The sequence below is a fragment of the Balaenoptera borealis genome (genome assembly GCF_965194805.1).
Source record: "Balaenoptera borealis genome assembly, chromosome: 18".
In the NCBI taxonomy this organism is placed as follows: domain Eukaryota; kingdom Metazoa; phylum Chordata; class Mammalia; order Artiodactyla; family Balaenopteridae; genus Balaenoptera; species Balaenoptera borealis.
In genome coordinates this window covers 53,504,319-53,576,407 of record NC_138877.1, presented here as the reverse complement: position 1 = coordinate 53,576,407, position 72,089 = coordinate 53,504,319, and positions in this window count along the sequence as shown.

The following is a 72,089-nucleotide window of genomic DNA, read 5'->3' as shown; positions in this document are numbered from 1 at the left end:
TTAAAAAGTAATGAATATTTACTTTTAAGTGTACACCCATAGTTATATGTATATGTTACTAATAATGATTTCAGTAGACCAAGCAAACAGCAATAAGGGGTAAAATATTTAAGATGTCAGGGAATCATTAACTTAGTAAGTAGTGTGATTGCTGTTTTACAGATCCAGGATGTCTGTAAGATACAGAAGAGTTGATTCCATAACTATTCTAAAAGGTCAAGAAAGCCAGCTTTTGGTAGTCCATCAACAATTTTGTTCTAATTGTTTTTTAAAATTGTTAGGAAATAAGATCTATACAAAAGTGTGAAGGTGTAGGGAAAGTCACCTCTGGGCGAGGCAGCAGCTCCCTTTCGGTCCCTTACTCTCACCTTGTAAAGCTGACGCGGATCATACCACACCTCAGCCCCAAATCGTCCATGTCTTCACATCTCAGAGTGAAAGACAAAATCCGCCCAATGGTCCCAAGACCCCACAAAATCTGCTCCTTCCTCTTGGCTCTCTGAACTGATCTAGAACTTTCTCCTGCCCATACTGCTCCTGACACACTGCTTTTCTCGCTGTCCTTCATTCTTGGAGCTTTTGCATTTGCTGTTCCATCTACCAGAAGTGCTCTTTTCTCAGATTTTTGCATGGCCCTGGCCCTCATTTTCTTCAGGTCTAAAATAACAACACAGCCACAGCCCAGACTTTTCTATCCTACCTGCTTTATTTTTCTCTGTATCTGGCATGCAACGTATTCACTCAAACTAAAGCATGAGGGACTTAGTTTAATCTAATTACAATTTTTTTTTGTCATGGAGAGAATTTTAGGTCATTTTATAAAAACATAGAACTTAGTGAAGTTGTGAAATCATGTTGTGAGATCTTTTTTTTTTTTTTAACATCTTTATTGGAGTACAATTGCTTCACAATGGTGTGCTAGCTTCTGCCCTACAACAAAGTGAATCAGCTATACATATACATATGTTCCCATATCTCCTCCCTGTTGCGTCTCCCTCCCTCCCACCCTCCCTATCCCACCCCTCTAGGTGGTCACAAAGCACCGAGCTGATGAGATCTTTTAAAAGTGTTAGGTTCTTACCAGTTTGGAAGAGTTTATGAGCGATCTACCCTTAAGTTAGTAAATGAGTTGTGATTACTTCACATGGTCATGATACAGATGATTGGCAAGTTTGGGGATGACCAAGTGTCATTCAACAGGCAACGGAGTGTATGAGATTTGGAATCAGAAGAACAGTGTTCAAATATTAGTGTTGCCACTTCCTTGCTTGTAATGTTGGACAAGGTCATAAAATAGTACAGAAGATATTAGTAATGGAAGCTTAAAATATATGAATAAATAAGTGAAAGGACTTTTGTAAACCACTTAAACTTATTTATTAAAGGGATGTAGAACTTATAGTATCTGGCTTACTTTGTTGTAGTGAGGATGAGATAAAATATAAAAATGCTCTATAAAGTGAAAAACAATATATATTATTATTATTACTCTTGGTAATCAGGAAAGTAATAAGGTAGACACATAACTGAAAAAAGTTTATACAACCTTGTGTGGGTAGAGATGCTGGTCAACACATTGACATGCACAAGTCTAATAACAATATAATTATGAAAGTATAATAATGAAAAACTAGTAATAGTAATATTTCTCTCAGATGACTATGTGCCAGCCACTGAACTAAGAATTCTACAGCATTATCTCTTTGAGTAATTACTGCAATCCTATGAGGCAAGTGACTATTATTATTCCAACTTTGCAAATGCAGAAAATGAAAGAATAAGCAGCCAGAGCACATAGCTAGTGAATGCTTCAAGAGTGGCTGGAGTTGGTCAGTTTATTAATCATTTGCTATTGTACACACTCATATTGATATGTTAATCTAAACCCATAACGATATGTACCCTTCATACAGCCAATTTCCATTTCATTTTTGAAAGTGGAAATATAAAAGGTAAACAAATTAACATTTGTTAGGATTCAAAAACAAATACACAAATTCCTACACACATAAAAAAAAAGCTGTTGCAATGAGTCAGAAAAGCATGAAGTCAGAAGTGTTTATATAAATTTTTTTTTCTTTATTTTTATTTTTTTAACATCTTTATTGGAGTATAATTGCTTTACAGTGGTGTGTTAGTTCCTGCTGTATAACAAAGTGAATCAGCTATACATATACATATATCCCCATATCTCCTCCCTCTTGCGTCTCCCTCCCACCCTCCCTATCTCACCCCTCTAGGTGGTCACAAAGCACCGAGCTGATCTCCCTGTGATAAATTTGAAATAAATATACAATAGGTTACATCCTCAGTGGCATTGGTAAATTTTATTGCAGGATGTGCGTCTTAAGGAATTTGCAAATAAAAGTCCTCAAGAGTTCCGGCCCAGCTGTCCCTTGCAGACCATAATGGCTCTTTGGCCCTGTGTTCCTCCAGAGGTCACTGCACCATCTGCCGGGCAAGGCCCCCAGGTGCTGAGGGCAGACCCTCCCTCCCCCAGTGGTGACCTTTGTGCACACAGTGCCTTCCTGGGTCTTAAGAGAGGATGATCCATCAATATAAGTGAGCTTTCTGCTCCCATAGAATTCATAGAACACGCAAGGAGGTGATTATAATTATCCAGACTCTAGAAATTCCAATATGTCTCTTCTCATGCTTGATTATATGAAAACTAGTAATACAAATTGCTGAAAAACTACTGTGAATGAGGTTGAAACCCAAGGTCTAGAATGTAACAGAATTGCCACTATCTTCGATTTTTTTTTATCATCTGAAAGATCAGCTCCACCGTGAATAACTTTTAGGGGTTGGCTACTAAGTAGTTTTATTTCCCAGTATGATTTTTAACTTCAACGCTGATGGCAAGAAAGAATTAAATGATTTAAGGGGGTGAAAAAAAGTATTTACAGGGGAAATAGCCATGTGATTGTGAAGGAGCTCTTACATATTAAACGGGACAGTTTTGTCTCTCGTCTCATAGCTACAGAAAAAACAGGAAGTATTTGGAAGGGAAAAATGAGGGTTGGGAAGAGGTGAGGGTGGGACGTCTGGTTTGTCTGTGTGAGACCTCTTACTGGCACTATGCCCAGAAATTTTTTCTTACCCCTTTGAAAGACAGAGGCTGTATAAAAAGCTCTAAAGAGATTGATTTTCCTGAGAAAAGATTTGAGACAGGACAGTCAGGGCAAGTCAGGCTGGTACCGGCCGTGAGACCAGACCAGACCAGATGGCGGGATCCTGGTCAGTGCTGTGAAAAAGGCCAGGAGGAACAGCGAGGTGAGATGCCCAGAGAAGGCACTGACCCTGAGGTCCTTGGAGGACATGGGGGTGGGGGCAGATAGAAAAGGCAGCTTTGGGAAGTGGGAGCAGGGGAAACAGTAGAAAGGGAAAACACCTGTTATTTTAAGCCAGTGATTAATGATCACAAGGAATTGGAGACTTGGAGATGAAAAATAAATGTGAGGATTTACCTAAAGGAAACAATGAAATATACACAGGTATTTATGTACAGGAGAATTTATTGCAGTATTATTTATAATATTGAAATTTTTAAAGTAATCTGTATGTCTATATACATATATATGATACAGAGAATATATATTGTATACATATATATGATGTATATGTGTGTATGCAAATATAGAACAATACGTAGCCATTAAAATTTATTTTCTAATAATATTTTAAGTCTAAATAAATATATTAAGTTTAAAAATTCATAAAGCAGCATTTACCCTTATATATGTATGATATATATAAATATATCATACATATACATACATGTATACACATAAGTGAAGAGAGAAGTGAGAGATAATGAAAGAATACATCAAAATGTCAATAATGATTTTCTTTAGATAATGGAATTGCATATGATTTTAATTTACCTTCTCTATGCTTTTTGGTGTTTTTCAGATTTTTTTACAGTACTGGAGTCTGCCTTTATATTTTGTATTTTCTTAATTTGTATCACTTATGAACAATTTTTTAAAGTTTTCAATAAATACTGGATATTATTTTTTTAATTAATTTTTATTAATTTTAATTCAGTTTCTTTTTTATTAAATTAAAATTAAAATGCATATCACTTTCAAGTAGCACACTTAGAATAACCCCATTTTTCTTTTTTCTTTTTTAATTGGAGTATAGTTGCTTTACAATGTTGTGTTAGTTCCTGCTGTACAGCAAAGTGAATCAGTTATACATATACATATATCCACTCTTTTTTAGATTCTATTCCCATATAGGTCATTACAGAGTATTGAGTAGAGTTCCCTGTGCTATTCAGTAGGTTCTTATTAGTTAAATAAAGCATAAAGTTCCCCTGTTCCAGTTCCTCTCAAGCCCCTGTAATCTTTTGAGTCACATCTCTTGGTGGCCCCATATTTATCCATGTTTGTTTTCAATTCTTGTATTAATTATTATCAGGATTCTAAATAATATGTTTATATTTTATACTAGTTATTCTACATATGCCTCTGATTCTTTCTCTACTCTTTATTGAGCAATCCCACTCCTGGATATGAATCCGGAAAAAAATGAAAATACTGTTTCGAAAAGATACATGCATCCCAGTGTTCGTAGCAGCACTACTTATGTTAGCCAAGATGTGGAAGGAACCCAAGTGTCCTCATCAACAGGCAAATGCTATATATATATATATATATATATATATATATATATATATATATATACATACATACATACATATACATACACACACAATGGAATATTACTCAACCATAAAAAAGAATGAAATTCTGCCATTTGTAGCAAGATGGGTGGACCTAGAGAATATTATGCTCAGTGAAATAAGTCAGACAGAAAAAGACAAATACCGTATGATATCACTTGTATGTGGAATCTAAAAAATAAAACAAACGAATATATAGAGCAAGACAGAAACAGACTGTGGTTACCAGTTGGGGAGGGAAGGGGGAGGGGCAAGATAGGGGTATGGGATTAAGAGATACAAACTACTATACATAAAATAGAAGAGCAACAAAGATACATTTTACAGCAAAGGGAATTATAGCCATTATTTTGTAATAACTTTTAATAGTCTGTAAAGCTTTTTATAATCTATAAAAATACTGAATCACTATGCTATACACCTGAAATGAAAATAATGTCATATATCAACTGTACTTCAATTTAAAAAGAGTCAATTTGTGTCATCAGGGTTGTGTTCTTTCTGGAAACCCTAGGGAAAATACATTTCCTGGCTTTCTAGCTTCCAGAGACCACTTATATTTCTGGTACATGGCCACATTCTTCTTGATAACCAGCCAGAAGCATCTCAGATCTCTCTTTCGGACTCTGACCTTGACTTTCATGCTTCCCTCTTTCACTTATAAGGACTCTTGTGATTACAGTGGGTCTGTCTGGATAATCCTGAATAATCTCTACATCTCAAGATTATTAACTTAGTCACATCTCTAAAGTCCATTTGGCATGTAAGGTAACAAATTCACAAGTTCTGACCATGAGGTCATGAACATCTCAGGGGTCATTGTTCTGCCTGCCACCATGGCTAAGGATAAAACCCCAAATTTAATTATGTGATTTGCAAAATTACAAGCTACTTAAATGCCTGACTCTCCAAGTCTTCCATAACAAGGATAGGCACTGGTCAGAAATGAATGTGGTCCTTAGACTTGGAATGGGAATATTTGGGCAGACATAGACAAGCCTGAGAAACATTTCTCCCAACCCCTCCAAGCCACCCTTGCTAGAAGCAGCCGCCTCTTCACATGTCTAAGTAAACTGCCTCCCTTTCATTAAAACCTTTCTTCAGTTGTTTGTTCCCCGGGGAAGACCTCTTATCCTTCCTTACTTTTTCTACCACTTCTCAGTGTTTTCAGGTTCATAAAAAAATCAGATCTCAGAATGTCCCAGAGGGAGAAAGGATTTGGCACATATACCACTTAGGAAAAAGAGAGTGAATATGCTAAAGAGCTCACAAAACTTTGCTAATATATTTCAATAAAAATCTGGGGAATACAGGCATAAATGATTTCTGACGATGGTGGTCAAATATGATGGGACGTAAGGTTAGACATGTTTGAATTAAGCCATTGGTGCTCTCGTTGTGACTCTAGTTTTTTGGTCTTTTTTTTCTTTTTGGCCGCACAGCATGTGGAATCTTATTAGTTCTCCAACAAACAAGGGATCCAACCCGGGCCCTTGACAGTGAGAGCACGGAGTCCTAACCACTGGACCACCAGGGAATTCCTGTGATTCTAGTTTTAATGTATAAATTTTGAGTAGCAATCAGTGACAGTTCGGTTGGTTCACTGAAGCCCTGTCTCAATAACGACCTCTATTCAGTGTGCCTGAGATGCTGGAACTTCCCTGGCATGCTTTAGAGGAGGAAATTCAGACGCTCAGGGAGATGGGAATCTTGAGGTGGATCAATCATGTGCAACATATTCAGCAACCATCAACCATATCCACGGAGGGGATTCAGAAACTTCCCTCCTGAAGACACTAGGAAACACATGGGTACAGGGAGCTCAGTGGCGGCTGTCCTGTGCAGGCTGGGGATGGCAGTTGGGAGATGCTGCCACAGTACTGAATTCACTGATTGCAGTAGAAACCAGAGAACACCACAGAGGCAAAGAACAGGTAGTAACATCTAACCTTCAGAGAGAAGATGGGAACAATGGGAACAATTACTATAATAGAAAGAAGAAACAGTTTCTGATCTAGAAGGATCCATGGTTGTGACTAGTGTTAATCACTGTGTCCCTAAGAATAAAATATATGAGAAAACATATAAAGTGTATCCTGAGGAATATGATCAAACAAAACAAAACAAAACTCTAGGTCTGGTGAGTGGAAAAGTGACTTGAGTCACTGTAGTGGAAATTCATAACTTCAGACCCAGTTTCTGAATGTAAGCCTGTGCACCTGAAATGAGAGAAAATCTGGGTCCTCTGGCATAAGAACCTGAGATAGGACCACAAACTGTATAATTTTCTTATATTCCTCAGGTAGTTCCTTAGGAGTTCCTTGCATGGCCACGTGCTTTGGTAATGTTTTCTCACTTTAGGATTTCTTTTTGATATTTATGCAGTACCACAGAAGTAATTTTTTTAGAAAGAATACTAGGAAGCATGTCTTACCTTACATATCTGAATATGTCTAATATATGCTTTTACACTTGAAAGCTAGTTTATTAGCTGATTATAAAACTTTGGATCAAAATATTTTCCCTAGAATGTTTCTTCTTCCCTAAGAACTTTTGAAGACACAGGAATTATAGTGTTCTTTAGTTGGATGCAAATCTGATTCTTATTAAATTATGGGTAACATGGCCTTTCTCTCTTCCAGCATTGAGATTTTTAGAGGGCTTAATTGACACACCAAGGCTACCAGCTAAGGAGTTCACCAAGAAGAGAAATTGGCATAAATTTGTATATTATAAGAAATGAAATATTGTAGCATCCTATGACTTGTGGTAAAATTAAGTGGCTTATGAGATTTCAAATTGTTTGTTAATAAAATCTTTCTTTATCTGATACTTAAGAGATTATGTTATTCCTGTAAGAGTAATCTGTAATCAACTAAGAGTTTGCTAACAGTACATAAATGTACGCTGGCTTCAGCTCCTCTCCCCCTCCCAAAAGTCTAATATAGTAGGTCTGGAGCCTGTGTGTTTGCATTTGTAGCATGTTTCCCAGGGAATTATGATCTTCAAAGTTTAAAGATCATTTTTGTATATTTGTCCCAGTAAAACGTGCCATGTAAGAGGCACTCAGTGCATATTTTTGAAAGGGAGGATAGATGAATGAGAATGAAGGAATAAAAGCAAATTTAAAGGGAAACCAAAGTCTGAGACCAGTTGTCTCTGTGAGTAATGCTTTATTTCTAAGTCTGCATATCTGGTGAGCCAATAGAATATGATAAATAGTGCAGTGTAGTATTGTAGCAGCAAAGATATTTCAACCTCTCTGAATCTCCATCAACAAAATGGTAGCATTTCTCACAAGGTTCAAATTAGGAACTGCTTTAGCTAATTTCTGTCAATCTCTCGGCACATAATAGGTACTAAATAAATGGTAGCTCTTATTCCAGAAAATACTTCTATCTTATATCTTTGACATAAATTCAATGTCCTTACTTGACACTGTTGAGCAGAATATGTATCTTTTCATTCGAACATGAAGACCAAAGTCATAAAATGAATTCAGATATATGCTAACCTGAGCATATTGTTTTCAATGACATTAATTTTTCTCACTATAGCATTGCCCCTTTGGTGCTGGCTGAGCTATAGAAAGCAAGAAATAGGCTTGTGAGAAAAAAGAGACATATCCTAATGAGATTTAGGTCCCTTTTTTCCCCGCATTTTCTATGGTGAGCATTGATTAATTACGATGAGAAAAAGTGTTTCTGAAACACATAGGAGACTCAGCTCAAATGCAACTGCCACTCAGACTTCACTAGATTTTCCAATTTATACTCAAATGATCCCACATTTTGGGATCAAGACTTGGAGGGATCTTTGATAACAAAGTTCTCTTCAATCTTGTATTTACCTCAACTCCACAGGGTCCACCCCAGGGCCCAGGATGAAGAGTCCAGTCCAGTAAGTGTGCATGCAGATCAGAAATAGTACACTCACCTAGCTTTAAAACACCCAAGATGCTGTGCCCTGAATTTTAAACAATGCATGTGACTTGGTGCATTTTGGTTTCAAGTTCAAAGGCATCAGTTCAGTTCTGTGGGTTAGCAGTGAGCACATCTTTCAAGAGCTGCTTGATCCCCTCAGACATGGAAGTCCTTCATTCCTGGAGATATGCAACTCTGTCTTTGGTTTTTCTAGCAGTATCTCATACACAGGGATGATCTCAGTCCCCTGTTTAACAGAGGCCCCCAGGAGCTCCCCGGGGGGAATTTTGAGTCGAGTTTCAGAATCTGGGTAAGCAATGGGTGGGCACAAGTGTTGGAAGCAGCTGGATTCTAGTAAATTGACAATAACGATCAGGAAGTAATATCAGAGCAGATGCTTTAGGTAGTAACAATTGGAGAAAGTCAGCCTGAAAGATTTGCCCATCTCCTTAAGTGTATGATCTAGTCATTAGTCATAGTAAGCTATTGGGCAAATAGTCATAGGCTCAGACATGTGGCATCTTGGGGACAAAGAGTTTTCCAGAGTCACATTAAAAAACTGAAGGATGCTATGTAATCTTTTTTTTTTTTAATAAATATAATCCTTCCTTTATTTGGGGGGGGGGGATTTTTTAATTTTATTTTATTTATTTATTTTTTATATAGCAGGTTCTTATTAGTTATCTGTTTTATACATATTAGTGTATACATGTCAATCCCAATCTCCCACTTCATCCCACCACCACCACCCTCCCACGACTTCCCCCCTTGGTGTCCATAAGTTTGTTCTCTACATCTGTGCCTCTATTTCTGCCTTGCAAACCAGTCCATCTGTACCATTTTTCTAGATTACGTATATATTCATTAATACACGATATTTGATTTTCTCTTTCTGACTTACTTCACTCTGTATGGCAGTCTCTAGATCCATCCACGTGTCTACAAATGACCCAATTTTGTTCCTTTTTATGGCTGAGTAATATTCCATGGTATATATATACCACATCTTCTTTATCCATTCATCTGTTGATGGGCATTTAGGTTGCTTCCATGACCTGCCTATTGTAAATAGTGCTGCAATGAACATTGGGGTTCATGTGCCTCTTTGAATTATGGTTTTCTCTAGGTATATGCCCAGTAGTGGGATTGCTGGGTCATATGGTAGCTCTATTTTTAGTTTTTCAAGGAACTTCCATACTGTTCTCCATAGTGGCTGTATCAATTTACATTCCCACCAACAGTGCAAGAGGGGTCCCTTTTCTGCATAACGTCTCCAGCATTTGTTGTATGTAGATTTTCTGATGATACCCATTCTAACTGGTGTGAGGTGATACCTCATTGTAGTTTTGATTTGCATTTCTCTAATAATTAGTGATGTTGAGCAGCTTTTCATGTGCTTCTTGGCTATCTGTATGTCTTCTTTGGAGAGATGTCTATTTAGGTCTTCGGCCCACTTTTTGAGTGGGTTTTTTTTTTATTATTGAGCTGCATGAGCTGTTAATATATTTTGGAGATTAATCCTTTGTCCGTTGATTCATTTGCAAATATTTTCTCCCATTCTGAGGGTTGGCTTTTCATCTTGTTTGTAGTTTCCTTTGCTGTGCAAAAGCTTTTAAGTTTCATTAGGTCCCATTTGTTTCTTTTTGTTTCTATTTCCATTATTCTAGGAGGTGGGTCAAAAATGATCTTGGTGTGATTTATGTCAAAGAGTGTTTGTCCTATGTTATCCTCTAACAGTTTTATAGTGTCCAGTCTTACATTAAGGTCTTTAATCCATTTTGAGTTTATTTTTGTGTATGGTGTTAAGGAGTGTTCTAATTTCATTCTTTTACATGTAGCTGTCCAGTTTTCCCAGCTGAACTTATTGAAGAGGCTGTCTTTTCTCCATTGTATATCCTTGCCTCCTTTGTCATAGATTAGTTGACCATAGGTGCATGGTTTTATCTCTGGGCTTTCTATCCTGTTCTATTGATCTATATTTCTGTTTTTGTGCCTGTACGATATTGTCTTGATTACTGTAGCTTTGTAGTGTAGTCTGAAGTCAGGCAGCCTGATTCCTCCAGCTCTGGTTTTTTACCTCAAGACTGCGTTGGCTATTCAGGGTCTTTTGTGTCTCCATACAAATTTTAAGATTTTCTGTTCTAGTTCTGTACAAATGCCACTGGTAGTTTGATAGGGATTGCACTGAATCTGTAGATTGCTTTGAGTAGTATAGTCATTTTCACAATATTGATTCTTCCAGTCCAGGAACATGGTATATCTCTCCATCTGTTTCTGTCATCTTTGATTTCTTTCATCTGTGTCTTATAGTTTTCTGAGTACAGGTCTTTTACCTCCTTAGGTAGGGTTGTTTTTTTTTTTTTTTTTTGATACAGCAGGTTCTTATTCGTTATCCGTTTTATACACATTAGTGTATATATGTTAATCCCAATCTCCCAATTCTTAGGTTGGTTTATTCCTAGGTATTTTATTCTTTTTGTTGCAATGGTGAATGAGATTGTTTCCTTAATTTATCTTTCTGATCTTTCATTGTTAGTGTATAGAAATGCAAGAGATTTCTATGCATTAATTTTGTATCCTGCAACTTTACCAAATTCATTGATTAGCTCTAGTAGTTTTCTGGTGGCATCTTTAGGATTCTCTATATATAGTATCATGTCATCGGCAAACAGTGACAGTTATACTTCTTCTTTTCCACTTTGTATTCCTCTTATTTCTTTTTCTTCTCTGATTGCTGTGGCTAGGACTTCCAAACCTATGTTGAATAATAGTGGTGAGAGTGGACATCCTTGTCTTGTTCCTGATCTTAGAGGAAATGCTTTCAGTTTTTCACCATTGAGAATGATGTTTGCTGTGGGTTTGTCATATATGGCCTTTACTATGTTGAGGTAGATTCCCTCTATGCCCACTTTCTGGAGAGTTTTTATCATAAATGGGTTGAATTTTGTCAAAAGCTTTTTCTGCATCTATTGAGATGATCATATGGTTTTTATTCTTCAGTTTGTTAATATGGTGTATCATATTGATTGATTTGCGTATGGTGAAGAATCCTTGTATCCCTCGGATAAATGCCACTTGATCATGGTGTATGATCCTTTTAAAGTGTTGTTGTATTCTGTTTGCTAGTATTTTGTTGAGGATTTTTGCCTCTATATTCATCAGTGATACTGGTCGGTAATTTTCTTTTTTTGTAGTATCTCTGTCTGGTTTTGGTATCAGGGTGATGGTGGCCTCATAGAACGATTTTGGAAGTGTTCCTTACTCTGCAGTTTTTTGGAAGAGTTTGAGAAGGATGGGTGTTAGCTCTTCTCTAAATGTTTGATAGAATTCACCTGTGAAGCCATCTGGTCCTGGACTTTTGTTTGTTGGAAGATTTTTAATCACAGTTTCAATTTCATTACTTGTGATTGGTCTGTTCATATTTTCTATTTCTTCCTGGTTCAGTCTTGGAAGGTTACACCTTCCTAAGAATTTGTACATTATTCCAGGTTGTACATTTTATTGGCATAGAGTTGCTTGTAGTAGTCTCTTAGGATGCTTTGTATTTCTGCAGTGTCTGTTGTAACTTCTCCTTTTTCATTTCTAATTTTATTGATTTGAGTCCTCTTCCTCTTTTTCTTGATGAGTCTGGCTAAAGGTTTATCAATTTTGTTTATCTTCTCAAAGAACCAGCTTTGAAAAGTTTTATTGATCTTTGCTATTGTTTTCTTTGTTTCTATTTCATTTATTTCTGCTCTGATCTCTATGATTTCTTTCCTTCTACTAACTTTGGGTTTCGTTTGTTCTTCTTTCTCGAGTTCCTTTAGGTGTAAGGTTAGATTGTTTATTTGAGATTTTTCTTGTTTCTTGAGGTAGGATTGCATTGCTATAAACTTCCCTCTTAGAACTGCTTTTGCTGCATCTATAGGTTTTGGATCATCCTGTTTTCATTGTCATTTGTCTCTAGGTATTTTTTGATTTCCTCTTTGATTTCTTCAGTGATCTCTTCGTTATTTAGTAACGTATTGTTTAGCCTCCATGTGTTTGTGTTTTTTACTTTTTTTTTCCCTGTAATTTATTTCTAATTCATAGCGTTGTGGTCAGAAAAGATGCTTGATATGATTTCAATTTTCTTAAATTTACCGAGGCTTGATTTGTGACCCAAGATGTGATGTATCCTGGAGAATGTTCCGTGTGCACTTGAGAAGAAAGTGTAATCTGCTGTTTTTGGATGGAATGTCGTATAAATATCAATTAAATCTATCTGGTCTATTGTGTCATTTAAAACTTGTGTTTCCTTATTAATTTTCTGTCTGGATGATCTATCCATTGGTGTAAGTGAGGTGTTAAAGGCCCCCACTATTATTGTATTACTGTCGATTTCCTCTTTTATAGCTGTTAGCAGTTGGCTTATGTATTGAGGTGCTCCTATGTTGGATGTATATACATTTATACTTGTTATATCTTCTTCTTGGATTGATCCCTTGATCATTATGTAGTGTCCTTCCTTGTCTCTTGTTAACATACTTTATTTTAAAGTCTATTTTATCTGATATGAGTATTGCTACTCCAGCTTTCTTTTGATTTCCATTTGCATGGAATGTCTTATTCTATCCCCTCACTTTCAGTCTGTATGTGTCCCTAGGTCTGAAGTGGGTCTCTTGTAGACAGCATATAGATGGGTATTGTTTTTGTATCCATTCAGCAAGCCTGTATCTTTTGGTTGGAGCATTTAATCCATTCACATTTAAGGTAATTATCAATATGTATGCTCCTATTACCATTTTCTTAATTGTCATGGGTTTGGTTTTGTAGGTCCTTTTCTTCTCTTGTGTTTCCCACTTAGAGAAGTTCCTTTAGCATTTGTTGTAGAGTTGGTTTGTTGGTGCTGAATTCTCTTAGCTTTTGCTTGTCTGTAAAACTTTTGATTTCTCAGTCGAATCTGAATGAGATCCTTGCCGGGTAGAGTAATCTTCGTTGTAGGTTCTTCCCTTTCATCAATTTAAATATATCGTGCCACTCCCTTCTGGCTTGTAGAGTTTCTGCTAAGGAATCAGCTGTTAACCTTATGGTAGTTCCCTTGTATGTTATTTGTCGTTTTTCCCTTGTTGCTTTCAATAATTTTTCTTTGTCTTTAATTTTTGTCAACTTGATTACTATGTGTCTCACCATGTTTCTCCTTAGGTTTATCCTGCCTGAGACTCTCTGTGCGTCCTGGACTTGGGTGGCTATTTCCTTTCCCATGTTAAGAAAGTTTTTGACTATAATCTCTTCAAATATTTTCTCGTGTCCTTTCTTTCTCTCTTCTCCTTCTGGGACCCCTATAATGCAAATGTTGTTGTGTTTAATGTTGTCTCAGACGTCTCTTAGGCTGTCTTCATTTTTTTTCATTCTTTTTTCTTTATTCTGTTCCACGGCAGTGAATTCCACATTCTATCTTCCAGGTCACTTATCCATTCTTCTGCCTCAGTTATTCTGCTATTTATTCCTTCTAGTGTAGTTTTCATTTCAGTTATTCCATTGTTCAAATCTGTTTGTTTGTTCTTTAATTCTTCTAGGCCTTTGTTAAACATTTCTTGTATCTTCTCGATCTTTGCCTTCATTCTTTTTCCAAGGTCCCAGATCATCTTCACTATCATTATTCTGAATTCTTTTTCTGGAAGGTTGCCTATCTCTATGTCATTTAGTTGTTTTTCTGGGGTCTTATCTTGTCCCTTCATCTGGTACATAGTCCTCTGCCTTTTCATTTTGTCTATCTTTCTGTGAATGTGGTTTTCGTTCCACAGGCTGCAGAATTGTAGTTCTTCTTGCTTCTGCTGTCTGCCCTCTGCCCTCTGGTGGATGAGGCTATCTAAGAGGCTTGTGCAAGCTTCCCAATGGGAGGGACTGGTGGTGGGTAGAGCTGGGTATTGCTCTGTTGGGCAGAGCTCAGTAAAACTTTAATCTGCTTTCTGCTGATGGGTGGGGCTGAGTTCCCTCCCTGTTGGTTGTTTGACCTGAGGCGACCCAACACTGGAGCCTACTCAGCTCTTTGGTGGGGCTAATGGCGGACTCTGGGAGGGCTCACGCCAAGGAGTACTTCCCAGAACTTCTGCTGCCAGTGTCCTTGTCCCCACAGTGAGCCACAGCCACCCCCTGCCTCTGCAGGAGACCCTCCAACACTAGCAGGTAGGTCTGGTTCAGTCTCCTATGGGGTCACTGCTCCTTCCCCTGGGTCCCGATGCGCACACTACTTTGTGTGTGCTCTCCAAGAGTGGAGTCTCTGTTTCCTCCAGTCCTGTCGAAGTCCTGCAATCAAATCCCGCTAGCCTTCAAAGTCTGATTCTCTAGGAATTCCTCCTCCCGTTGTCGGACCCCAGGTTCGGAAGCCTGATGTGGGGCTTAGAACCATCGCTCCAGTGTGTGGACTTCTGTGGTATAAGTGTTCTCCAGTTTGTGAGTCACCTACCCAGCAGTTATGGGATTTGATTTTATTGTGATTGCGCCCCTCCTACCATGTCATTGTGGCTTCTCCTTTGTCTTTGGATGTGGGGTATCCTTTTTGGTGAGTTCCAGTGTCTTCCTGTCAATGATTGTTCAGCAGTTACTTGTGATTCCGGTGCTCTCACAAGAGGGAGTGCTATGTAATCTTAATAATAACTCTGAGATAAGAGAATGGATCCAGAAGATCAGATTTTGCTGAAAAAGAGAAATATGCAAATCCTACATAGTTTATACAACAAAATACCTATAGAAATACATGAAAAAATTCATACTATTAACTTTCACAGGCATGAGGATACTTGTCCCGATCTTTTTAAACATTTTTGTTGTTTCCCAGAAGATAATATTGGATGAGCATATCTTACTGGTTCTAAAATAATGTGTGATGCCAGCTTTTTTGTCCCTCCATATGGGTGGTAATAGGACATAATACATTAGAATAGAATCTAAATTGTTAGAGGATTGGTTTACATAAGGAATGCAAATGTCTACAAAATAGCAAGTTTGGGGGCACCTTTATTCAGTGATGAGAGCCTACTTCAGGCTGTGTTGACACCTTACATATAAAGTATGAATAAATATGTGGGATGATGGAAAAACCATATGGTGCTCTGTGTGATTTTTTTAAGCTGATGAAGTCTAAAATCCTCCAAGAAGTATCTGGGGAATAGAAAGATTAGAAACTGATAATTGAGCCTATTATAAATCCAGGCTTCGTAGAGAGTTAAGAGAGAACTTTGGTCATTCTTTCAGGGTTTTGGAGTGTGAGGCCATTGGCCTAAGCCCAAAGCCCAGTGCCTTTCCATATTGTTCACCATAGAGCAAATAATATAGCCTGGGCTGGTTTCCTCCTGCAACTTAGGGTAGTCTGTACGGGAAGCTTTTCTATAAAATGAAAAGAAGGTTCTGACCCCTAATCAGAGTAACTGTAGAAGCATTTAGTGCCACGATCAAGGCAGAGAACATCCCTCACACAAAGAGAACAGAGTACAGCAAACCCCCTGGCAAGTAGAATATTCTGGAGGTAAAAGCAATTCTTCAGAGCTTAAGACAAAGACTTCACTCCTGACATTACATTGTCCTTGTGACTAAGGCAGCAATTTAAACTGTTACAGAAGCTTCATGATTAGCTTGCAGAGAGCATTTTGTTCAGGAAGCAGTGCCTCTAGAAACCCTTCAGTTTGCCAAGCTAAGACTCATAAATAATGAGACTCAATGCATCTACAAGTTGAAGCTCTTGGTTCCAACTCACTGAAAACCTTCAGCACATTTAAGACTCCTCTTTCACCATTGATATATAGCATATGGTTAGGTGCCCTGCCAACTCTTAAGCTCGGTGACCTGAGAAAAGCGATATAGATACAACAATTTGTCCATGGGTTCCAAGCTTTCTACAGAGTGGATAATATCAACTGTAATCAATGAGAGAATGGAATTTAACATCACAATGAGGAGTGCAAAAATCATCTGGAACATTTTCTAAAGGCTGTACCACTAATGGCAGCAACTCCATCCTCTAGGGCCATACCGAATAAAGTCAGTTAATGAATGAAACTGACATATAGATAGTCCTGCTGTCTAACAGAAGAGAAGATCTCAAAGAGTAGAGAGTAGCTAACAAAAGTATTATCATTTTTAGAGGAGTGGCAGAAATGACAAACGGATCTAGGGTCAAGCTCTTGAAATAAACTAATGCTGCTCTAGAGCCACAGTTCCCTGTTTAGGGGAGCTCTTCACAACAATTTTGATTACTGAGACTGGAATCTGGGTTGTGTGCCTCACATAACCTATGGATTCACAAAAATAGCATATAGGAATAATATATGCACAGCATTTTCCAGACACATGCAATTAACATATAAGTGAAATAGGCAGCTCGCCTGGTAAACATGATGTGTAGCAAACTTCTATTAGACAAGAGTGACAAAAATGTAACCTAAATAAGCTTTAGCCAAGAAAAAGTGAGAGGAAAGGAAGGAAGAAAGGAAGGAAAGACAGAAGAAGGAAGAAAAGAAAAAGTTTCCTCATTAAATCGAGAAATCTAGAGATAATGCCTTTTCCTTCTGCATTGGCTCCATTCTTGGGCAGATTTTAACACTGATGAAACGGCTGCCAACAGTTCCAGAAAGTCTAGTTGAAAGTATGACTTCTTTCTTAAGCGCTCTTAATGAAAGTTCCAAAGTTGAGGTTCATTGGCTTCAGTGAGTCTCACTGCCATCTCTGAATTGTTGTGGCTGATTGTCCAGGCCTGGAACGTATTCATCCATCTGGATGCAAAGGAGGAGGGCTAACATAAAATTAGAAGGAGTAAAGAAAATTAAGGAGTAAAGAGGTGTAACCGATAATAGAGAGAATGGATGTCATGCAGGCAAGAAGAGTTTTTCTTCTGCTGAAGTGTGCGTAGCATGTATGCCTCAACAAGGGAATCGAAATAACATGAACACAATGTCTTAGCCCTGGTCTCTTACAGGAAGCTAAGACTTCTGTCCTATTTCTTCCACATCCACCAATCAAACGGGACCAGCTCCTGCCTCCTGACTCATCCTTCTTCCATCGAGAATGGGTCATTGTCAAAGGCAGGAAATGTTATTTGGCCTCAGTCCTAATGGGTGGAGAGTTTTTGGTGCAGAGTTAAACCCCGAGCCAGTAGGGGCGAGATCTGCTCCCACACATTTGGCAGGTGAGACCAGTCTGGGGCCAGTTCCATTTGGTAACTGCCAGAGAAGGTGATACTATGTTGGGATTCAGGACAAAAGCCACATAATGATGAAGAATATGCCTTAGCCTGGCCTTGCCCTCTGTGCACAGATCTCCCAGGCTCATTGCATTTGGGGCAGTGTGGACTGAAGGAAGGATTCAAGTGGTTGATATCCTGGGTCCTGGCCCAAATACCATCTCTTTTCACTCTTTAACACAATTTACATTTGGCTCGGTTTCTGCAGATCATATACATGCAAGGAGCTTGAAATTAGAAGGAAAGCTCTCCAAAAGAAAGAGTGAGACTCACGCTTTAGGAAAGGCCTCAGATGTTTATACAAAACTGCAAGTGCAGCTGCGCCCGCTGAGTAATATCCCACATGCAGCAGGCAGGGTCTGGTGTTAGCGGGAAGAGGGATTTATTTCTCCTTCCAGACAGGCTCTCTTGGGAACTCTAAATGGTAAAAGCAGTGAACTTCCATATGGGCTGGGGAAGGCCATAAGTAGTCTCTGCATATGGGAATTTTTGGCCATGAGCCCCTTCACCTTACTTTGAACTCTATATTTCCTTTCCTTTGCCAGCTGTAAGCCTACATCTAGGATCAACGGTGGATTTGTGGTAGGACTGAATTGGCAGATTCTTGTAGCCTGCTTAAAAGATCTCTGAAACATCCTTTCCACCACTGGTCAGTCCATTCAATAAACCTTCATTTCTGAACTCTTACAAAGAATGGTCAGAAAGAGATGAGAAAAGAAAACATTGGGTTAATGTGCTTGACTTGACCACAGAATATCTAAACCCAACCCTGCTCCACACTTTTCTGTTAGAGACCCGTACAGTGCATTCAGTAATCCCTGGAGGCGGAGGCAGTTTTCAGACACCTCTCTGATGGGTGTCTGAGGGGAGAATTACTTCCCTTAAAATATGCTGCTTCTTCTTCATGGAATCAGGAAGACGAATGGAAGCTGAAGGCGGGTAGGGAGGAAAAATCAGTAATGATTAATTTAGACTGTATTTAACAAATAAAACCAAGGGAGTAGCAGTTGAAACGTTTATATGTATTGCTTATGCAACAGACCTCCAGAGGAACATCATCTAGAGTAGGTTTGGTGTCTCCTTGTACATCAGGCACCCAGGTTTCTTCTCTCTTTCTGATCTGTCATCCAACAATATAACACCCATACTTGAGATTCACTTCATAGTTTAAAAGGGCCACTGGAGCTCCAAGCATCAATTCAGTCTTTCACATAACAAGAGAGAGGGAGAGGGGAAGAATAAAAATGCCCATTGTCCAGCTATCGGCTCCCTTTAAACGCTTTTCCTAATTTCACTAGTGAGTAGTCACATACACTCAACTCGCTGCTAGCCAGCTGAGAATGTGTCTTCCAACTAGGGGCAAAGTCAATCTGAATAAAATTGTGTTCAAACCGACAGCCTCTGCCACAGGACACAGCCACACGTCCCTTCAAGCCCTGGCTTTCTAGTTCTCTGATCATCTTCTCCCCCAAAAGCAACATCAGTAGCCCTAGTTCACTGAGGCCTTGCTGTTAAACCCGTTGGATTAGAAGAGAGAAATGAATGCTGGGGAAGATATTGGCCCCTAGGAGTTTAAGATATTATTCTACTCCCTCCTTCTCGTTAGAACTTCCCTTCTCATTCTGCTTCCCTTCTCCTCCAGGAATTTGTTAAAGTCAAGGGAAGAATTTATCGGGTCTCAGTTCTGGCACTGGCCCTCTCATTTTGACAAAGAGAAGGATGGATCATTCAGACTTGAGAAGTACACATTTTCTTTGTTCTCTCTCCCGTAGAGTCTACTAACGAGAATAGTCTAGGCTGTTGTGCCAATTGACAGCTCATTTGCTTTAAGATTCATACCACCTCTCCCCAACTTTGCTCTACAATGCAGGAACTACATTCCTCAGCTCCCTTTACCTCTGGGTTCTTGAGAAAAGCAGCCACTGGGAAGCCCTGACAGAAGATTAGGAAGAGAAGTAAGAAAGAATGGCAGGTATCCTATCGTCTTTGCTCTCTGTTGCATTTCTTTCTAGTTCCCACTAGACAGCCCTTCCCTTTATTGTTCCAGTTTCCATCAGGCAGGCCTCACTGTGGTCCTAGCTCTCATTGTATGGTCTTGATTTCTGGGTTAATACCATCTTCTCTCATTGCCCTTCTATTCCAAGGGTAGCAGTTTCTAATTGCTAATCTTGAGGTTGCCTTACTGTCTTTGGTTTTGTTTATTCTTACATCATCAATGCAATCAATTTCCTGCATTAAATGCACTCAGTTTGAACAATCTGAACTGGTTTCTGGCAAGTTCTTGACTGATAGAATCATGCTGCAATAATCAACAACAAGTTCCCAAATCTCAGTAGCTCAATACATAAAAATCTCATCTTTGCTCACACGGTGCTGATGCAGATCTGCCACCTTCCAAGTGGTGATTCAGCGGTCCATGTGGCTTTTATTTTTAACGCTTCCATTTGGAGCATTTGGCTTCTACATCACTGTGGCAAGGGGAGATCATGAATAGAGAATTCAGTCTACTCTTATTTGCTTGATCCAGAAGTGATACGTGTTAATTCCACTTCAACCCACTGGCCAGGACTAGTCATATGGCCCAACATAATTGCAAGAGATGCTTGGAAATACACCCTTTTTATTTATTTATATCTGTGTATGTATGTGTGTACATATATATGTGCATATATATGCATACATACAGAGAGATAAAGAGATATAATTTTGGTATTCTCCTAGAGCATAAAGGAGGTAAGGTAAGAAAAGTACAAGATTTGGAGGTAAGGTAAGAAAAGTACAAGATTTGGGTAACTTAAATTGTGAATCCAAGACAAGTATGATCACCTAATCTGTATCTTAAGAATACACCTTTCCTCTTGGCAATGGTTAACTGCTTCTACTGATATTTTTTTGCATCTTTGTTACTTTACATCCAAAGTCTTCCACTATAGAATTGTTGTAGAATTATTTTCCAGTGTATGGTAAAATGACACCCATTTTTTCATCACAACTTCTCTCTTTCCCTTTCTCAGCTCAGCTCCAGCTTGTTGAAAAATGAATTTGAAATCTGAGTAACACTTGCCCCTGGAGATATGTCATGATTTTTCTTAGGAGAAAGCAAATAGCCTTATCTAAGTTCATAATATAATTGCAGCTCCAAGTTTTTAAGAAGTTTAAAAGTATGAAAACAATAGAAAACAAATCTCAATACCAAATAATAACTGCCTAAAGTTAAATAAACTCCAGAAATACCCAAATAAAAAGTTTCCCAAAAAAAAAAAAAAAGTTTCCCAGAGTTTCACTTATTCTAACTTTTTGTCATCTTCATCCAAAGATGCAGAGCTTTCTCATGGGAGTCTTGATTTGCAGTACTTCCCCTTTATATTTATGAGCTAGATCTCTTCTGTAACTTTTCTTCCGTGTATTATTTTATTTGGGGGGTTATCATTTACACATGAATGAGATAAGAGTGGCACGCCAAATCAGTATATTATATTGTCTGATACAAATCAATACGCCAAAGACCATTAACCCCGGTACAATACCAGAATTATACCCATTAAACATATTTGGGGCTTTTGAAAAAAATGGATAAATTAAATTAACATATAAATTTTCAAAATACTTGAGCTTTTTCTTGGTTTGTTTTTCATTTAATTTATGAGTGAAGTCGATGTGTGAACAGAAAGCAGGTTCATTTAATACTTCCTTATTTAATATCTCCTATGTGCTAGACACTGTCATAGGTACTTAAAGAATAGCAGGGAACAAGGCGGACATGTTTCCTGCTCTCAGGAATCTTATATTTCAGTGAAGGATAAAGACAGTAAATAACGATTAACATGAAAATAAAAGGAGATCCAAGATCTTTTTTGAGGAAAAAAATAAGGCCAGTTTGTCTGGAGCATATGAACAAAATTTAATTTGGTAAGATTGAAAATGTGGACACATGTAAGATTATATGTGACCCTGATACTTTGGAAAGAATTTTGGACTTTGTTCTCAATGGGAAGGCATTGAGAACTTTTAAGTATAACTCGTGTTTTAAAAAGCATCCTTGGGTGCTGTGCACATAGTGGTTTTGAGAAAGAAAAAGTAGAGGCAAGAAGACCAGTTAGGAAGCTACTGGGACTTGTCCAAGTGAGAGGTGATGAGAAATGTTCTAGACTGCAAAGTCTTTTCACATTTGAATATTGAAAGAAAGAAAGAAAGAGAGAGAGAGAAGAAGAGTGAAAGAAAGAAAGGGTGAAAAAGAAGAAAGAAAGAAAGAGAGAAAGAAAGAAGGAAGGAAAGAAAGGAAGGAAGGAAGGAAGGAAGGAAGGAAGATGAAGGAAAAGGAGAAAGTAGATAAGGGAAATATTATTAACTCCTTTGATAGATGGAAAATGATAGTATAGAAAGGTAAAAGTTAAGTCAGGATTCAAGTTTTGTGCTTCAAAATTTAGAAGGTTTTCCCTCCATTTGTCCCCAAGAAAATTTCAGCAAAGAATTGGTATAGATCCATATAAGTAGAATCAAAGCATATTATATAGGTTGAATGGTATTTTATAGGCTTAATCAATTTTGAAATATTTTACAAATCTGATATGTTACATACGAAGCATCATGAGACAAGGGTGAGGCTTCTACAATCCCTGGGGCATGAACTTCCATTGAGAGTCTGGATTCAGCTACCCGGAGAAGATATGGGTCTATTTTGAGTGCTAGTCGAGTGGTACCATCTCGACATCCCCTGCCCATGGCACTCTCTCATTCTCCTCCACTGCCAAAAGTATCTGCAAATCTGCTCTCACCCCAATGCATTTTTTTGCGTAAGAGATATATCCTCTCTTTCTCATGCTGCTCCTGATTCAGAGTGGCCTTGGAATAAGGGAAAAGTTTCAGTATAATTGTTTATTTAAAAACTAATACTTTTGCTGGGGGTTGGGGTGGGAAAGGGGATTAACTATGAAAGGATATGAAGGAAATCTACAAACAACAAATGCTGGAGAGAGTGTGGAGAAAAGGGAACCCTCTTGCACTGTTGGTGGGAATGTAAATTGATACAGCCACTATGGAGAACAGTATGGAGGTTCCTTAAAAAACTAAAAATAAAATTACCATATGACCCAGCAATCCCACTACTGGGCATATACCCAGAGAAAACCATAATTCAAAAAGACACATGCACCCCAATGTTCATTGCAGCACTATTTACAATAGGCAGGTCATGGAAGCAATCTAAGTGTCCATCGACAGACGAATGGATAAAGAAGATTTGGTACATATATACAATAGAATATTACTCAGCCATAAAAAGGAACGAAATTGAGTCATTTGTTGAGACGTGGATGGACCTAGAGACTGTCATACGGAGTGAAGTAAGTCAGAAAGAGAAAAATATCGTATATTAGCGCATATATGTGGAATCTAGAAAAATGGTACAGATGAACTGGTTTGCACATCTGAAATAGAGACAAAGATGTAGAGAACAAACGTATGGACACCAAGGGGGGAAAGTGGCAGGGGGTGGTGGTGGTGGTGGTGTGATGAACTGGGAGAGTGGGATTGACATGTATACACTAAGATGTATAAAATGGATAACTAATAAGAACCTGCTGTATAAAAAAATAAATAAAATTCAAAAATTCAAAAAAATAAAAATAAAAAAAACTAATATTTTTGCCGGGGGTTGGGGTGGGAAAGGGGATTAACTGTAAAAGGATATGAAGGCTCCTTTTGGAGGGTGATAATTGCACAACTTGATAAATTTACTAAAAATCATTAAATTTTACACTTAAAGTGGGTGAATTTATGGTATGTAAATTATTCCTCAATAAAGTTGTTTTTTTTTTTAAAGAGAAACCTAACAGAAATAAAGTACCTCAATTTTTGTGAAAATTTGAGAATCAAGTGAGAGGCAGAGATTTACAAACTGAGAATATTTTTTTTCAATTCAGAAAATATCTTTCAAAGTACATTAGTCTTAAAAAGAAAAAAAATGCTTTTAAACACCACCAAACTATGTGTGGAAAGTTAAGTATTTATTTGTGAATACATGTAAAGTGGTTACTTCTGTTTCTGAAATTTTCAAATATGTCACTTTCCACTATTTACTTCAATGACAGACCTTATTTTTTCACATTAACAAATAATTATTTTCATATCTTAAAAAATAGTGAATAAAAGCATTGGGTTCATTTAAATCCAGAAATTCATCTTCTGCTTGAGCTAAATGTAACTCACCCATTACCTGATTGATATCAAAGGTCGTTTCTTAAAAGAAGATAATAATAACAGTAATAAAGTGACCATTTATCAGAGCCTATTCCTACTTTGTGTCATGCATAATGCTAATTACTTTATAGTGCCAAATTTAATCTTTGCAGCATTATTAAGTTCATTTATTGGAGTATTCCCATTTTAAGGATAAAGAAATAGAGTCAAAGAATGGCAGTTCAAAAATAAGTTCTGAAATTCACATAATTAGTTATTACCAAAGCTGAGAGTTGAACCCAGGCATTATTGAATCCAACACTTTATCTGTTAGTCTATACTGCTTTCTTTAGAAGAGAAGTATAGGGGATATATTCTCTCACAGCTCCCTTACAGTCAATTATAGATATATGACAGTCATATTTCTGAGAAATTGCATTATGAGTAATGAGTTCATATTTTTTGTCTAGTTGGATTGCATCATTGTGAACTTAGAAAACTTGAAGGTGAAACTAGTAAATTGCTGTTAGGAATGCATCAGAGAGAATAAAAAATAGACATGGTGCTAAAAGATAGGGTGATTGTGTCATTTATTGTACAGACTAGGACACTATTAATAATTTTTCTAAGACAAAAGGCATAAACCAAGACTGTCTTGAGCGAACTGGGACATATGTTCACCTTTCTCAAAACTAGAGATATATAATATGCCACACATAGAAAAGAGTAATGATAATATGTCTCAAACTATATAACCCAGGCTGTTTTGATGTAAAATTGCCAGATACAATAAATGCAGAAAAGACTATTAACTACATTGTTAGTAAAGAGAAGCATAAACTCCCACAGACCAAGTTGTGCAATTCCAGCTATAACTCCGACGTCAGCTGAGGTCATACTACCCCTCAATGTAAAGATACATTTTATTCAGTCCATGTCTTGTGGAAAATCTCAGGTACTCAACAAGATTTCTGGGAACTCCAGAGCAGTTTATACTATCTTGGTCAGCTGTGGTTTCAGGTTTCTGACTCCAAATTTCTGCCTCCTAAGATCCTTTTTCTTTTTTACTTCTCAAAGTAATTTTTTTTTATTGATGTATAGTTGATTTACAATGTTGTGTTAGTTTCTAGTGTACAGCAGAGTGATTCAGTTATATATATATATATATATATATATATATATATATATATATATATATATTCTTTTTCATATTCTTTTTCCATTATGGTTTATCACAGGATATTGCATATAGTTCCCTGTGCTACACAACAGAACCTTGTTGTTTATCCATTCTATATATAGCAGTATTCATCTGCTAATCCCAAACTCCCAATCCAACCCTCCCCTGCACCCCCTTCCCCTTGACAACTACAAGTCTGTTCTCTATGTCTGTGAGTCTGTTTCTGCTTCGTATATAAGTTCATTTGTGTCATATTTTAGATTCCACATATAAGTGATAGCACATGGTATTTGTCTTTCTCTTTCTGACTTACTTCACTTAGTATGATGATCTCTAGGTCCATCCATGTAGCTGCAAATGGCATTATTTCACTCTTTTTTTATGGCTGAGTAATTTCACTCTTTTTTATGGCTGAGTAATATTCCTCTGTGTGTGTGTGTGTGTGTGTGTGTGTGTGTGTGTGTGTGTGTGTATCACATCTTCTTTATCTATTCATCTGTTGGTGGACATTTAGGTTGTTTCTGTGTCTTGGCTATTATAAATAGTGCTGCTGTGAACATAGGGGTGCAGGTATCTTTTCAAAGTATAGTTTTACCTGGATATATGCCCAGGAGTGGGATTGTTGGATCACATGGTAATTTTATTTTTAGTTTTTTGAGGAATCTCCATACTGTTCTCCATAGTGACTGCACCAATTAAATTCCCACCAATAGTGTAGGAGGGTTCCCTTTTCTCCACACCCTCTCCACCATACGTTATTTGTAGACTTTTTAATGATGGTCATTCTGACCGGTATGAGATGATATCTCATCATAGTTTTGATTTGCATTTCTCTAATAATTAGAGATGTTGAGCTTCTTTTCATGTGCCTATTGGCCATCTATTTATGTCTTCTCTGGAGAAATGTCTGTTTAGGTCTTCTGCCCATTTTTTGTTTGGGTTGTGTATTTTTTGTTATTGAGTCATATGAGCTGTTTGTATATTTTGGAAATTAAGCCCTTGTTGGTTGCATCATTTGCAAATATTTTCTCCCAGTCTGTAGGTTGTCTTTTCATTTTGTTTATGGTTTCCTTTGCTGTGTAAAAGCTTATAAGTTTGATTGGGTCTCATTTGTTTATTTTTGCTTTTATTCCTACTACCTCAAGAGACTGACCTAAGAAAACATTAGTAGGATTTACGTCAGAGAATGTTTTGCCTATGTTCTCTTCTAGGAGTTTTATGGTGTCATGTTTTATATTTAAGTCTTTAAGCCATTTTGAGTTTATTTTTGTGTATGGTGTGAGGGAGTGTTCTAATTTCATTGATCTACATGTAGCTGTCCAGCTTTCCCAACACCACTTGCTGAAGAGACTCTCTCTTCTCCATCGTATATTCTTGCCTCCTTTGTTGAAGATTAATTGACTGCAGGTGTGTGGGTTTATTGCTGGGCTTCTATTCTGTTCCATTGATCTACATGTGTGTTTTTGTGCCAATACCACACTGTTTTGATTACTGTAGCTTAGTAGTATTGTCTGAAGTCTGGGAGGGTTATGCCTCCTGCTTTGTTCTTTTCCCTCAGGATTGCTTTGGCAGTTCTGGATCTTTTCAAAGTAATTCTTTATCTCTGCACTGGAATCTATGCAAATAGAGAATTCAACCTTAATTTGAGAATTTGCCTTAGTTTTAACCAAAATAAGCTAACAAACACAAATATCAAACATGCAAACACACACACACATATAAACACACACTATTACTAGTAGTTGTCTGCATGTAGAACAGACATTGAAAGTAGATGAGCTGGAAAGGATTTACAGAAGAATATGAGGGACAAAAATAGATATAAATACAAATCAAGACTTTGGTTGTGCCACTTACTCCTTGTATGATATTGATCACATACTTGTAAAATAATAGCAATAAGAAGTTAATGAGGACCTCCCTGGTGGCGCAGTGGTTAAGAATCAACCTGCCAATGCAGGGGACACAGGTTCGAGCCCTGGTCCGGGAAGATCCCACATGCCGCAGAGCAACTAAGCCTGTGCGCCACAACTACTGAGCCTGCGCTTTAGGGCCCGCGAGCCACAACTACTGAGCCCACGTGCCGCAACTATTGAAGCCCGCACACCTAGAGCCCATGCTCCACAACAAGAGAAGCCACCGCAATGAGAAGCCCGCGCACTGCAACGAGGAGTAGCCCCGGCTCGCCACAGCTAGAGAAAACCCGCATGCAACGATGAAGACCCAACGCAGCCAAAAATAAATAAATAAAGTTATTTTTTAAAAAATAAGAAGTTAATGAGATAACACATATTTCATTAGCAAAATGACTGGACACAAAGTAAAAGCCCAATAAATATTAGTTATCAATATTATTACATTATAGTTAAGAAAGCAAACAAATTAAAATTCAGTCTCTATTCATGAAAATCCTTTGGGCTGTCTTCAGTGATACTAAACCATCTTTTCTCTTTTCTCTCTCTGCTTACTCTAGTCTGCTCTCTTCTTTCCCTTCCCTGCACTAAGAGGAACAACAACAACAACAAATCCTCTGTTTTCTTCAGCACCTATACACAAAACAAGTTATTAAATTTCTGTTGCTCATTCTAAGATTCAAGAGGTTCAAATTCTGAGGCTAAGAAGGACATAAATACTTGTGAACCCCCGATTAAGTGTGCACACACAACCACCCTGGTCTAGTTGCAGAGAATGTGGAAAAGAGTTCCCAGATTTGTGAGCAAGATTTATGTTCATATAAAGATTTCAAAAGTTAAACTGCTGCAATAGCTCCTTCCATGATTGCACATTAAGAAGAAAAAGGCAACTAAAGGTAGTCTGTTTTAGTATATTCATTCCTTGTTGACTCTACTTAAAGAGCATAATAATGGAATAGATTTCTACCTAATAGTGGATTTTGGGAGATTGAGCTATTGACTCTAAGCCTATTTGAGAAAGTCAGAGCACTTTAAGAATTGAATGAGTATATCAACAAAAAGAATATACTAATATGAATACATACTCATATGGATAAATGAATATATCTCTGTATAAGTTTATCTATTTAAAAATTCACACAGGATACACATACACACACATATACACACACATTATTTTTCAGGTTTTTCAAAGAACACCTGGAACTTGTAAGGGCTCATAATCGTCAACCTAAAACCCTTGATCAAAATCAAGTCAGGAAATGAACAATGATCTGCCCTGGTTCTCTCAGTGTCACAGCAGATTCTATACAGAAAACAGCCTGAGCCCATTTTTTTTACATGTTTGAATATCAGTGCAGACAGGTAAATATTTGAAGTGCAGAATAATGTACACATTCAGTCATTAATAAATATTTTCAACAGGATGTCCTAACAGTCACTTAATGATTAGGCAAAAAGATACAGGGATGTGCTATAGACACCTTTTTTCTAAAACAAGAACCAGTAACTGGAAATAAATTTGTCATGAGGTTAGATCAAAACTTCCATGGGTGGTATTGCAATATTACATAACAGCACAATATAACTTTTGAGTCCAGTCCAGTTGCCTTCAAATCATAGCTCTGCCACTTGATAATTATGAGAACTAAGCTAAACAACTTAACCCCTCTCAGCTTCAGTATTTTAATTTGAAACATTGAGGTCATGAAGTCTATAAGTCATAATGTTATGATAATTAAAGAAATGACATATGCAAAAAATTGTACCGTGCCTGACACATAGTGAAGTGCTCGATAAATGACTGTTCTTTTTAAAAACAAGCTGCTAAATACTTAGGCCATTGTAAATTATTGCAATGTATATTATTATGATTACAGAATATAAATATAAGTAATGTATATTATTACAATTATAAAATTTAAAAAATTTTTCTTCAACTGCCCAGAGGAAAACTACTCAATAATGTTCTGCTGAATGCAGCCAGTTGTGGAATTAGGGCAAGGACTGGAGAAACTTGGTAAAGGCAGGCAAGAAGAGTTATTCAGAACAATTCACTAAGTCAAAACTACATGTGGGTAAACACATTCACCTCAAGGTTCAGGGAAAACTGAGAGTCAGAAGCCAAACAGATTAGATGTACATGGATACCAGAAGGTAGGGCAAGAAGGTAGTTTCAATGTCAGCTGGGAAAGAACATTTTGAGCAAGTTGGAAACAACAAGGCAAAAGCCAACAGAAGACTAGATTTGAAGTGGCGGTAATAGAAATTGTCTTGATTACTAAACAATCCTTGCTTTAGTCAGAGAGATTTTATATGCTCCCTGGTAAGGATGTGTTCATCCCATGTATGGCCTGAAGTTGGAAGCCTCAAATCTATAGTGATAGGACCTAGGAGAAGGAAGGAGAGAGGACAGATGACAAGCCACACCAGCACAGTGGATGGTGACTCATGCTGTGTGAAGGCAGCAAGCTCTTCTTGTAATCACTAGTTACATATTCTAGTGGTTTCTCTCCTGCATTAAAGTACTTCCTCCAGAACGCTTCACTCCTAAAGGCATTTATTTCAGTTACCTTCTTGCTTCACAGTCAATTCAGAATATCCATGCTGAAATAATCATTCCATTTTTGCTTTAATCAGCACTCAGAATGAACAGGACATATCTTTTGAATTTCAAAGTTATGGGTGAGAATACAAAGTAGGACATAAATCCTAAATATGATAAAGTGTTATGTTTGATTTCATTAAAATATATCATACTTGTAATAGCATTTGGTAGGGACATTTGGGTGATTTTAATATATTTTGAAAATACAAAAGCATTAAAAATGGATCAAATGAAAGCTAGTTAATATATCTTAGAATATTATTTTTATAGAAAGGAAAGTAATAAAGAATATAATTCAGTTTGACATTTTGTAATCATTGCCTTCACTAATTTTTTTTCTGACTATTTCACTAATTTATCAGAGAACTCATTTATTCCATCTCTAGTGTACTATAATGTAGGCTCCAGGTCTAGAAATGAAATAATGGAAAAAGCAATCACCTTGAAGGCAGAGGAACTGCTTTCAAGTTCCAGCTTTATCATTCCAGCTTTGCTTTTCAGTTTTTCACAGATAAAATAAGGGAAAACCATTCTGTTGATGTTTTAGATCCTTTCTAGCTAAAAGAAAGGAAGAAGAAGGAAGAGAGGGAGGAGGAGGAAGAGAAAAGGAAATAGTTATTAATATTTTCTAAATAATTTAATTGCCTGTTTACTAAAACATACTCATAGTGTTATAATTCTTTAACCATACTTTCTTTTTCTCCTAAAAGGAATTTTTGTTTTCTGATATATACAACTACCTTTATTTCAAAGTTTTCTCATCTAAAAAAAACCATGGTGGAGTTGGACACTCTCATTTCATGGCTGATAAAACTGAGCCTGAAATACAAAGTCATTCACCAAAGGCGACATGATTAAATCCCATCAATAATAATATGTATAGCTAGATATTATTTGTGTCAATTATTACAAATATTCACCTCACAATATCTAATATTTTTAATAAAATATATATAGAACACATATGTAGTTCCACATATTTCAAAGTAATTCCAATGTAATTTCAGTGTAAAACAGCCTATTTATTATGCTACAGAAAGTACTTGAATGGCTAGCATTTGTTATAGCAGGATTTTTCCTGTGAAGTCAGAAGATTGAATGCAGGGAATAAATTATCAACCAGTTAGTGTGTATTTTTTTTTTCCAAGTCTTACTCATAACTTCCCTAGCTGTCATTTCATATAACCATACTTTACCTGTAGATTAAACTCTCCTTTTTATCAAACTCAGCTGCGGGTTATTATATCAGCTTTAATGCCTCTCTAAAAATGGTACTAAATGTGGATTTATATCACAAATGGAAAATCTGAGAGTGAAGGACATTTTCCATGTGGCAGTCTCATAAAACTATCGCTTTTAACAAACAACTTGAATTCAAGAGAAATTTGCAAAAATCTTTTAAACACATTCACGGTCTTAGGAGGAAGTGCTAATATAGAGTCTGTCTGCTCTGCTGCAGCTGCTTGATTTATGAAAGCATAAACAACCCTGACTCATTCTAGGGAAGTCGTAATTACCATATGGAGTGTTAAATGTACAGACACTTCGTAAGGACCAATGCAGTAGCTTAAATTATAGTCATTATGCTACGCCCACTCCCAAATCTTGCTTTAATGCCTGATGGGGGAAAAAAAAAAAAAGCCCCCTACTCAATACCTTCCACAATCAACTCCATTGCGTCTTGAAAATAAATATACACGAAGTCACTTTATGGAAGAGGTAAGCTGATTGGCAAGGTAAGGTTTAACTGGTTACTTCCTCAAAGGTTTGATAACGACATTCTTAGGACACCTATTCTATGCTGTGCATTATGCTACACAGTGGGTCTGTTGATATGAATATTATATGGCCAGGCCAGATATATTAAAGGTTGCATAGTGTAGTGGGAGAGGCAAACAACTAAACATTTGAAATAACTGTGATGCAGTCATTTGAAAAATCCTCCAATGAAATTGTGATAAGTGCTGTGTTCCTAATAAAATCAATAGTAAAAACACTACTATGCATATAATGAGGGGGGAAAAAGCTAGCAAGCAAGCTTTTTCTTATCTATATTCCAAAGAAGTATTTATTTGCATTATATCTTTCCATCAGTTGTCCAACTGGCCACTTGGTATCTTAAAAGGCAATTAACCTTTAGTCAGTATCTCCTCTCATCCAGACTCAAATTGTGTTTACTGGAGCACAATATCTCAACAAATCTCAAAGAATCTTGGCTGTTCTATTAAGGTGTCCCGGAACCAATGGGAACCCATCAATAGTTTTTAAACAATACCAGAAAAGACTTACCTACTGCTTAATGTGTGCTAGGAACTCTTAAAAGCTCTAAGCATTTCACCCTAAACAGTTCTATGTGAGGCACTGTTATTATTCCTATTTTGCAGTTGGATAAGCTGAGGTACAGAGAGAACTTAAGTAATTTGCCTAAAATCACACATAATGGAGTCAGAACTCTAGGCTCTCTGGTCTGCACTACTGTAATTCTCAAACAGTAAAATGATATCAGAAATAAACTTTGAGAAGATATTAGGGCAACAATGTGTAATATGTATTAAATGAGCACAAAACTGGAGAGCGGGCTACTAAGTAATTAACTACAGCCGTATTCCAGGAAAACAATACATGTAAGAAATTACATAAAAGTGATTTCAAAGAATTCAGTGACTAATTGGATATGGAAAGCAGAGGGGAAAGAATTGGAGTATTACTAAGGATTATCAGCTTTAGAAACCGGGAAGATGTCTTAATAGCAGCAGAGGTGAAAGTAAGAGCGGAGGAAAGACAAAAAATCAAACTTTTGGTCACCAGAGAGAAGCTGTGTAGCAAGCTCGTGTTCTGTACACAAAGCACAATTAGCCATGTGCTAAATCAACCATCTTCGTAGGTTCTATTCCTTAAGTGGTTGGGCGTATGTTAGAAACAAGTTTCACAAAGCATTTTTAGAGATATCGTATTCCTTGGGAATATTTTGCAATTGCATCTGTAAATATATATTTAACCTTCAGGAACTTTGCTGACATCCGGGTATTTAACATTCTTCAGGCTAAATGTTCACTGGGGAAGGGTCAACATGGCTTGTTGTCCTGTGACATAATCCATCACATCCCTCTTTAATTCCTCTGCACGAAGTCAATTGGTTTTGGCTGTTGGAAATTATCTGGTTGACCAAGAAGCAAGGCTAAGTGAATCGCAAAGGTGGAAAAACCAGCCATGGGAGCACAAAACCCCAACCTGGTAGCCAGGTGGTCTGCAAATGCCTGCTAGCAAGTTTTCTTCCAGTTGGCATACAACATCTGTTTCTACAGTGAAAGGGTGTGAAAAAAATGACACAAGTGGTAAGCACTGACATATGCAGGGGAAAGGAAGTGATTTATTTTATATTAAGATTATTACTGCTGCAAAAATAAAAAGCGCAACCTGAATATGTCTCTGTAAGACTAGTATAATATGTGTGTGTTTAAGAGAAAGATTGTATATTTTTATTAAATCATAAGACAAAAATACAGGGCTCTGAAAATCTAATTAGCACAATGAATAAAAACAGGAGGCCTATAAAATTATCTTCTGAAATAAGGGTAGGATTCTAGCAAGAGTTTAGAAATATGAAGGGAAGAAGGGAAACCTAAGGAAGTGTAAATTACATTTCCACTTGCATCAACTAGAAATGTTATATGTGAAAAAAAATGAATCAGTATTTACTAAGAAAAGTCAAATGAAAATATTTGAAAAGAAATGTTGGTTATAAATGATCAGTATATTAATTTAATAATCCACTGATTAAATTAGGCAATAAAATATTTAGCTATTGGTATTACTGAAAATGATAGCATTTCTGACTGAAGTCAGTATCAATTATATCAGCCTCATAGAATGAGTTTATGGAAAATAGGAAAAGGCAGGTAACCTAGGATAAAGATTGATCGTTAGACCTAGAATGGACTCTAGGTGTCAACCAGTTCAAATCCTGTTTTTACAAATAAAAATTGCATATGCCATAGAGTTGAAGCGACTTTCCCAAGATAATACACCTAGAATTATTATAGGAAGGAAGGTCGGTTTGTGGGAATTTTAGCACCTGGAAATGTAGAACTTTCTTTGGAACTACAGAAAGAAGTGAGAAGAGGGATGCAGTGTTGTTGTAGTACCGGAATGAAAGGGAATTGGGTAAAGAATTAGCCATGGGGGCAGGGCAAGGCAATAATTAATTTACAATAAAGGGATGGAGAGTTTATTGGGTCACAGAACATAAGAAAGGACCAGAGAACAAAATGACAATAAATCATCAAAAAGCAAATGTGATAATGTTAGTTACTAATTTATTAAAACTCCTCTAATAAGAAACAAACTTTTCTGAAATCTGAGGACCCACTGAACTCATCAGTACAACTTAATGGGGTGGTTACAAAAGAGGTAGCCAAGTAGGTAATTGCAGTTTTACTTTTCTTTCTGAATAAAAGATATTGAGTTGTGTAATTGAAATAAAACATCATTGATATATTATTTTTAAACATCTGGGGAAAATATTTATCTGGCAGAGGTAAGAGAGAGGCGAGGAGAAGGGGGAAAATTCTCTCTTTCTTTGAAGGTGCCACTTCAAAATTAGAAAACATTGAAATGAAGAGAAATAAGTGGTGTGTGCAAAACAATTATTAAAATTATTTCTTCTTTTGTAATTTCTCAGTTATTTATGTGGTAACACATGGAGCAGAAAATCTTGCTGTTAAATTTGATAAGATGGAACATTTTGAATAGCCACTCTGACCTCGGCCTCTTCCAGGCTCCACTGCACCACGTGGCCATTGGTACTGCAGGGGCCCTGCACCCACTTGCGAGATCAGCTCTTCACGTATCGGACCCTCTGTCCCTGACAGGACCACAGCTCTGTTATCATGGTGTATAGCTTACAGTCAGTATCTCACAACGTTAAATTATTAAATTTAAAAGTACCTTTTTTGTCATGGGAATAATACTATGATATAACACACATGTGATAATAATAGTTGTCACACATTTGTGACAAATATGATAAGATGGTACTGTCATACAAGAAGATGAAAAAGGGAGAGGTTTCTCAAGTACTATCTTCAGAACAGCGTTGCCAGACCACATGCAAGTGCTTTCAAGGTAGGGAAAATAAATGAAAAGCAGATTTTTTCTCCCTAACAAAATTGCCAATGGGTAAGGCAAAGGTTCAGGAAAACAGGAGGTTTCTAATATATTAACCACTCCTTCAATGTCTGGCAGCAATTAGGAAAATAAACAGGATCTTGAGTCGAATTAGCAGCAATTAAACTTTCCTGCAAATGCATTTATACTGATAACTAGTGGGGCAACATCTGGAAAATTATTCACAAAAATGATGCCTGATATTTCTGATATTCTCAAAGAAAACAAACAAAAAGCTTAAAAATAAAAATGGGTAGGAGGTATGAGCTTTGTACCAAAAGAGAACTAATTCTGACTTTTGCCACAATTTTAAACGAAAAGCCAGATCAAACTTGTTTAAATATCTAAAAGGTACAATTACCTTTTTAGTCTATCTTTGCAGGCAAAGAGCTATTTCTAAATATAGGCTAAGACATAGAAATTCAAAAAAATTATGTTTAAGCTAGATACTAAAATCTTATAAAACTAAACGTGATGTAAGGATATTGCACCATAATATAACACATATTTGGAAAATTTGACAGAAACAGAATTTTTGAAATTGTATAAAATCCTCAACATTTTCAGCAATTTTTTAAATTTATAGACACCTTTGTTTTTTTAAATAAAGGATCCACTATAATAAAATAACTTCTCTTTTGTTTACCTCAGCTGCATGTTAGGAATCCAAGTTATGAATATGTTATATTAAAAAGCTTATTGTAACTCATTTTTTTGAAGTTTGGAAAACATTTCTTTATAGAGATCACAGTAACAGTAGTTTGGTTTCCAGAGTCCTTGATGATCTCTTTAACTTATGTGCCCAGAAATATAGTATCAGTTGCATTATTTCAACTCTATTTAGCCAATATATACATTTTTCCTTACTTGAAAAATGCATTCCAAATTCTAATTGAGGGCTAGGAAAACCTTTCCTTCTCACAAAACACTCCCACTCACCTCCCCGCAAAAGAAATACCTTTAAGTAAAGGTATTCACTTTACCTTTATCACTTTATCACTAAATTCATTCTCAAAAATAGAAGTTACTCTTCTACTGAAGTGAAAATGGGAAGGTGATAAGAGAAGATGGAGGAAACTTCTTGACTCAGACTTTCCAATGCAATTGACTATTCAACATGTACAGTATTTATCTCCTACTAGGTAAACAACCCCAGGGCAGGCATTTTGTTACTCAGGGAAAACAATGATTAATTAACTATGGAACATGCCTCCCAGGAGTCTAGTCTAGTCTGGGAATAGAGAAGACATGGGCGCGAATTCTGTGATTTAATGTTATGCCATAATGTTTGGCTGGACAGTGAAACACCTTAAATGCTGTGGCAAAGAAATTGCAGTTTTCTCTGGATATCAGGAGCCATCAGAAGTCTCATGTGTGTCTGTTTGGGGGCAGTGAAGTGACAAGAGGTAGGCTTCAAGAAAAGTACTTTAAAAGCCCAAGCACAATGAATTGCAAAGGATGGGAGTGATCACTGGGAGAAATTGATGTTGGGAAACCAGTCCTAAAATATTGAAATAATATAGGCCAAATAAGACTGAACAGCTTTGGATTTTGGAGATGACGAAAAATATTTAAGAAACTTTTAAAATACTCAGCTGGGCAAAGATTAAACTAATTCATGGGGGAGAGCCAAACAGAAAAATAAGTTAAATAAGACTCTCAAGTTGAGCACAGATAAATAGAAGAATGGAGGTATAGAGAGATAGTCTGGCTGGGAAAATGAGGTATTTAATTATGCACATATGTTATTTGCAATGCTGGTAAAATAGTGTTGATGATAATTACCGGAGTTTTAGTTAAAGCTTTAATGCTGAATGAGATTATGGGAGAGAAGAAGATTTGGGAAAACGCATAAATTTTAAGAAGTTACAGAAATGAGAGGTGAAAATGGATGCACAATAGCAAAGAAGAACTTGAAGAATGTTCCTTCTGGGAAGCCAAGGGAAAAGAGCATGGCAGAGGGGCTTGGCAAAAAAAAATAAAATGCTGCAGAATGGTGGGGGAAGATGAGACATGGAAAGGAACCAGTAGAATCTTCAAATAGGACCCATTCATATGTCATGAATTACTCCCAAACTTGTCTGCATCTAGGTTTTTTTTTTTTTAAACAAGGTTTATTTCTACTATTCATATCACAAGATGATATCAATTTTATCTTATTGATGAAATAATAATTCACCAGTTTCAATAAGTCAGGTTTTATTTTGTTAGAATCTAACTCTGTGCCTCACAAGTTTCTCCAGCACACTACCCAGTATCTGGGGTAGTGTCTGGCCTGGAGAAATCACTGAGTAATGGTGTGTTGGATAAAAATATATTGGTATAGAGGATATGCAGGTATGATTGGGAATGAAAGGGGTTTGAGGAATCTTGAGAAAGTAGAATAAGGAGTCCGTTTAAACAGTCTGGACTTTATGCAGGTATAATATTTATTATTTATAACAACAAAGATTGAGAAATGAGTAAGGTGGGATAAAGTAAGGTGGAGCTTTGGAAAGAAATGTCACAAGTTTGCTGAAGCTTAACTCAAATTTCACTAGATTCCTTTGCACTCCTTTAAATCTTTCACTGTTAGGTATGTTCACCTTGTCTTTATTTCACAAATCTTTCTGAGGTCTGGAATTCCATTTCATCAATGTATAAGTTTAAAAAGTCAATAATTCCTTTAAATATTACTGTGTTTTCAAATATAACTTGGAACTTTAAAAGCCTTTAGCTAATGAAAAGCCATATACAGTAATTTTTGAAATCCTACCAAATAAAATCTATGCCAACATATGCAAAATATTCTTACAGGTTACCAAAGCCACATTTAATAAAAATGTAAATCCAGTAAAAGTTTCTAATAATTCTGCTTAATTAAAATTTTACCCATGTATAATGAATTATTAGGAAATATTCCCCTATTTCTTCTTACAAACACCTACATGGCGTGGCTCTCTCCTCACCTCTGACCTACTATTACCTTATTAATAAGTTATTTGTGTTTCTGACAGGGTAAATTAAAGCCAAGTTTTTGTGTTATTCTGCCCTCCTTCTCACCCTTAACCTGAACTTGGCATTATGACAGTTGGGAAAGAGGGGATGACGTCAGCTCTTCTTTGAGCTTTTGAGTCCCTTCCTTTCAATTTCCTCTGGTTTTTCACCCATCTTTGGTTACTTTCTTTGGCTCCTGATGGAAGGTAGCCAGCATGATTGGATGAATGAGTTATATAAGGGGTTTAACTTTGAATCATTGAAACCCACGCTCGCACTTCTTAAAGTGAATTTCAGAGCAACATGGGGACTTCCAATGTTCAGCACCAGAGATTTTGGTGGGAGGAGCAAAGACATCACATATTTGGAATCTTCACAGTGCCTTTTGTCTGTGTGTCTTTTCTTTTGAGTTAACCTCCTTTTCATCTGCCTATTTGGAAAATCCTCTAGGACATATATTTGAAGTGGAAATTTGTGTTATCCAACCTTCAGGGTTACCTGTATTTCCTAAGACTGTTGCCTAAGTCCTCTGTGGATCAACATGGATCAGTTATTTCTCCCTAAAATCTTCCATTTCCTCAAATTTGAATATTCTAGGTCCTGAGTAACTGCTGTAACTTTAATGGCACATATTCTTCTATGCGAGCCATGTTCTTGTATTAGAAAACTTGACTGCTCTTACTTTGAGATTCTCTTAACCTCTTTAAATGGATAGTATTTGTAAATTTCAATATGATTTTTTCCTTGGTCTTGGTTCTCCTTTACTTAAAGCAAAAAGACATCTTGCCACTAATCTGTGTTGTTGTTTTTCCCCCACATGGATTGTCATTTGACTGCAATATCAAATTCTGTGTATAAAGATGATTCTGTGCCTCACTGAGTTTTTTTCCACTTTTCAAAATCTCAGCAATAGTGTTTGGTTTGCTTACAAAGGTATGAAGTTTATTTCCTAACTGTAGTTTTCCCTCTTATTCTTATTAAACCTGACTCCCAGACTGAGATGGTTCTGTGGAAGATGAGCCCTTGTTTGTGGTAATTTGGTTAAGTTTTTCCTTCACCTGATAGTATTAGGATGGAAAATCCTCTATGTAATATTGGTTTGAGTTTCCATTCATCTTTGTTTGTTAACTAATTCCGCTCACTTCCTGTGGCTTATTCATATGTTACAACTAAAAATCTTAATTTTATTTACCTAATATCTTTTGGGCATCCTTAGCCAGGACAGACAAACGCAAAAAAAAAAAAAAATGCATCTCTGGATGTTCTGGAGACAAGCCAAGCGAATTACTATGATTATAGTTTTAATTTTTCTCCATTTATCTTATTTCTCAACCTTTCCTCACCCAATTCCCAATACTCACAAAGAAACAAACAAGACTTATTTGACACATTTGGGTTTGGGTCTCAGAGTAGTGCCACAATGAACCCTATCCTGACAAAGTTGCCTCCCTGCTTCTGTAACTTGGGCATGACACTGATGAAGAAGAGGGAGAGATTAAAATAAAACAAACACAAAACCACAGTAAGGAATAGAATCTGGGCAGCCAGTCTTGTACCATTAAGGTCTGATACCACCAATCTGAAACCCAAAAACTTACACATTGCAGCTATGCATATTTTAATATGAATTCATCTTGATCCTAAGAATAAATCTCTTCTTATCACCAAAACTGGGTTCTCATTAATTAAATGCCCTGGGTTTAATCTATTTCCAGTACAAAGGTCTCATTTCTCATAGGTGATATACTGGTTTGAGACCCCCAAGCAAGTCTCTTTCACAAACCTGTTAAGGCAGACCAAGGATAGAGATGGTCAATGTCCTAAACCCTTAAGTTCTCTATATCTCCTAATGATTCATGTTTGAAAAGCACAGAGTAGACAGTCCAGACAAATTACTACAGGCATACCTCAGACAGATTGCTGGTTCAGTTTCAGACCATTGCAGTAAACTGAATATCACAACAAAGTGAGTCACATGGTTTCCTGTTGCATTTAAAAGTTATGTTTACACTATGCTCTAGTCTAGTAAGTGTGCAATAGAATTACGTATAAAATAACCAATGTATATACCTTAATTTTAAAATATTTTAGTGCTAAAAAATAATGCTACCCTTCATCTGAGCCTTTAGCAAGGCATAATCTTTTTGCTGGTGGAGTATCTTGCCTCAGTGTTGATGGCAGCTGACTGATCAGGGTGGATGTGGCAGTTTCTTTAAAAGAAGACAACAGGGGAGTTTCCTGCATCGATTGACTCTCCCTTTTTTGAATGATTTCTCTGTAGCATACAATACTATTTGATAGAATTTTAACCACAGTAGAACTTCTTTCAAAATTGGAGTCAATCCTCTCAAGCCCTGCTGCTGCTTTATCGACTAAATTTATGTAATATTCTAAATCCTGTGTTTTCATTTCAACAATTCTCACAGCTTCTTCACCAGGAGTACATTCCATCTTGAGAACCCACTTTCTTTGTTCATCCCTAAGAAGCCACTCCTCATCCATGAAAGTTTTATCATAAGGTTGTAGGAATTTGGTCACATCTTCAGGCTCCGCTTCTAATTCTAATTCTAGTTTTCTTGCTATTTTTTTTTTTACCACATCTGCAGTGACTTCCTCCACTGAAGTCTTGAACCCCTCAAAGTCATCCATGAGGGTTGGAGCCAATTTCTGCCAAGCTCCTGTTAATGTTGATATTTTGACCTCTTCCCATGAATCGTGAACGTTCTGCATGGCACCTAGGATACTGAATCAAGTCCAGAAGGTTTTCTATTTGCTTTGCCCAGACCCATCAGAGGAATCACTATCTATTGCAGCTATACCCTTACAAAGTGTATTTCTTAAATAAGACTTGAAAGTCGAAATCACTCCTTAATCTCTGGGCTGCAGGATGGATGTTGTGTTGGCAGGCATGAAAACAACTTTAATCTCATTGTACATCTCCATCAGAGGTCTTGGATGACCAGGTGCACTGTCGATGAGCAGTAATGCTTTGATTGGAATCTTTTTTTCTGAGCGGTAGGTCTCAACAGTGGACTTAAAATATTCAGTAAACCATATTGTAAACAAATGTGCTATCATCCAGGCTTTGTTGTTTTATTCATAGAACACAGACAGAGTAGATTTAGCATAATTCTTAAAGACCTGAGGATTTTCTGAATGGTAAATGAGCATCGGCTTCAACTTCAAGTCACCAGTTGCATTAGCCCCTAACAAGAGAGTTGGCCTGTCCTTTGAAGCTTTGAAGCCAGGCATTGACTTCTCCTCTCTAGGTATGAATGTCCTAGAGGGCATTTTCTTCCAGAAGAAGGCTGTTTCATCTGCACTGAAAATCTGTTGTTTAGTGTAGCCACCTTCATTATCTTAGATCTGGATAAGTCACTGCAGCTTCTACTTCGGCACTTGCTGCTTCACCTTGTACTTTTATGTTATGGGAAGGACTTCTTTTCTTAAACCAAGAACCAATTTTTTTTCTGAAGCTTCCTCACCTCTCCCAGTCTTCAGAGAATTGAAGAGAGTAAGAGCTTTGCTCTAGGTTAAGCTTTGGCTTATGGGAATGTTGTGGCTGGCTTAAACTTCTATCCAGACCACTAAAACTTTCTCCATATCAACAAGAATCTTGTTTCACTTTCTTATCATTTGTGTGTTCACTGGAGTAGCATCTTGAATTTCTTTCAAGAACTTTCCCTTTGCATTCACAACTTGGCTAACTGGCACAAGAGGATTAGCTTTTGACTTGCCTTCCTCACTAAGCGTGATCATTTCTATCTTGATTTAAAGTGAGAGATGTGCAACTCTTCCTTTCATTTGAACACTTAGAGGCCATTGTAGGGTTATTAGTTGGCCCTAATTCCAATGCTGTTGTGTCTCAGGGAATAGGGAGGCCTGAGGAGAGGGAGCGAGACAAGGGAATGGCCAGTCAGTGGAGCAGTCAGAACACAGACATTTATCGATTAAGTTCGCCGTCTTACATGGGCATGCTCCATGGCGCCCCCAAACAATTACAGTAGTAACATCAAAAATCACTGATCACAGATCACCATAGCAAATATAATAATAATGAAAAAAATTGGAATATTGCGAGAATTACCAAGATGTAACACTTAAGACATGCCTGCATTCTTTCTGCTGTATTGTAAAAGAGATGGAGTGGCCATTTTTTTCATCATCTTGGGCTGTGTTTTGCTGGGTCTAAGGAATTCTCCACCTATTTAGACAAAGAACATCTCCCATAATTGAGGTTGAAAAGGCTGGGTACTTTTGTAAACTCCTATGCAGCTAAAGCTTGGATGCATGAAATCAGCAGTCGATCAGATGCTCTCAGTACAGACTTCAAAATAGAAACAAGTAAGGCACGGAAACCAAGGGTTTGCAGAACTCCCTCTGGTGAAAGCAGTGGCGGCAGTAGCAGACATGTCCAGAGTCATGACATAACTGTCAAGTGGTTCGGGAAGCAATGTCCAGAGTCCCTCCAGTGACAGTGGATTCATAGGGAAAGCTGTGGGATTTTTGTCCACTTGTGGTGGGAATGGTGTCTTCACAGGGCCAATTTGGAGACCGAATTTTGGGTGTGTGTACGATACAGAACAAACAGGAAAGCTGAGAGATGGTCCAAGAATAAACCAGTCACATAAGTCATGCAGCTTTCCACCTCAGTCCAGGTGCAGTGCTTTTTCTTTGCCAGAAAGGTACGCAGACATCTTTAGTCTTAGCGTCTTCGACAAGCTGTAGAGCTGACTGGAGTGTGGCATGAACAGCCATCGACTTCCGTCGGTCCTTGCTATATGGCGCTTGGTAACAAAGAGTAAAGTTAATTAGTTTGTCATGTTTTTATTTCAGTTTTCATGCTTATTTTCTTTTTAAATATGTGTTAGAAACTAGTAAAAAAAAAAAAGTATGATAAATTCAGAAATAAAAGAGTAGCAAAAATAAAAATTAACTGATTAATATCTGACTTTACATATACAATGAATCTGAGTAGGACAGAGAATACCAAACTACTTCAAGAAATTTCATAGCTTATAGTCTAATCACTGAGATTAAGCAACTCAAATGTGTACTGATTATTTTATTTTTTTTAAAGATTTATTGATTGATTGCTATGTTGGCTCTTCGTTTCTGTGCTAGGGCTTTCTCTAGTTGCGGCAAGCGGGGGCCACTCTTCATCGCGGTGTGCGGGCCTCTCACTATCGTGGCCTCTCTTGTTGTGGAGCACAGGCTCCAGACGTGCAGGCTCAGTAGTTGTGGCTCACGGGCCTAGTTGCTCCGCGGCATGTGGGATCTTCCCAGACCAGGGCTCGAACCCGTGTCCCCTGCATTAGCAGGCAGATTCTCAACCACTGCGCCACCAGGGAAGCCCGTGTACTGATTATTTTGTGTCATTTACAGAACTATTTCAATTAACTGTTGTTGATCTGAAGCAAACAGACTGCAAGATATTTCTCCAGCACACATGGGTTTATTTGGGATCATCAGAGAGCTGCAGTTCTGGGTCTGCCACCATGGCGAGTCACATGCAAGTCCCATGGAACTCCACCATGGCAAGTTCCCATGCACTGCAAGGGAAGAACTCTTTTATAGAGGGGAAAAGGAGGTTGGGATGGCTATAGTTAAAAAAAGAATCCATGACTTTTCATTGGCTGGGTCCTTGTCAGGAAAGAAGAGGAGTCTTTCTTCTTCCTGTGGGGCTCTGCTGTTGGTTGAAGGCTAAGAGACCCACCTTCCTGGTCTCCCAACTCTATTTAATTGAGGTTTCTGTTTATTAATTTTTTACACTGTCATGCATCTAGCTTACTTAAAATAGAAGTTTGAAAGAAGTAGCCATTGAATTAAGTTCCCTTTTTGTTGTGTTTTGTTGCTGTGCACTGGTGTATACAGTTGCCACGTTTCATGAAATGTGTCAATGCACCATCCAGTGGGAATTAAGACCGTTCTCTGTGATAATAATTTTTGTAGCTTCCAAAATAACATCATTGCCTCTAATTTCTCTGAGCTTTGTGAAAAAGTGATCTGTGATATTGTGATTTGTAATAAAAAATGTATATTTAGTCTCCATCCCCTTTCTGTCACAGAGCTCCTAAAACCCTTGGAATTTACAAAGTGATGAGAGCTTCACCTAAGGATGGGGACTGGTTGCCAGGAGAATTAACCACATGATTGGAACTTTCATTCCTACCCCTCTTTTCTCCCAGAGATTGAGTTAAATCTCCAAGACCAATGATTTATCAATTATACCTATAATGAAGCCTTCATAAAACCTCAAAAGTTTCCATTGGATTCCGGGTTGGTGAACACTTGGAGGTGCTAGGAGAGCAGCATTCCTGGAGAGGGCTCTACACCCTTTCCCCATGCCTTTCCCTATACATCTCTTCCATTTGGCTGTCCCTGAGTCTTATCTTTTATAATAAACTGGTGATCTAGTAAGTAAAATGTTCCTCTGAGTTTTGTGAGCCATTCTAATGTAATCCAAGGAGGGAATCAATGGAACCTCCAATATAAAGCCACACGGGTCAGCAGCATGAGCTTGCAACTGGCATTTGAAATTGGGGGTAGGGATCAGTCTTATAGGACTGAACACTTAACCTGTGGAACCTGGTGCTATCTCTGGGTAGATAATGTCAGAATTGAATCAAATTGTAGTACACCCAGCTGGTGTCCCAGAATTGCTTGTTGGTGTGGGGGAAATTCCCACTCCCCATGTTGGAATTGGGTGCAGAACCTCTTAAATCTCTTATCTGAAATGTGTGTCTTTCCTGCTCCAGAAAACTAGAGGCTGATAAATTTCCCTGTTTGGAATAAGTTTGTTTATTGGCCTTAACAGATCCTATCTCCAGGAACACAAAACAAAATAAAAGAAAATCAGATTGGTGGTAGCAAAAGCTATGCTAAATACATGTGTGATTACAATTGCCCTCATATTTCTGCAAACCTGGTATTTTTCCCTTCATCCTTTATTTTTGCTGATTTCAATTTTTAAGAATGCCTTAGCCTTGTTTTTTTAATTAAAAAAGCTTTATTGAAACACCGTCACACCTATTCGTTTATGTATCATCTATGGATGCTTTCACACTTCAACAGCAAAGCTGAGTAGTTGTGACAGAAACCATATGGCTTGAGAAGCCTAACATATTTACCTCTCTGGCCCTTTACAGAAAAATGTGCTGACCCCTGCTGTAGACCATAACTTCTTCAGCTGGTTGTGCTGAACCAACCAGGTCTTGCTAGTGACCACCATAGGGCATGGTTTTTGAGTTTTTTCACTTTCACCACCAAGATCACTTTCCTCTTAACAGCTCCCATTAATTTATGTTCATTTTTTAAAGGGCAGTCCCAGAGCTGTGCTTCTACAGGGGCTGAACAAGACCTGTCTCCTTGCTTTTTCTTTTTCTTTCTTTCTTTTTTATTTTTTTGACTTGTTTTTGATATCCTCCACAGTGCCTGATGTAGTATCTTGCACATAGGTGTTTAATTATCAGCAAATGTCAATCAAGTCTTGCTGCAAAATATCAATCCATTGCCAAAATTATATTCAACCACCCTTTCAATTTAACAAATTTTCATTTGTAAGAGGCCAAAACAAAGAATGTAATCAATGTTTGATAAATTATATATCCAAATTTTTGACCTTAGCAAGTCTGGAACGTAGCATCGGACAAATCATTAATATTTGCCATTTTTTGCTCAAAAAGAATGTTAACTAGAATCATCTTGCATAAATTCTGATTTTATATAAGTTATTGCTCATTCTAGTAGTATTCACCTTTATCTTGATATTCTGGCTTTGTTTTACTTATTTACAAATTTCAATGCTATAGCATTGTCTATTGGGTTAATCAATATACGAACTGGAAATTACAGTTGACTTTGAAAAACATGGGTTTGAACTGAGCTGGTCCACTTACAGGCTGATTTTTTTCAATAAATACATAATACAGTACTACATGATCTGTGATTGGTTGAATCTGCAGATGCAGAACCGTGGATACAGAGAGCCAACTGTAAAGTCACACTCAGATTTTTAACTGTGTGGGTCAACTGTATTTTGGCATTACCAAGAGTATGTCTTATTAAATATATAAAGAATTTTACATATCTTGATATCTATATTATACTTAGCATAGTAGAAGGCAATTGATAAACATTATAGAATAAAAAATACAGTTTTATTAAATAATTTATTAGGCAAAAAATGGAAATTAGAAGACAGCATCATAATTTATTTATTAAAAAACCACTATTTCAAGGCAGTTTCCTAGTATCACTAAATCATCCCTATGAGTTAGACATTAACAACTTAACGTTAGATAGAGACATTAAGAGTATTGAAGGCTAAGGCCTCACAACAGTAAGACATTGATGAAGTATTCAAATAATCTTATGTTTTCTTACCCAACGATGACTTAGTGGCTAACTTGCAAAATTTACTGAATATTACATATGGACAATACATTTATAAGTTATTTATTTCCATCCCATAAGCAATCCCACCAGTTCGAATTATGTTAATTATGCTAAGTAGATTAGACTACCTCATATCTTAATCATTTAGAGAAGTGAAAGGAAATTATCTATGCCCACAGGGACTGGAAGGAAAAAAAAATGGTGTGAGTTCCAGTGAAGAATATTCTATATCTGCAATTTTGCAAGAATAAAACTTCATCAAGGAAAGCATTTCCCTAGGCATACTGTTCTCCAAGCTCATTTATAAGCCAGTCACAGAAGGACAAGTACTGTATGATTCCACATATATGAGGAATCTGTTATAGTCAAACTTATAGAACAGAGGGTTTAACAGTGGTTGCCGAGGCTGGGGTGTTGGAGAAATGGGGAGTTTCTCATATCAAGTTTCAGTTACGCTCAATGAATATGCTAGATGAATGTTGCATCTTCCATAGAACATATTGCCTAGAGTTAACAATACAGTATCGTGCAATTCAAAATTCATTAAGAGGTAGATCTCCTGTTAAGTGTTCTTAACAAAGGAAAAAAGAGAGAGAGAAGAGAGAAGGACCCAAGGAAACTGGGAGGTGTTGGATACATCTAACACCTTGATTGTGGTGTTTGCATGTGCCCAAACTCATCAAATTGTACACATTAAATATGTGCAGTTCTTTGTGTATCAATTATACCTCAGTAAAGTTTTTTTTAAAGAAAGGAAGACACTTCCCACTTAACGGGATTTGTGCTGTTTTTAAGTTCATATGATTTGTCTATTCCATACCACCTTCCCATTTGTTAAGAACGAAAGGACAGATTTCCTGTATGAGTCTGTCACATTGCACGAGCAGCCGTGCGCCTTGACAGTGTGGCTATGGAGTCAAGGAGGGAATAAGCAACACAGAGGTCCAGCCACTAGAGAAGCAGAGGATATTTTAGGTTATTTGTTGCATGTACGAATGACGAATCTCCTCTTTTATCAATAACTCAGCTAGGTACACACACCACTAACATGATAAGCAGCTACTATACATCAGTTACTATGCTAATAATTCTCATCTAATAATTCATATCAATTAGGTCTAGCAATTGACCAATGAGGAGCTGGCATGGCAAACTAAGACAAAGAAACATACGCTAATGAAAGCAATAATTGTAACCTCAAATCAAAGGAGCTTAATATATCTTGGCAGTTGCCTGTCATTACTGGTTTTCACTAGGGGTCGGTGCCTGTGCTAAGCACTTCTCCTGAATCCTTAGATTATTTCCCATGATGCTCTGCCCCATCCTCATCCTTGCTTCCTTGTCTTGAGTTCCACTCTAATAGTCCTCTCCTCAATTCCTCATCATTTAAATGTCCAACTTCTTCAGGAAAACTCCATGAATTATGGCTTTAGAATAAGGATGAACAACACTTTTTCATCCAGAAAAATAAAATTGTCTCAGAAACCTACAGCAGTACAAATTCCAAAGTTTGAGTGTCAGAGTCTAAAATGATAACACATGGGGTATGTGTGGGTAGAGCTGCCAAGTCCCTCCCATTGGGGTCCCTGCACCATTGTGTGGTAAAGCTACCTCACATCTCCTACAGCCTGAAGTTCTCACAGTTTCTTCTTGGGTACACACCTACACACACACACACACACACACACACACACACACACACATGCTCATACACATGCATATACATCTCTAAGGAATATTTTTCAAAGATATTATAATCAAATTACAGTTAAAACAAAATTTCCCCGGAAGGCACGCACACCTCTGAGATTTTTCTGCCCTGAAAAGTGATGTATTAGTGCATATAAAACAAGCCCATTAAACTGCCTGCTCTGGAGTCCTTAATTCAGCTATTCTAACCCTTCCAGAATGCAAAATAAACTGTGATTGAAAAATAACTTTTTTATTTAATTCCATTACAGAATAAAACTAAGTAAAGAAGTTTAGCACGTAAGTTCAACATAAATGTCTATCCGTAGTTAAAACACATTAGAATTACATAATCCATTAATTTGCTTATTCACATTCACCCAATAAACTCAGAAAAAAGACATTTGATGATCTATCTCCTAATTACCTTTTTTTGTTCCCCTAATTATTCTTAGAAAATTCCTTGAAGTTCTTGGAACAAGCATGTAAGACTATTTTACATTCTGATTTTTCTCTGACTGGGTTCTCTACTCCACACCCTAGAAAAATTATATTAATTCAAGTCTCGATTCCTATTGTGTAGTCTCTGCAACACCAAATTCTCTCCTTTACTCATAGAGAAAACCATCCATGTGCCTCCATTGCACCTTGCAGGGTCTGTCATGTCCCTAAAATGTTATTTCACTTACTTGGTTTCATGTTTTCCTACTGGACCGTATTTCCAGGATTTATCACAGGGTCTGGCACATATTGGGTGTTCAATATATATTTAGTGAATAAATGAGTAAATAATATTATATAACAAGTTTTTATAGCATTTCCAAATTAATTTGAGTTCACCCAAAAGTAGAGCCTGAAACATGCAGGTGGTTTATGTGGAAGTGATCCCAGAAAAAAAAGTGTAGGAGCAGGAATAGTGAGACAGGTGAGGAAGAAAGGACAATCTAAGGATGAGTTCTTTAGATCCAGCCTGTTAAGAAACACATAGAATGCTGAAGAGAATTGGCTCTCCAAACTTTCAGCCTGTGATTGCACATACACTAAGCAGACTCCTGCAGGCTCAACTTCTGAGAAGAACCTGAGGCAGAAAATTAGAGAAATGTGGAATGAATATTCGAGGTGGAATGCTGTCAGTGAACAGGGAATTTTCACCACTGCTGCAGTTCCAATTAGAGGCAGATCTGCAGATGTGACTTGGGGTATCAAAAGCACCTGCTACAGTTTCATAAAAATTGTCTTCAGATGTCCTCTGCAGGTAATTAATAGCTTCTATCTACCAGGTACTAAACCATGGCTTCTAACTTTTCTTTCACTTCCGACATTTTTTGAGATGTTATGTATGAATGTGTTTTCACAATGCTAAAATGTAAGTATATTTAATGTAACATTTATGTGATCCTTTTAAAAAATCAATTTTACTAAACTATATTGATTGTCTAAATTATTTCCTTTCCAACCAGTTGTTGTGCATTGTAAAAGTTCAGAACCAGAGGCTGAGAAATTGAATGTGGCCTACTAAAGCACCTGGCCTGAGCTTGGTTTATAAAACTCTGTAGGATGTTCTCTTGTGAATATTATTGAATGATTCAAATGCTTGCATTAGATTCTTATCAAGTAGTGTCAGCCAAACTTTTATTTAATCGTTGCCCAATACTCTTCATAAAATTCCGAAAATAATAGTGACCTATATTAATTTCTATTCCCATTAGCCACATCCTTCCTTTGTTAAACAGAAATTTGAAACTCTACTTTCTTTATATGTTTTATTCTTAATGAGTAAATAAGCCACATTCTAGGAATCAGGGACTATTGAAATTGGATTAAACTGTTCTCAGCTCTAATGACTTTGATTATAGAAAAATAATATGCATTGGCCTCCTGAAAGACTTTCCTATGTGATGACTGACATATAAACAGCAATGGCATAATTGGCTCACAACATCCTATGAAATCAAAAGATTTCATCTAAACTTCAAGGAATCATACCCTCTTCTGTAATTCCAGAACTATCTGTGATTACTTTCTTTGAGCAGGTGATGTTTATTAGCAAGGAAGTGGCGTTAGATTGACATCACATGCCTTCCTATACAAAATGTGGTCTCTGGAACACCTGCATGGACAGATCCTGGGAGGCTGTTAGAAACGTAGAAATTCAGGCTGCTCCCCAGATATACTGAATCACAATCTGCAAATCTAAAAGATCCTTACATAATTCATATTCACTTGAAATTTGAAAAATACAGCTCTGATAGTTTTTCTTATTGAAAGTATATTTTATTTATGGAATTGGAGGTGGATGGTAATAATGTCCTTTGCTTTTTATACCATTTAGGCCACAGGCTTTCTTTCTCTGGCTTGTACAACAGAAACTAACCAGCTGGTTGGCTATTCAACAACTATTCCCAACTTCTCTTCTAATTTTACTCAGTTACCCTCCTCTTTGACAAATCAGGGTCTTCATAAATAATGAGAATATCCGCAGTCCCATGGAGTGAGCCATGTCTGTTATAAAACAATTCCATTGTTTCCTTCTTGTTACTTGAGGTTAGTTTAGGCTTGAGCATGTGACAGTATTCTAAGCAGATTATATTAACCTTTTGTATTGCCTGAATCTTGCAGAAAGAATCAATAGAGAATTATAGTTCAAGGTAATTATGAACTGAAAGAAATCAGCAAAGACCAAGAAAATAGTATGTCAGAATTTGGGGGGTGGGGGGAGATATCTTTCAACTGTAAAGCACTGATAAGTTTTTCTATACTATTAATGTATATTGCTATTTATTTTCTCTTTATTTAAGAATACTTCCTCCTAATGGCTCGATTATCCATAGACAAAAAAAAAAAAAAATGTGCTGTAAGAAAATCAATGTATCACAGTCTCAAACTTAGAGGTAATATTTAAATTACGTTGGAAAAAAGCTCTCTTTTCTCAGATGAACTTTTGTATTTTGGAAACGTTCATGAGATTTGCAGTTGGTTAAATGAGTTGACCTGAAGTTTAAGGAAGTCAGAAGTCTCTGTATTTGAAAAGGGGCTTCAGAGAAGTCTCAGAGCTAAGACTAGGCTACTTTACAGCAGACCTGGGGAAAAAAAGACAGTACCAATTTGCTCAGTGAATCTCCTTACCCTGTTGACACAACCCTGGGAAATGAGAGTAGAGGTTTTATTGCCACAATTTTCTGACTAAAATATCTGAGTTTTTAAAACCTTAGGCTTTTAATCTCTCAAAGAAATATCTTTCTCAAGATCTGATCCCTAAACTTCCAAAAAGCACCCATGGATTTAGCAGGGAAAAAGAAAACAGTGTTTTTAAAGTTGGAAATTAATTTTCAGGAAGGTTTCTAACCCCTGCCTCTTTACCAATAAATTACAGTTAGCAACAGTTAATCCCAGATAGAATAATGCATTCTATGAAAAGATGTATTCTTTTAATTTCTAATCTGAGGGAACTTTATGGTTATCCAGTCCAATGCTATGATTTTACAAGTGAAGAAATTGAGGGGACTTCCCTGGTGGTCCAGTGGTAAAGAATCCGCCTTCCAATGCACGGGACGTGGGTTTGATCCCTGGTCAGGGAACTAAGATCCCACATGCCACAGGGCAACTAAGCCCATGTACCACAACTACTGAGCCCGTGTGCCTCAACGAGAGAGCCCACGTGCCACAAACTACAGAGCCTGTGTGCCACAGCTACAGAGCTCACGTGCCCTGGAGCCTGCGTGCCGCAACTAGAGAGAGAAAAACCCGCACGCCACAACGAAGAGCCCGCTGGCCACAACTAAGACCCTACAGAGCCAAAAAAAGAAAGAAAAAAAAAAGATAATTAAAAAGATTATTAAAAAAAAAAGAAGAAAGAAATTGAAATCAGAGAGTTCAGGTGGTTTTCACAAGGTCACACCTACTTAGTGCCAGAATCATGACTGGACACCACACCACGCCTACCACTGGGTCCTAGGCTTCACCCTGTCTCTTGCTCTCATAATCATCAAACTCTCCAATGAATCATCTGTAGGGTTCAGAGCACATTTTTACTTGTGTATTAGTTATATGAAAATGGCATGCTTAATTTCAGACTCTGGATATACGTGAGGATATAAACCACCATGATATTCTACAGTTGTTTCCTAGCAAGAGGATAACAAACATCTTGTTTCTGATTGTGTACATTTTTGCTTTCTAAAGAGGTTTGTTACCAAAGTTTTTGATCGGTCATAGAGTGAATTTAATGACTACATATTTTTCTTCTAGTCACTATGTTGAGTCATTTACAGTTTTTTGAAAGAACTGTACTTTCCTAAACTCTAATGACATAAAATTGTGAAAATCATTACTGACCAATGTTCAAGGGTCACAATTTACTTTCAGTAATATTTAAACCTTCTATTTTGGTAATCTGGAAATAATATAATCTCTAGGTTGAACTGTCATGTGTTCATTTTCTTTCTAGCTAGATGGCTTTTACTTGCTTCTATAACTGATGCATATATTGTACAATTTCAGAATGTCAAATTATAATAGTATGTATCCACAAATATTTTCAATCTCTATTTATTGTAATCCTATGTTAATTTCATTTCTTATAGCTTCTTATGTGTGCAGTTTTCTGTCACTGTTACACAGCTGAAACCTTTGTAATTATTGGCATTTATCCCCTAACAATTTCAAGAAGTTTGTCGATCTGTAGATTTATTTTTCTTTTAATAAGAAATATTGTAATTAGAAAATATCTTAGCGAATAGAAACTCTACACCCATGTTATCTCAAGGTAGGCGTCATCCAATCTCTAATAATCTGATAGGTGGTTATCCACAATCAGGTGAATATCAGACTCCACTCCATTCAAATTGTTAGAAAAGTACTTGTTTATGTGGAGTTAAATTTTTCTCATCATAACTTCAATGCATTGGATTTAGTTTGGCCTTTGGAGTAATATAGAATAAGTCTACCATCTTTTCAAAGTGATGGGTTGTTTGTTTGTTTGTTTTTAATATTAGGTGTTAGTTATTATATTGCACTTCCCTTTTCCTCTTTTCCAAGCCCTAAAATGATGATGATGATGATGATGATGATGATGATGATGGTATTTACTAAGTACGTACCATGGGTCAGGAAAGATTCTTAGTCTTTCACATGTGTTAGCTTATTTCATTCCCTCAGTAGACACATAAAGATGATACTAGTATTCCCACTTACCATATGAGAAAACTGAGGCTCCGAGAGATTACAGTGCTTTCTAAGAGTCATATCAGCTAAGCAACTGGAAGTAAGAAGCAAACTTCGGTTTCTCTGACATCATAGCCAAGTTCTTCCCAACCCCCCATCCTGCCTTTTACTGTATCTCATGTTTCTTTATCCATTTTTCTTATCACAGAGTTCTTAAACTCATCATCAGAGTCTCACTCTCAATGCTTTCATTTGTTGAAATTTTTCTTTCTCTTGCTATATGATCCATATATCTTTTATATTATTGTTGTTACTTTAATAAAGGATTCCATTTCAGTAAGACTTTTGGCTTTCCACACAAAGTAGCTGTTACAAGGTATGAATTGCTGAGCCCAGTTTCTCAAGCTAGCTAAAAATTTTCATTATTCTTTTATATTGTACACATTTAAGTACTTCCTGGTAAGTACGCCCATCCTTCTCCAAATGCCAGTTGGTTACTGTGGAGACCTAAGTGTACGCTGGAAAGCGATCAGTCCACTAATTGATACAGACAGTCAATTAGGGCTTCAAAGGAGCTGCCTCACTGTTTTACACATAGAGAACATGGGAGAAAGATTATAGTTCGTCATGGCGTAATCTCTGTTGCTTCATTGTAGACCAGAGCTATATATACTACTGGATGGTTTCTACAGAAACTAAGCAAGTTTCTCACTGTTTGCTAATGGGATGGTAGCATTATGGGAAACAATATCGTGTGATTTGAACCTATTAGCTTTCCCTTTTTAAAGTTCCAGACTGAACCAATTCCGACTCTGTTCAGGTCAAAAGTCTTCTTAATCTCTGTGTTATGCTGATCAAACCTCAAACTGTCGGGTCAGATTATTTCCATTGGGCCAGTTCTATTTGTGATTAATTAAAATTTCTTCTTGACTGCATACAGTTCTTTTAAATGTATAATCCCTTTATTGTGTAGCGAATTGAGAATATGGTGCTAATTTAAAAACAAATACTCATGTGGGCCTCTCAGTATGATGTAAGCTACCAATTTCAGTAAAGTAAAGAAAGAAAAATACAACATTTTACTATTTTTTCATGAGTATATGAGTGCAATAACCAAGAGAAGATTATACATGACTTGCCTATCATTGCAGATTACAAGAATTGATTAAAGGGAAAAAATGCTTTATGTAAATAAAATGTATATGCAGAAAGCCTTGATTCCAGATTTTTATCCAGCGGCATTTTAGTTTTAGAAAAAAATAATCAAAGTTAAGACTACATGAAAAATTTTAAAAGGTGGCAAACCTTCTCCTCATTAGACTATAGGAATTTGAATATTCAGGTTAATTTTCCTCCAGGTTATTCTATAATTTAACTGAAGAACTGTTCTGAAGTTTTGTTCGCTCTGTATATATGGTGATAAACTACATGATCTTTTATGTCGTGTTTATAATGAAGGAGAGGGTACCTTTCTGCTATTTTATTCATTTTCTACCTGCCAAGAAAACACACTGATTTTGTACAAATTAAAGCCTTGCACACAATTGTTGTATTATCAAGAAGGTTGTGAAACAGCAACCCTTTCCAAAAATAAACTTGACTTTTCTCATCATTAACGGGTCTCTCAAAAATACGTATACAAAATAAAGCAGTTGAATTAAGCAGTGCGGATAACCAGAGTATTGCTGAGAACAGCAAAGCCGGCAGTGGACCAGGTGCTGGGCAGCCTTTGAATTCCCCTGGTGAAAGGCAGTAAGGAAAGAGATGAACAGTTGGGGGACGGGGGAGAAAAGAGGCAAAAAAAGGTGGGCAAGAGATTCTCAGAGAGGACTAGCCAAAAAAGATGTACAGGAAATTCTCAAGGCAGGCCAAAGGAAAGGAGAGCTCATGAAAGCCAGGGAGCTCTAATTTGAAAGAGGAGGGAGAGGGTTCTGCGGGGCTGGTGCATCAGCCAAGGACCTGCCAGTGGCTGGAGGGCGGGAGCAGAGGTCACGTGGTCATGGGCAAGGCGCCCAATCCCTGGCTGCTGCCCCGGAGCCGGCCCTGGTCCGAGTTGGGAGTAAAGGGATTAGAGTATATGAAAGAAATGCACACTGCATTTGGGATAAGACATATACTAAAAAACGATCTGGTATTTTAACTAAATGTCCGGTGCCTTCTAAGTAAGCTGAGTGGTCTTAAAACCAACAAGTTTACTCAAAGCCTTGTTTACTCAAAGCCTGAGTAAAGAAGAATCTACTCATAATCTTTGTACTGAAACATTGCTGTCAGTCCATAATGCACAGTAGATGATGTAAGAAATTGTAGTGGGGGAGGGAGAATGTGTTCTTTGGCTATAGCATCTGTTCATAATGGAACCAAAGAAGTCTCTGCCACTTGTTAGCTGTGAGACCGTGGGGAAGTTTCTTAACCTCTCTGTGTTTCCATAGCTTCATCTGTAAAATGTGTGTATAATGGTACCTACCTCCTAGGAGTATTAAGAAGATTAGATGAGTTAATATTTGTAGATGATTTAGAGAAGGGAATGGCAGTTGCATAAAATTCTTACTCGATTCAATTAAGTAATAAAATTGATTTTTTCATAGGATTAACTTCCTTTCATTCCTTTATCATTTATACACCTGCGCAATGTTCCTTACTAGAGCATTATATTTCCTTCTGTTTTCCAAATTGTTTTGCAAAGGGAACTTCCTGGCTTCACTGCAGGACATCCCACCCTACCCTTCCTTAAAAAGGAAAATCTTTAAACGGAAAAAAATTTCCAAAACATAAAGTCTTAAGTAATCACCCTGTACTGTAGACTTCAGCCTAATATCAGCTTAAAGACACTTTAAAAATGAGAAACTCATCCATGCCATTCTTTCTTCCAAGTATAAGGTCTTCTGCAGTTATCTCCTTGCCTTTGTCCACTCTCTAATGCCTTTGGGTAGTTTTAAAAATATTTTGCGCAGAGTTTATAGTTATCCTATCAGTGGGAGGTTGATCCAATAGGAACTTATCTGACCTCAATTGGAGGCAGAGCCTCTACATTCTATTCCACTGTGATGGGGTGGAAAGGGCAGGGATGGGCCTCCTTCTTTCATGGGGAGCCTTTCCTCAAATGTCTGGTGACCCTTTATTGTTCATTGATGTACAAGAAATAGGCATTAAAGCTGAGTACAAGTTCTAGGTGCATTGGAATGTTGTCAGTGGGCTACAGAGCGATGAGTTACAGACCAAACTTTGTTTTGGAAAATTCCAGTATCAGAATTTGGAGTTCTTTTCTTTGGAGCATTAACTTCCTTCAGAGAAGGATCATTTAATTGCCTGCCTGGGGTATTGCTCGGCTACCAGCAAACTTGACACTGGTATGAAAGGGAGCTAGAAGTGTTAATATTTAGGTATATCCTGATATATGACCCCTTATTTTTATTTAAACCCTCATGTCTAACCTTATCTGTATCTAGAGAAACTGAGTGTGTAGTATTTTGAATAAAGAAAATATATGGTCTCTCCTAGGGAAATGGCAGTAGCAATCCCAGTGCACGTGGTAAAAGTGTGACCCTAGAGGTCTAACTGCTTCTAATACAAACTTTCAAACAATCCACCTGTTTCCAGACCTTTGTTCTAACTTTATATCCCAAAACCCATTATGTTTACTATTTTATTTTCTATGGTTTTGAAGTGAATCGGCCACTGGTTTGATACTCTCTGTGTAAGCATGTAATTCTGACCTTCCTTCAGTTTTCTGAATCATTTGTTATTCTTGTCTGATTTCCATTTTCATAAATTTTGGGGAGATTATGGACTTTGACAAATTATAACAAAAATGTCACTTATGGTTGTTTCTTGTTCTCCTTTTAGCAAGGGTGAACTTTGAAAGAGGAGGGTGGATATGTTTTCACCCCTTTTATTAAAGTTAGAAATCTCCTTCTGGCATACTTTTAAATCAATAGTGCATTTGATTCAATAAACTAAACTACTTTAAAGAATAAAATGAATTAAATTAACATTATTGACAAATTCTAAAGTGAACTCCAAGTATTTCCATCTTGGAGCATCTTTTTATATTTATACACTATATTTTCTGACTAAGGGACACTTTAAGTATATTTTTCACTCAGAAACACACTGTTTATGATTTCATAAAAACATAATTTTAAATGGGAAGAGCAGACATTATGGACTGCAAAACAATTTATAGTCTTCTTTGACATGAGGAAAGATGATATGAAACTTTACCTCATAGAAATGCTTCTTTTTTACTTAAACAAAAAAGAAAATGGGAAATCTGTACATATTTTCAATCACTGCCAACTTAAAAAAATAAGAAAATATCACATTTAAAACTCTTGATTTGGTCTTGCTTGAAAAATTAGAAGATCTGTCACACAGTTCCATATCCACAGATGGCAACGGTCAATAGGAATTGAGTAAACAGTGTCACCTTTACCAGAAGAGGTGCTTTTCATTTCAGCTCAATCCCCACCTCTCCCTATTGTTCCCAGAAACCCAGCCCACCTTAGACATTACATTAATTGCCTGCTCCTTACATGGCAAAAACAACATCCTAAAGCTAATCTATTCTATATTGAACTTTGTACTTAGGATAGATTTTCCTAAAAGTAAATGAGTCAGCAAACATAGAAATTAAATTATCTTACTGCAGCAACTGTTAGGTTAGCAGTTTTCCAAATATGATGGGCAGATAAAGAGTGTTCTTTAAAACTCCCCCAGATTATTCATTAGCTCATCTAGGAGAATTTGTATTTATATTATAAAAATAATTGTGCTTTTCTTTCTGGTATGAATAAATAATTATGTATTTTAGAAAACTCGTGTGTCTCACATTTATTGTCTTATCAAAAGACATAGTTAAATGGAGTTAGTTCATCCATTTGGCCCTTAGCTGAGAAATACAACATATATAAATCAGCAAGATCTAGAGAAATATGGAGAATTAATCACAAAGGGGAAAAGAGGAAGCAACTATTCAGGTAATGAGTAGCCCAGCTAGTAGTATATGTGGATAGATGTACTTATAAGGAGAAAGGAGGAGGAACAGTTTGTCAGAAACATTCTAAAGCAAAATAAACCTTCGAATGCTAGTCTTTATTTCATTTTTTCAGATACATGAGTTTGTTCTGCAGTTTTGTCACAAGCCAGACATGTGATCAGTTACATTTACTGATTCTCAGTGGAGTGATCAGTAAAATGTACCCAAACAAAATGTGTCTAATTAATAGACAAGCATAGCAAAAAGTGCGTGGTATAGTGTCCAGCACACAGTTGGTAATCGAAAGACATCAATCCCTCTCCCTACCACTCTCATTCTCTTTATGCTTCCTCTCAGCTGAGTCCACTCCTTGAGTGACATTTGAAGGCTCAGTCCAGTCTAACCTCTATGGTATGAGGAGGTACGTCAGTACGGTCCTTCCTCACTTGGTGATCTGATTCTGGATACAGTACTAAGCATAGGATACAAGAATCCTATGATTTTTCTGAATTGAAGCCCTTTTCCCTTCCTTTCTGAGAGGGTGCTATCAAATCTGGGTTTCCCATGCTTAAATGCCCCCTGCTCCTTTTTCTTCCTTACCTCTGATTTAATTCCTAAAATTAGACTCCCCATTCCCAATTATCAAAGGCTCCAGTGACTCCAGCAAGAGATAAGTGTCTATAATTCTCTTCAATGTTTCAGGGAGAATTCTACGCAATCAACATTTTCCTCTAGCTCATAAAAGGCATCATCAGTTTTAAACAGTATCTGAAAACTGTATTTTTTCACTAACCTTAAGCTGCTCTGCATCCATCAGTGATATAAAAATCTATAAAGCCAACCCGTGCAAGAAATGTATTAATGAATAATATGCTTTTGCATCCAGTCTTTCATATTTTCAAACACAATCGATGCAATTCTGCCCTTTATCTCTTTCAGGCTGAGCCATGGACCAAAATGACCTTTATTTACTCTCATCTCTCACTCTGAGATGAATTCATCAATTAAAAAATTCAGTACATTTTTAAAAGTTAATATCATATATGAAGCTACAGATCCAAGCGATTTCTTTTCTCTGTCTTGTTGGTGTTACTGAGTTATGAAATACTGAAGCCTCTTTATTCTCTGTGGCCTCAGCCAGCGCAGCACAAGAAGACCATCCTCGCATAAGCTGTGCCCTGATTCTCCCTGCATCGAGGACCTCTCTCAAAAATACCCACTCTGGGGGCTTCCCTGGTGGCCCAGTGGTTGGGAATCTGCCTGCCAATGCAGGGGACACGGGTTCGAGCCCTGGTCTGGGAAGATCCCACATGCCGCGGAGCAACTGGGCCCGTGAGCCACAATTACTGAGCCTGCGCGTCTGGAGCCTGTGCTCCGCAACAAGAGAGGCCGCGATAGTGAGAGGCCAGCGCACCGCGATGAAGAGTGGCCCCCACTTGCCGCAACTAGAGAAAGCCCTCGCACAGAAACGAAGACCCAACACAGTCATAAATAAATAAATTAATTAAATAAATAAACCCAAAGTTTAAAAAAAAAAACACCCACTCTGTTCTCCCAAGCTTCCTCCGCTTTAAACAGCTTTCATCCCTATGCTGAACCTTTTCATCATGTTCCATCCCCTCCTTGCCTTAATCAAAACCTCACTCTCCTTAAAGAATATTAAAACCTTGTTCTACATATATCCCTCTCCAGTCAACACTGCTCATTCTCATACTCATATGCTCCACATGACAGAGGGTCGAAACTGTTGGATTACATGCGCTTGGCTTAGCTTTCAGTTGTGTTGAGACTGTCAAGATTCTGTCCTAAAGAGCATCTGAAAGCTTTGATCCCAACTTACTGGAATCAAACTGCTTCACATTTATTTCCACCTATTGATTTTCTATCCTCATAAAAGTGCCCTTGGACTAAGGAGTTTCAAGTCATTCTGTAACTTGCTACTCATGATGAAGAGATTACATTTATCTCATCTTTTATCAAATTGTAGAACTAAAAGTGATACAGTTTACAAGGCTATTATGTAAAGCAGATTATTCAGCAGTGGTAATACTAACGTCCAAGTCGAGTAATTTTTTAATGGCAGGGACTGTTCTGCGTGCTGTGGGAGGTTTAAGAGTATCCCTGTCCTCTCTCCACTGGATGCGAGCAGCACCTCTCTCCACAGTTTTAGTGACAATCAACAATGTCTCCAGACATTGCCAAATGTCCCCTGAATGGAAAACTCCCCTGGTTAAGAACTACTGGCATAAAGAAATGATTTTTAAAAATTAATTCCTTCTATCATGGGATTTATAAACACATTAATTCAGAGTGCAGCTGCAGAAAGGAAGGGCAACAAAATGTTAAGTAAGAAAACTTAAATACATAAGCCTGAAAATTTGGTCACAATAGAATTCCTAAAACAATGGGTGCATTAAAAAAATTTTAGAAGGTTCTATTCAGGTTAATGTGTCTGAAACTAAGGAATAAATTCATTGCATAATTATATATTCATTTAATTTATTCTTGGAATTACAAATGGATTTGATTTGGTTATTATCATTTTTCAGATACTCTGAAATCAGAAAAAAGCAGAGAACCATTTAAATGGCTTCAATGTAATGGATTCAGAGATGAATAAATGTATTCAATTGCAAAAGTAGATTTAAAATGTCATGAGTCTATAATTACATCATTATCTTTTCTTAATATGCCATTTGTCATTAAAAAAAAACCACAGTGATTTATAATAACCTATTTATTTCATGACAAATCATACCCACAAAATCAAGATTTGAATCCTAATTGAATAGAGAATAATGCCAGGTACAAAGTGGCCAAAGACCATAAATATCAGTGGATGAAGATGAATTGTGAGGTCAAAGTAGCTAAATTTGCACCAAAAACATAATTAGTCTTTACTTTTACTGCAATAATTTTTTCAAAGAAATAATAGTTATCATACTTGAACTATAAGTCTTACCATGAAGTTACCAGTTAGAATTCTGGGCTGTCCAAATCAACTTCTCAAATACATTCATAGTATATAAAGCATGTTAGAATTATTTTTAAAATCAAATATTTTGAAGTGCATTAATGATGCCAATTCAGTCTGCAGCTGCTACAGCTGGAGGGTTATGACTCACTCCTCTCTTCCGTTGGCTTTGGGTTTTCTATTGTGTAGGAAGATGGATCCTCTCCTGGTTATGGTAGTGTGCACAGGATAACAAAATACCAAGAAAGCTGGGTTTTTTTAGGGTACCCGAATGTCATTTCTCTTTCATGACAAATATAAACATGGTGAAAAGCAAACAATTTACTTAACCAAATTTGTAGTTTGATTTACATAGGTCCAAATACATGAATTTCATGTTCACTCCAAATTTATCATATAAATGTGATTTAGATGCCACTAAAGAAATTAGCTACTTTGGTTTTGCTACACTCATTCTAGAGAAAAGTATCTGAAAGCTGTTTTATTAAATTGACAGATTATTTCTGGGTAGTTTTGAATTTACTTTTACTGTTAATTAACCATAACTGACAGACTGGTCTAATATTTAAGTGATAGTTTAAAAGACAAATAGGTCTTTTAAGGAATGGAGCTCTTTAATTTTAGAAACTAATAGAAATGATTCAGTTGTTCAACTCTTCCTGACAGGCAAGCAATCCATTATACAGTGAGTTCCCAATTACACTAAAATTTTTGATTTTCCTGAAATTTTAATTTTTGACTACACAAAAATATGAGTTAATTTATCCACAGTCAAAAGTCTTCAATGCAAAGGGCAGTGTTGCGTGGTTGTTTAGAGCTTAACTCTTGAGTTACCTCTGTATTTGCATCTTGATTCTACCACTTTCTAGCTGTGTGCACTTAGGAAACATCCACAAAGCCTAGCACGCTCATCTGTAAGATGAGACAACATCCTGGGCCACCGAAAGAATTCGAATGGGATAATCTGTTTAAAGTGCTTAGCATGGTGACTGGCACAGAGTAAATTATCACTAATTATTTTTATTATTATTGCTAATAAATTATTTTTGTAAAAATTAATTCAGCTTATTATTTGGGCATTCTGTGAAAACACAGACTTACATTACTTAATTTTCTTGTGTTACTCACATTAGACATAACTTCGAAAACAGTTGAATTTATAAAGCTGGATTCATTTTTTTATTTATTGTTTATTAAAGTATAGTTAATCTATAATATTATATTAGTTTTAGGTGTACAGCACAGTGATTCAGTATTTTTACAGATTATACTCCATTAAAAGTTATTACACGATAATGGCTATAATTCCCTAGGCTATTTAATATATCCTTGTTGCTTATCTGTTTTATACATTGTAATTTGTATCTCTTAATCCTAGCTTTATAGCTTTAAATCCCAGTTTAAACATTAGACGTTAATATTTATTATGCTAATTGATACTAGTTTGTAGTAGTCTTCACATAATATTTATGTTCTATTTTATTTCGCTTTACATAGACTTTTTTTTAAATTCAGAAAGGCTAATGAGTTTTACCAAATCCTGTTTCAGTTGCAAGTGATATGATTGTATTGATTCGTTTTGACTTGTTCCTGAAATAAATTATTCTGAGAGGTTGCTAATATTGAATAATCACTGAAAAACTAAGCTTAAAATCTTGCTCACTTTTTCACAAAATCCTAGATAACATAATTTTTATTTTGATTTTTTTCATTGATCCTTGGATTTTTTTTAAAGTATAGTTATTTTAAGATGCTAAAGTTTTGGCATGTGTGCGTTTAATTTTTTGACTTAATTTCAAGTGATGTTGGCTTATGCTGAAGCAATATAGCCTGCATCTAGTAGAATTCATTGAAGTTTTTGAGGGGAGCTCAATTTATGACCAATTTAGTATATTTTTAAAGAAATGAGACATAGATGTGTCACCTCTACTTTAGGTCTTTACACAGCAATACTTATTTACTCATTTTTCATTATTTTATATATATATATATAATAGTCCCTGTTGATTTTATTATTTGACATTTTCATAGTCTTTATTGTTTCATTTTCCATGTAATTCATTAGTACAGAAGAATATATAATAAATCTCTCATTACAACTGTATTTTGAAAGAACTTGTATTTCAAGGCTTTTTCCTTTATGAATGCATTACCATGAAACTTAATGGAAAATTTTATTTATTATTACATATGCTGTGTGAATTGTACCTTATTATCATTTTGATTTTTAATTTCTCTTCAGCTTCTATTAATATTGCATTCTTTTTGTATTTTATTTGGAATTTCATGAAGATACACTGATTTATCCATATTTTTACCCCATTTCTTTTGTTGTATCTACTAAAATACACCTTTAATGTTTGCGTGGTATTAACAGGGATATAATTTATTATCTTCCTTATGGACAGGCAACTGCACTACACTATTGGTTTTTTAATAATCCATCTTCTACTCAGTTTTAAGTGGTCCTCTCTCAGATATCAAGATTCTGCATGTGTGTTAGCCTGTTTCTGAGTTCTCTGTCTTATTTGTTTTGTCTATCCCTGTGCCCAAGCAACATTTTAAAATTAACATAACTTTACATATTTTGAAATCTGGGAAATCCACTGCTTCTCTGAGGTAGTTCACAGATGGTTGCAGTATTTCTACTCTCCTCCTGTACAGAGATAGGACTCATCCCTGGATCTGATCCTTCCCAAGGAAGGACATATGCTTAGCATAGTACCCAGCATTCGAAATTTTCCCAACAGAATGAGTTTAGCACCTTTTCAATATCCCTGACCTTTGGACCCGTAGCCCAGTATTAATAAATTACTCCTACTCACACACCTCAGGGGTTAATAAGTCTTCCTGATTTATCTCACTAGAATCCTTCAGGAAATTCATTTTATCAGTCTGGCTCTGCATCTAATAATATAAAGAATCAGAAAACAAAATTGTCAAATTAAGAGGAAATTTATAGAGTGAGGTGAAGATGGAAGAAGTAAAGCTAGATTCCTTGAGTGTCACAAACCTATAGAGAGAAACAAGGTGGTGGACCTGCAGAATAGAGCACTAGGAGGAGAGGAGACAGATCAGAGGCAATATCGATAAGAAAGCAAAACCGGAGATGACCAATCTCTTCCATCTGCGTTACAAACTGTCCCTTTACCCTCATCAGGGATCCTTGTTCTTGAAGAATTTGTACTTCACTCTTTGGATACTAGAAACATCTAAGGAAATTAATGTATACAAGCACCTTCTTACCATACTCATTAAGCTTTGCCTGCAAGAAATTTTCTTTTGCTGCCATCATTCATACTCATAAAGAGGCTTCATGGAAAAAAAAAAAAGATTTATAAAATTTTGAGATCAAGTTTGTAAACTCAATGTCCTGTAATTCTAATGCATGAAGGGAGATTATGTCTCCAATCTTCTCTACCTTAAAAATCTCTAATCAAGTAAATATCATACTTGATTGCATTATGACAGCCTATATCCTTACCAGAGAGATGGGAAAAGAGAGATTAGCATTTGATCATTACTCTGAAATGTTAGTTTTTAAATTTATATGCTCTCGAAAAAATTATTTAACTATATTGTTCTAGGCCAATAAATAGCTTTGAAAACTGAACATCTATCTCAAATCATATAACCAACAATTAATAAAGATAACATCACTTTTATTTCCTTTGCTTACTGAATTTATTGTGATGTTAAAATTACTGATCCTGTGTAAATTACCTCAGCCTGGTCCTATAGCAAATTTTGGAGTAATTATTCAATTAATTTAAATAACTTTATATTAAATAAGTTCATATATATGGCTCATCCATCAAATATTTACTTTCTGTTACTTCGTTAAACAAATGGAAAAGAAACAAATTACAAGGCTCTAGGTTTGGAAGAAAGTTAATAAATAAAACTAAGGTAGAATCACATTTATTTTCCTGTCATGCACGTTTGTTGTTGATCAACCCAACTTTACAACACGACTCAGAAGATGAAATTTACAAATACATACTGTAAAAAATTCAAGTGTTTTTAAATATATGAGTTTTTAAAGATGTATGTCCTCAACTTAAGGATTAAAAAAAAAAAATTCTCCCCCCTCAGCATTTTATAAAATTTAATGCACAAATAGATATGCATCCCAAAGTGTCAAAAGATTATTTTCATATGTTGGCAGATTCAGTCCATGCCTCTCTTAAAAATTTGGAACTTGTTTGCCTCTAAGGCTGAGTGCATTTTGGAATAACTTTTGTTAGCTACAAATAACAATCTTTTCAGGCCCTAGCAACCAGGCTCTGCTTCAGCAAAGGCCTTTGAAGAGTTGCTTTCACTGCCTTTACCCTTCCCCTTACACCCTCTCAGGTTCCTACCATTCCATTTTTTAAACTAGAGAGAGAGAAAGGAATGAAAAAAGGAAGAAAGAAAGGAGAGGAAGGAAGGAAGGAAGAAAGGAAGGGAGGGAGGGAGGGAGGAAGGAAGGGAGGAAGGGGGGAAGGAAGGAAGGAAGGAAGGAAGGAAGAAAGGAAGGGGGGGAAGGAAGGAAGAAAAACTTGTATAAAAGGATGCAGTTCAGTGTTTCACAGTTCAAAATTATGCAAAAACCAAATGTACACTTCTCACCTGCTTACCATGCAAGTTTGGGGATACAGTTCTTCAACAAACAACAGGTTTATTGATTATAAAGATTCCAGTAGAGATTTTTAGCCAATGTATGCTGTTTTTGTGAAGAAGAAAAACAAGTAATTTGGAATTGAGCCACCTTTATTTTAAGTTCCCTAGTCAATATGTTGCCACAGCAACCAAAGTTCTTGTTATCCGGGAAAAGACAGATGTCTTTGCTTCAATCAGGATGCAAAGCTTGAAGAAGGAAAAAAGAAAAAAAAAAAAAAAATAGCAATGAAAATTCATCATTTCATGATTTGAAATGTGAATTGCTCTGAGTTGGCTTTGAGCCGTAGTTCTTATCCACAGTATCCTTCAATATGGATTCAAGTCCCTCAATATTGCAATACTTCATTTTCATTAATTAAATAACTTCATCAAATGTTGTCTCATGATTCAGTCGAGTGAATTCATTGCCAAAAACAGTTATTATTAAATTTCAAGTAGTTCATATTATTGTGCCATGTATTGACAAATATGATGTTTAACTTTACTTAGTAAGAGTGGTTGGTTGTGTCCACGGAAAGAAAACGATGGGAACCACGAAAGGAAAGCAGAGAGTGAGGACCAGAAAGCCACCTATGTTTTTAATTTACTGTTTGGCTATATGTGCTTTTTCCTTCTCACCCTTGAAGTTTTACTAAAAAGAAAGTTAAACAATTTATGGATGTTTAGACTAACAAGGGAAAAAAAGGAGACAATAGCAGACGAGCTATGACAACAAATTTTTGAAGATGAAAAACAAATAGAATAGTAAGTGAATTAACAAAATAGAGAAAGTTTCGATCGAGCTGTCTGGACAGGAGGATACTGAACAGCCGTGAGTAAATTTAGATGGAAGTACAGATAGACTTAGGTTCAAGGTCTACAGAAGGCAGAGTGTGAAGACAGAAAATCAAGAGATTGGTTTAAAAATCTGTTTCAAGAAAAGCCAAAGCTTTTAGCCCCTTTTCACCTACTGTTTGTGCATGGGGTGGGGAGGACTTTCACTCCTGAGACTTAAGATACCAGATTCGGTTGAGAGGGAGGAGGGCCCGGGTCTCCAAGTAGGAAATTTAATTAAAAGTTTGCATATTCTATACTACTCTACAACTTTATTTAATTTATCGGTATTTTAATTAATCGACTTTATTTTTCAGGACAATTTTAGTTGTACAGGAAAGGTGAGCAGAGAGTTCCCATGTATCTTCTCTCCTCTAAACACAGTTTCCTCTTTTATTAACTGCTTGCTTTAGTGTGGTACTTTGTTACAATTGATAAACCAACATTGATACATTTTTATTAGTGGAAAGCCATAGTTTACACTGTCTCATTTTTTTGTGTTGTTCTGTTCTGTGGTTTTTGACAAATGCATAATGCCATGTGTCTACCATTAAAATATCATTCGGGATAGTTTCACTGCCCTGAAAATCCCCTGTGCTTCACCTAGTCATCCCTCTTCCCGTTCCACCTGAACTTCTGCCAACCACTGATCTATTTACTGCTCTGTAGTATTGCCTTAAACAGTATGTCATACAGTCAGAATTGTACAGTATGTAGCCTTTCACAATGGCTCTGTTCACTTAAAGAAACAAGTCCAAGCAGACTAGGTAAAGTGAAAATATACATGTTGATACTGGAAGAAGGCTTTAAGGAAGAAAATGTGACAATTCTGGATACTGATTCAAGCCAACAGTATCCCACACAAGTCGATATGTCCTGGGAGCAGATGCCCCAAACAGGTCAGAACCAGGGGCTTTAGTAATTCTGTCCTTGTATTTATCACTTACGTATGTCTCAGCTACTCTAATTATTTAAATTTTCCCCGTGGTAAAGAAAACTAAAATCAGGAGAAATATTTTAGATTTTCCAGTTATTCAAATATATTTTCTCATCTGATTTTCACAAGCCGCATTATCCAAGGGACAGTCTCAGTTAGGGGTGCAATCCACAACCACAGAGTAGAGCAGCAGCTCAAGGTGCACCAAAGGGTTGGACCTCATCCATGAGTCTCGTGTTTTCAGTAACTGAGTTAAACAGTACAAATGTTCAGCTCATCACAGCAGAACATATTTCTTGGAACTATTTTTTTGGATGACTGATGTTTTCACATAAAAAGTACAACGATTCCTTCCCAGAATATTTGAATATTCATTTAGTTTTTTATAACTGATTCTATATAATAAACTGTAAAGTTCATCACTCTACATAATCATATGTATAGCCTCAAAGTTCACAACACAGTAAATCAGCTGCTTTTTAAAGGCTGGAATGTATCTGTATTTTTATGGCAATAATTAAATTACCATTTGGCTATATTTTATCACATATGGTACACTTAAATAGTTAAGCAATATTAGTCACCTGTTTTGTATTACACTTGTATTACTTATTATACAAAATATGTTACATAGATCATACTTTGTTTTGACTATTGAAAAACTATGCCCACTATGTTTAGTGCCATAACCTAGTAATTCCACAAGAGTTCCAGAGTCCCCTTGGGAATTCCTCATATTGACACGACATCCTTAATTGCCAGAATCTACATTTGGATATCTATGATTTTGCTAAAAAATATGTAGAAACCCGTGTAGCCAAGCAATTATCCCTTTGGCTATTCATCAGAGGAGTCTCAGGAGACTAAGCATTTCTATTCTAGGGCTGGAATGATTTACCCTTTGAAAGAAATGTAAGGAAATAAAATAAGCTCAAAATTGACTTTCAGACTATTACTCTGAAAGGAAATGTTACCTACATAGAAGACCTTTAGTGAAACAACTAAATGCCTATTTAACATTTATAACATGTTAGGAGCCATATTATTATCTATATAAAGAGTTGAAAGATATCTCCTAAGACTCCCTTGAGTCACAACACTGTCAGCAGAATCCAATGAAAACCTGTTCTGTTTTAAAGAATTGCTCCTAGAAAGACTATTCAAGAAATTCTTCTTAAAGAAATCGGTCAATGATTATTATGATCTAATCTATGACTCAGTCTGTTTTTTGATCATTAATAAAAATGAACTAATGAAAACAAATGTGAATGATTACCAATCTCTGCCCAGAGTTTGAATGGACTGGAAAACCATTATTGAGTAACTTTTCAAACTTCTGGTTTTCCACGAATTCATCTTAAGTTGCTGCCTCAAAATCTATTTTCTCAAAATCCATCCTGTGGGAAAATTAAGGAGACATAATTTTCCCTATTTCTCCCACTATGTACAACAAAACCCCTGGCATTGTTATTTAAAGCAAACATAGGAGAAAAAAGGCAGAACAGCTAGGGACCTTGGGACCCAAGGAATGACATGATGATGAGTTTCCTGAGTTATCTTTTTGCTTCATATGTGGCAGACTTGGAGCTGAAGAAACTGGCAACTCAGAAATGCCAACAGACACGAGAAGAAAAAAAACATTCTGCTCTCCCTAATCAAAAAAAAAATCAGGGTAGGCCACCCAGAGAGATACTTTTCGGCTGTAACTGTTCTACTCAAGGCAAACATCACAGGAAAAATGAAGTCCTCATCCCCATCTGCACCAGCAAGGGCAGAGTGGCGGCAATGAGGTGTCCTCCCTCCACCAGCTGGGATGGTGTCAGAAAAGGCTGAATGGAGAGTTAGGACTTTCACAAGCTCCCAGAGATAATGGGGCCACCCCTCCATGGTATCAGCGGAGGGCCGGGGAGCCAGACTTCCGCCTCTTACCCGCAGTAACAAGGAACCCTCTGCTCATGTGTTGTTAGGCTGAGTGGGGAACCTAGATTTCTACCTTCATCTGGCAGTAAAGAGACTGCACTGATTTCCCCTCTCCCTCTGTCCCTGCCAGGATAATGTCAAACAAACAAACAAACAAACAAGTCAGCTAAAACAGAGGCTAAATAAGATGCAGAGTTTCATAATACAGTTCCAAAAATTCCCAAATATCAATCAAACGTCACTTGCTACACCAAGAACCAGGAAAATCTCAGGGGAAAAACAGCCATCAGTAGAGGAGAAACACTGAGAAGATATAGAGATGTTAGAATTAACTGAGAAAGACTTTAAAGCAACCATTATAAAATCGATTCAACAAGCAATTTTGAGTGTGTTTAAACCAATCAGAAAACATAAAAGCTCAGTAAAGAAATAGAAAATCTCAGCAAAGAAATGGAAGTTATAAAGACCAAATGAAAATTTAGAACAGAAAAATATAATGACTGAAATAATAGAACTCAATGGATGAGCTCAACAACGAGATGAAGGTGGGAGATGAATCAGTGAACTTGAATGTATTGATAGAAACTAGAAATTAGCAAATCTGGACAACAGAGAGAAAATAAACCAAAAAAAAAAAAAAGAAGAAGAAGAAGAAGAAAAGAACTAGACAAATGAAAAGAGCCACAGGAGACTTGTGGGAATATAACAAAGGATCTAACATTTGTGCCATCAGAGACCCAGAAGGAGAGGATGAAGAGGGAGGGGCTTCAAAGTATGCAAATATATGGCAGAAAGATTTCTGAATCTGGCAAAAGAAATAAACCTACATATTCAAGAAGCTGAGTGAACTACAAACAGAATAAACCCAAAGAAACACACCAAGACACAACATATTCAAACTTCTGAAGATAAAGACAAAAAAACATCTTAAAAGCAGTGAAAAAAAAAAAAAAAACCTACATGTTATCTAGAGGTGAAAAACAGTGGATTTGAATTTGGGTTTGTGGTAGTGGACTTTATTTCTTATTTCTATTTTTCTATATATTTTTTTCATTTTCTTTAAAACAAGCATTTGAATTCTGTAAAGGAAAACAATTAAAATTTAAGTAGTGCTAATATTTTTTTCACTCTAATTTTTCAAGAGCTGAAAGAAGTGAACTGTCAACCCAGAATTCTACATCCAGTGAAATATTTTGCAGGACTCTAGGGAAAATCAAGATGCTCTCAAATGAAGAAAAACTAAGAGAAATTGTCACCGTCAGACTTACTCTGCACATCAGATCCTAATAATCTGACTCAGATGTTTTCTCCACAATCCTGACCCAAAAAGGTCTACCTAAACATAGGAAAGAGTGAGAAATCACAAACACTTTAAATCTTTTATACATCACTATTGAATTGATTGTATACACTATTTATGTTGAAATTAACAATAATGTTTTCTAACATTGGTTTTGTCACTCTCATTTAGTCTTTTCAGTATAATCATGAAATATAATGTCAGTAGCCCTTCCTGATAACTTACAGATGGCTAACCAGATCAGATAAATCTCTGGAACCAACAAAGATTACAATCTAAGACCCAGGGTAGACAGAAACAGTTAAACCTTAGAGAGTGTCACCTCAACATAGCAGAATGAAACACCTTTTCTACAGATTTAAAAATTAAAATGAAAAAAAAATTAGCACTATTTAAATTTGGGTTTGTCGTAATGGACTTATTTCTTTCTATTTTTCTTTTTTTTTTAACATCTTTATTGGTGTATAATTGCTTTACAATGGTGTGTTAGTTTCTGCTTTATAACAAAGTGAATCAGCTATACATAAACATATATCCCCATATCCCCTCCCTCTTGCATCTCCCTCCCACCCTCCCTATCCCACCCCTCTAGGTGGTCTCAAAGCACGGAGCTGATCTCCCTGTGCTATGCAGCTGCTTCCCACTAGCTATCTATTTTACATTTGGTAGTGTATATATGTCCATGGCACTCTCTCACTTCATCCCAGCTTACCGTTCCCCCTCCCTGTGTCCTCAAGTCCATTCTCTACCTCTGTGTCTTTATTCCTGTCCTGCCTCTATATTCTTCATTCTATATTTAAAAAAAAAAAAAAAATAAGCATTTGAATACTGTAAAGAAAAAAATTTAAACATTGTCTAATTTGGTAAATATGATTATGCCACCCATCCTCAGACTCAGATTCTAATGTAGGTAATATGTGATGTGTAAGTAAGTATTTGGCAATGCACAGTAAGAGTTTGGGAAATCTGCCTACAATGTGATAATCACCTTAGGATGTCTCTTCTTCACGGAGAATAAACTCTTTATTCTTTAATTTTTTCTTCTAAATCCTCTTCCATCTGTTATTTGTCTGCCCTTTTCATACTATTCTCCTTGATAATTTCATGAGCTATGTCTTTGCTTCTTATAATATAATCCTAATATTTTATCTACTGTCTCTTGCAAATATACGTGTGTGGGTATATGTGGATGTCTGTGTGTGTTTGTGATTGTGTGTGTGTATATATATATGTATTTGTACGTACATATGTGTACTTGTGTGGGTTACATCTATGCGTATGCCTGTGCCTGTAGGTGTGTATGAGTCTATGTGTGTGTAGTTAGGTGTGTGTATTGATTACATATGTGTTTCTGTGTTTAAGTGTGTATATTTGTTTTTATTTATCTATCCATCTATCTACCTCTAAACTTATATGTCTTCTTGTCT